The sequence below is a fragment of the Lupinus angustifolius genome, chromosome LG15, assembly GCF_001865875.1.
Source record: "Lupinus angustifolius cultivar Tanjil chromosome LG15, LupAngTanjil_v1.0, whole genome shotgun sequence".
In the NCBI taxonomy this organism is placed as follows: domain Eukaryota; kingdom Viridiplantae; phylum Streptophyta; class Magnoliopsida; order Fabales; family Fabaceae; genus Lupinus; species Lupinus angustifolius.
Genome location: NC_032023.1, coordinates 6,254,682 through 6,326,770, shown reverse-complemented (window position 1 = coordinate 6,326,770; position 72,089 = coordinate 6,254,682). Strand labels below are relative to the sequence as shown.

Here is a 72,089-nt window from a genome sequence, read left to right as displayed (position 1 = left end):
TTGTAGAAAGGACTGGAGAGAAAAATATAATGAGCATAAATCCATAAACCTTAGAGTTAAGCTCACCAAGTAGAGCAAATACATTATGAGGGGAAACCCTAACTCATAACATAATAAGGTGAAAGGGGAAACCCTAACTCAATACAAGCTAAATGAGTGAACTCACTTTCAATTCATGTAATTAAAAAAGACAAATATTTATAAGCAAAACTCACTTTCATTTCGGTGTTGAATGATGAAATTTCGATGTTGAATGAGTGAAATTTTGGCGTTGAATGAGTGAACGAGTTTCGAATTCGGTGTTGAATGATTTCGAAGTTGAACAAGAGAACGATTTTAATGTTGAATGATTTTTGTGTTGAATGCTTTTCGTGTTGAATGGGCGAATGATTTTCGTGTTGAATGAGTGAATGATTTTCGTTTTGAATGAGTAAATGATTTCAAGGTTGATTTTCGGTGTTGAATTGATTTTGAGGTTGATTTTGAGTGTAAATGAGTTTCACTGCTGAGTAAATGAGTTTTAGGATGAATAAAAGTTTCAAGTTTTGTAGGGTCTGATCGTACTTGGGATGATGAACATTAAGCCTTCAACAACCTTATTAAAGTGTGCAATTTAAAAGATATATAATCAACAGCGTAACCTACAACAAGCATTGTTGAAGATATCTCATTCAAATATAATAAAGATAAAATGTAAGTATTTCACAATGTTGATTCAAAAGGGCGCTATAGCATATATCAAATCAACATCGCTTGATGTAGGGCAATGTAAAAGTTCTTCATTCAAATGATGACAATTAATTAATTGTGTTTTCAATAACATTCAAATAATGACAGTTAATTAAATATATAAAACAATTAAATAAATGTGTTTTTAATGACATTCAAATAATCACATTCGTATAATTAAATTTGTATAAAAAAAATTTAATAATTGTGTTTTTAATGACCTTCAAATAATATAAAACATACAATAATGTAATAAATTAATAATAAAGGAAATAATGACAATTAATTAAAATATAATTGTGTTATGAGTGTATGTACTTAATTGTTTAGAATCATTACACATCAACAACGCCTGTTTGTAGACGTATTGTTGAATTGATGAAAAGAATTTGACACAAAGTATTCAATAGCACATATTTAAATATGTGCACGGTAGAAGATATACAATTCAATAGTGCTTATTTAAATGTGTCTTGTTAAAGATATCCCAAACAAATAATGTCAATTAATTATATATATATATATAGAACGATTAATTAATTGTGTTTTTAATAAAATTCAAATAATGACATTTTCAAAATGACAATTAATTAAAATAACTAAAATTAATTATAATAATAAAATAAATGAAATAATTCGAAATATACAATCTAAGAATTAATTATAAAGCATGGTTGTGATGTATTATATGTGCTTTATATTGAATAGTAACTGAACATTACATTGTACTGTTGATTACATACACCAAAATACATTACATTGAATATTGAATATTACATACACTATATTCCCTAAGCTACAATCTATAGATGTGCTACAATCTATACTTGTGATACAATCTATACATTGAATTCCCTAAACTACTCTTTAACAATAAGTATATAATCTGACCAATTTTCCCTAATCTGGATAGATGAATCTCCATCAAACTTAACTGAAGTTGGCTAGTGCTGAATGATCTCCTTCATGAATTTCAGCATATAATTGCCACAATCTTTCTCGTTGGTTTGGCAGGGGGTCTACAATTAAAATCAAGTAAACATATATAAGTATAACCTTAATTGAAATATGATATACTACACATATATAATTGTTTGAGATGATTTGTGTCAATATATTTATATGAGTTCACTTGACGTTGTTTGATGTATATCTAGAACGAACTTGAGCTTTGTAAATTTGCATCTCCTAAACAATAGAAAAATCTACTTAATTATTAAACAACTAGGAAAGTGAAAGTGTACCTAAAATTATAAAGTTTAAATGAGTGGTTCACTTACCTAGTAAAAGTTTCCTTCATAGCAGGGTACATGTTCAAATCGCCATGTTTCAATGAGTCAAGATAGTATATTTGTTCTTCGATTTGATTAATAACAATCAAAAGCCAATACTGCCTAACAAAAGATACGCATACGGATAGGAAATATTAAACACAAACGTACTAAAGACAAACATACAAAAGACAATTAAAAATGTTCATCCAGTATTAAAAGGTGCAAGAAATAAACCTACAGCTTATATATCTGCAACATGTTGTGTCTGCTCCCTGGTCTTCATTTTGTTATTGCTACTCTTTACCAAAGTGGTAACATGTGGGGATAAGAACATCATCTTCTTTTTATCTTTCAAAATGAAATTATCGTACGAGTACCTAATATATAAGACAAATGTTAGTTAATTGTATCACCAATGATTAAATGCAGAAGCGAGAAGTTAATAAAACATAATTTACTCGATATATATAAATACAACGGTTACACCTATCCAGTCGTGTTGATATACATCATTCACTTCATTAATGCTAATGAATTCTTGGGCATCATACCCGAAAACTTCATTGAGAAATGATATCATCATTATAACACATTCTTCCAACTTTTGTACATGCTTAAATAGTTGAGTACAAAAGTTGATCTTTTTGGAGCTCGCATTCCCCGAAGATGACTTAGTAGACTTTGGCAGTTTAGTTTTTTGTTTGCTAACCTTAGACTTGACCACCTTGACCATTTTCGGTAGATGTTGTACTATGGGAGGGGATGTAATTGAGCCATCTAACTCCTTTTCAGTGGGTCTGGAGTGTACATTTTCCAGAAATATTCAATACAAAACATATCAATTATAGATCAAAATATATATAATATGAATGAGCATATAAGGTGAAAATCATACCTTAACTGTGTGAAGAAGATCTTTGCTCCTAACCTTGGCACGATTTTGATGAAGGCACCAACATCACCAAAAAGAAGAAAAGGAAGAATACTTATGAAGACAAAGCTTCAAGACAACTTAGTCTACGTCTAAATAGGTATTTCTATCCTATACTCTCGAATATACAATAGTAGTAATGCTCAAACCATTTTATTAAGAAAATTGAAACATTCAAGTATAAACAAAACAATTTTAAAAAATAGTGTGTAACAGGTTACTGTATTTAAGTAACAGGATATATAAGTGAGAAAACTAATTACCCAACAAAAACTATACAGGGTAATCGATTATTCAAATGTTGTAATCAATTACTCTAATTAAATTTTAATTGCCCAGTTAGACAGCATGTTTGAGTAATCGATTTCTCAAGGTTGTAATCGATTAGTGAGAGTTGTTACACCAGTTTTCAGATTTCAAAATGAATGGTTTTCATCCCAAACGAAATGGTTTCATTCCAATCAATTCCTACCCTTTCAAATAGGTGTTATGGCTGGTTGGAAAGCCTATTTAAAGACATTGAAACTCAGAATCAAACATATAACTCTTACACAAACTTTCAAACGTAATTCTGAAAATTCTTTGAAATATTTTCTGCACATTTTGCAACTTATTCTTAAACTTTCAAAGTGAATTTTCTGAGTTGCTTGAAGTAAGTTTTACAAACATATAAGAGCATTATTACTTAGTATACAAAGAGTTACCGGATTGCAAGTGATATTACATTCAATACTTGTAAAGGCAATGTTGCCATTGTTGTAAATTCTTCATTGACATTTCAGAAATCTTTCTTTCAAAAGGGTGTGATAAAAAAAGCGGTAGAGTCACTTGAAAATGTGTTTTTCAAGACTGACATAAGTATTAGTGAGTGTGTAAGGTACATAGAGGTCTCGGGTTGTAATTACAACTCATAATATTTAGTGAAGAAATCTCTTGTGCTGCAAGAGTACTAGACGTAGCCTCCTTCGGTGGACAAGAAAGTGAACCAGTATAAAATCTTGGTTTTCTCTCTTCTCCTTTATCTCTAGATTTTTTATTTGGTAATTTTCTGCGTAATTTCTCCGCTGCATTTAACTCTTGATTTTGCAGAAAAAGTGGTCATAATTTTAAGTCAACTAACTCACCCCCCCCCCTCTTAGTTGCAATTTTAGTCTTACAAGCAGGAACTACACGTACAAGGTCTATTGGCCAAAAAACATAAGTGCCTATAGTCCCTCCCATTGTCAAGATATCCTCGTCGAAAGGAATTGGCAGCAATGCATCATCATCAATAGCAACATCAATCGAGACCTTCACATGATTGGGTTGGATAAGTGCATTATACAGCATAACATCTGTTGAGTTGCGTACTTTACCGACGCCCGCTACTCGCTTAGATGAGATATCCACGTACAATTTACAAGTATTGATACCCTATATGTTATTTAAAACATATAATTAGTTTACGACTGATAAGTTCCAAAAATACCTAATTTTCATACACTTTTCGTGGCACTTATCCTATGTAATTCATGCAAAACCAACTTAATTCAACACTTTTTAGATAAATTCTCATAGTTTGCTTGTATATTTTGTCCACCTCTTTTCCAAATCTTTGTGTGAAGTTTTTTAGGAAAAATCAAATAGAAGAAAAAATCAGAAATATAGTCAAGCAAGGAGGTGTTCATATAAGCCACTTTTGATGCACACATGGAAAGCTAAGTGCTTGGCCAAAAGCATGGACCTAAAACATGAAGCATCTCACTAAACAGCCTAGCATGGACAAACAGGACCGCCCAGTTGGCCTGGCACCAACTTGACTCTGTCAAACACAAGCTTGATGCGGTTAGATTCCAGCCTTGCACAAGCCAACCTGTTGAAGCAGGCAGCTCAGCGTGCACCTGGACAGCCCAGCTCTGAACCACACACCTGGCTAGAACATGACAAGATGCTCTAGCAGGCAGCTGAGCGGTGCCACCCAAGCATCCAAGTGGGCTGGACCCAGCAAGTGGTCAACTTGACTTGGCCACCAAGCAACGATGGCATCATGCATGATCTCACTTGACAAGGCCTCTTAGCACTTTTCAGAATAGCCCATAATAGCCTGGTCAAGTAGCTCACAAGTAGCTTTGGTGACTCAACAGCAAGCACCTGACTAAGTTGCTTGGCTAAGGACCAAACCCATGCTGAAGGGTTTGGTGCGCCTGATAGTGACCTGGTTGCCTATAAATAGAGGCCCTCTTCCAGCATTCAAAATACACTTTAATTCTTCAATTCTTCTCTAAAAAACACTTCTCTCTAGGATTCTTGTATTTTGGGGCCACAGTTCCAAGCTAGTTCTTTGGTAAATTTTGTAATTTTCTCTTAGAATTCAAGAGGATAAAGGTTGACAAATGTGATGCCAAGTTAATTTTGTATTCTCATTTGGATACAAAAACATCTCATCCTTGGATAGATGACTAATGCTCCTACACATTGATTTGGATTATGGTGTAATGTTATTTCTTTTCTTCATTTGTAACATCTTTTGATTTCAATATATGATCAAGTTATTACTTTTGGTTAATTTTGATTCTTTAAGAAGTTCTTAATGCGGTTTTAGCTTGATCACCTAAAACTTGATTTAAAGATCCAAAATGCTTATTCTTAAGGTATTGACAAGTGAACTAAAAAATATAACTTACACCTTAGCTCACTTGCCATATCAAAGCATATATTTTAAGCAAATTATGTTCAAGGCTAAATAAAGTTAATGGAGCCTGAAGTATGGTGTGACTCACATGAATCTTCTCATCACAATTGTAGTAGAGGCCTTGAGCACGTGCCTCTGGCATTTGTGCAATAGTAAGATGGAGGACATGGTTGATGTTTGGGAGAGGTTGGTTGTTTGGCCATGGAAATTGTGGAGAGTTTAGAGTCACATATTTTAGTTTCGACTAGTTTGGCTAGCCCTAATGCCGCAACAATATGGTGAGGCCATAATATAGTCAGCTCCCTTCGAATCTCGGGGATTAAACCTGATATGAAGCAGTTAAGCACTGTCTCTAGAGATAAACCCAAATGTGTTTGCATATTTTCTCAAATTGTTGTTGATAATCAGCAACGGTACAAGTTTGGTGGAGTTTAAATAACTCGGCCTAATGATTTTCATAAGTGGAAGGCCCAAAATGGATTTCTAGGGATCTTATGAAAATCTCACAATTTATGATGCTTGCATTACATGAGGCCCACTTAACCCAGCTAAGGGCTTCACCCTTCATGTAAAAAGATATAATGTGTAGTTATTGTTCAGGTGGAACTTAATATAATTAGAAAAGTTATTTTGCTTGGAATAACCAATCTAATGGCTCAAAAGCATCAAATAGGATTAATTGTAATTTTGGTGGTCTTGTTTGTTGAGGGTTAGCTATGGGTGATGGAAAAGTAGGACGTAAGTGTTGAAGATGGTGTGTAAAGAAGGGGGGTATGACGGTATTGGCATAGGGGGGTACTGTGGAAGAAAGGTTGGGGTAATGTGTGTTAGGGATGGGGTTTGTGGCTGTGTAGTGGGTGCTGACACGTTAGGGAAAGGTTGAGGGTGGGTGATGTGTGAGGAAGAATCCATGGCTGGTGGATCTAGGGGTAGTGAGGGTAAAATAGTCATACCTGCTAATTTTTGTGTAATGGAACGTAAAGCATTAGAAATGGCTTCATGTCTTATATTTTGTTGCTCCTTATTTTCTTGCAATTTTTCTGCAAAAATTTGCATGAGAGATTCATTCATCTCTTTTTTGGAATTCTTAGGAGTCATTGTTCAAGAAATGAAAGCACCAAGGATAGATTTTAATTCTATTTGCAGAACAGTAAAGTAAGAAATTAAAAAAAATTTACTGAATACTTCATTCATTCCTCTTCATTTCTCAAACTTAAGATTAAATACTAAAATAAGAGTTTAGGGTTTCTTAATATGGGCTCACACAGGAAGACCCATTTCATTTAGAATATTTAAAAACATAATACTTATTTCTCCTCATAGTCTGAAAACCATTTAGGTTTGTGTTTCATCCTAATGGGTCTGTTGGGCTAGTCTTCTTCATTATCAGCAAGTGTGTTACATCCTGCTTCACACCCTGCCAATAAAACTGAGAAGAAACTCTAGCCATTGTCCTTGCTATTCCCGCATGTCCACCGATTGGGGATGTATGGAATTCATGTAGGATTTGCTGAATAAGGAAATGTTTGGGAGGAATAACCAAACTCTTCTTCCAGTACAACAATTGGTCATGCATAGTATAAAGTAGATGAGGGGAATGTCATTGAGCACATGAGGCAAGTATATGGGACAACTTGTGATCAGTAGAAACAGCTTGACAAATTTGAGGAATAATTCCCCACTACGGTTCTGAAACAGCCATAAAGAAAGATCTTGATAAGGCATTGGCGGCAACATTATCACAACCCGGCTAATATTCGATGGTAAAATCATACCCAAGGAATTTAGGAAGCCACTTTTGTTGCTCTAGAGTTTTTATGGCTTGATCAGTAAGGTTGCGCAAACTCTTGTGGTCAGTCTTGATAATGAATTTATGTCCCAACAGGTAATGACGAAATTTAGCAATTGCTTCTGTAATGGCATAGAATTCTCGCACGTAAGCATATTGTTTCTGCATTCTAAGAGACAATTTCTTTGAGAAAAAAGCATTTGGATGATGGTCTTTACTCAGAATAGCACCAATACCAGTGCCAGAGGCGTCAATTTCCAAGGTGAATTTTTTTGTGAAGTTTGGAAGTGCCAAATCCGGTGCCTCTGTAATTGCCTCCTTTAGTTGCTGAAAGGCTGCAGTAGTTGTGGAATTCTAATGAAAGTTATCCTTCTTCAACAGATTCGTTAATGGGGATGCGATGGTTGTGTACCCTTTAATAAATCGGCGATAGTAACCCGTGAGGCCGAGAAAACCGTGAAGTTGTTTAAGGGACTTTGTTATTTGCCCATCCAACGCATCTTGTATCTTATGTGGATCCATGGCCACTCCATTACCTGATACAGTATGACCCAAATAGTCTATCTTCTCTAGCCCAAATTGGCATTTAGAGAACTTGGCGAACAATTGTTGTTGCTGGAGTATGTGCAGAACATTTTCTAAGTCTTCCAAGTGGGCAGGCCATGAAGGATTATACACTAGTATGTCGTCAAAAAAAACCAACACTGACTTTCGAAGTAACCCCTGAAAAACTGAGTTCATCAAACTTTAAAAGGTGGCGGGAGCTTTGGTGAGACCGAATGGCATGACCAACCATTCATAATGACCTTAGTGAGTCTGAAACGTTATTTTATATCTGTCTTCCGGAGAAACCCATATTTGATGGTATCCCGAACGAAGGTCTAGCTTAGAGAAATACGTGGCGCCAAATAATTCATCAAGTAGTTCATCCAATGTTGGAATTGGAAAAGTGTCCTTAATGGTGATGGTGTTTAATGCTCTATAATCAATGCAGAAATGCCATGTCACATCCTTCTTTTTGACTAACAGAACGGGTGAAGAGAATGGGCTCGTGCTTGGGGTGATGATCCCTTCTTGTAACATTTCCTCCACCATATTCTCGATTTGTGCTTTCTGGCTATGAGGGTATCGATAAGGATGAACCTTAACCGGTTTGCTACCCGGAATTAAGGGAATAGCATGATTATGGGATCTTTCTAGAGGTAACCCAATTGGTTTGTCAAAGACCTGTCTATAAGAGGACAGCAACAAGGACAATTCTAGGGGAGTGTCACCAAGTAAGTCAAGCTTGTGGTCTTGAGGCACGTCCTATGGCAGAAATTGGACAGCATAAAATTCTTCTATTGTGGTGGAACTGAGCTTGACTGGGAAATAGTGATTTTACACCCTGCAATTTAATAAATTCCCCATCCAAATAGAATCTCAATTTTAGTGCACTATAATCCGAAACATGGGGAGCCAAATTAGTCAGCCAAGCAGTCCCTAAAACAACATCTGCTCCTGAAACCGGAAGCAAATAAACTGGTAATCGGATAGTATGGCCTTGTATTGAGACTCTGACCTCGTTGACCAACCCTTCCACCATTAAAGAATTGCCATTGTCCACCATTACCTGAAAGCTAGGAGTGGGCTCAATCGGTAATTTGAAGTAGTGAGCTAAGCGGGGTTGTAAGAAATTGTCTGAACTCCCACTATCAAGCAAATTTTGAACCGTGACACCATTAAGAGAGCCTTGGAATCGCATCGTACCTACTCCAGGAGACCCATTGAGTGCATTGAAGGATATATGATGTCCAGGGTGCAAGTGGTCTGCTGATGCTAAAATGGGGTCAGGTGGATTTGTGTCTAACATTGGGTCTTCCAGCTCTTTTACTTGGAGAAATAAATATTGTTTGTTTGGGAAACGATGAGTAGGGGGAAATTTTCATCACAAGTGTAACAAAGGCCCTTGTCGCGTCTTAATTGCATTTCAGCGGGGGATATTTTTTTGATATTAGAGGGTTTGAATGGTTAGTTAAAGGGTTTGTGGGAAGGTGTGGGTAGGATGGCAGGAAGTAAGGTGGTTTTCTGGTTTGTGTTTGGGAAAGTGTTTGGGTGATGTGGTCTAGAATAGTATGTGGGAGAATATGGATTGGTGGGGCTGGTATATTTTTCTTTATACAGTTTAGCAAGTGCCACTGCTTTAAGCAAGGAATGAGGATCTTGAGCAATTACATCATGCCGTATATCTTGTTTTAACCCACTGATGAAGCAATCAAGTAGAGCATCCATCGAAATCCATGAAACTATGTTAGACAAGGCAGTAAATTCCAGATAATATGCATTAATTGATCCCCCTTGGGACAACTTAAAAATGTTGAGTGTGGACAATCAAAGGGAGAGGGACCAAATTCTAGCTCCAATGCTCTAGTAAAAGCATCCCATGAGTGAAAGCGATTATGCTTACTCATCATTTGGAACCAAGGAACCACTTCCTTGTCCAAATGGACCGAAGCAACAGTTAAACGTTATGGATCCGTAGTAGAGTAATATTCAAAAAATTGTTCAGCCTTGAAGATCCACTGTAGCACATTAGAACCATCAAAACGTGGAAAATCCAATTTGATGTTTCTTACCTGAAATGGTTGTGAGTTCCCTGTTGTCGAGCTTGAGTTCTAGCCAACCATGGATGAAGTTGCCAGAGTTGTTTCGATCTGCGTAAAACGGTTAGTGTAATCATGATCTCGTCTTTCCATGAGCTCCAAGATCTTCTTGACGTTAGAGTCCAGTTCTTTCATGAGAGTATTCTCAGCCATGGTGGACAAAGAAAGCACCAATTGTAAGGGAATTCACAGAGTAAGAAATGGAAATGCACAAGATAAAGAGGAATGTAGCATGTACTGTGTATTATTTATAATTTGGGTTTCCATACGTCATTTTCCTTCTCTTTGTCCCCTTATATCATGACCTTATTTCCCACATGTAATCGTTGAATGCCTTGCTGGTGGTCTTCTTTCTCTCACTTCTGTGACTCAGCTTGATTTCCTCCCCACCGTACACGTGTCCCATTTGTGTAACGGTCTTACCATGCATTTTATTTGCCACCTTTTATCATTCATAACATACTGCAACCCACTTCTACTTCTATCACATTAGTGCTCATGACCACCATCTTTCGCTATGGTCCTGTTAGGACTTAAGCACATGAGGAGAGCTCAACTCAAAAGTCTAATATCCATACTGGCTTTCACTGTATCGGCACTGACCCGGTGGTAGCTCTTTCTCTTTTGGCAGCTTCACTCACCTATTAGTATTCGGTAATGTACCTTAATCCAGCCTATAGATAGCCCTTTCCGTGAAACAACTCTCAATGAAAGCACCAATTTTTAAGACTTAAGCACATGATGAAAACTCAATCCAAAAGACTAGTCTTGTAGGTGGGAGAGTCTCATAGCTTAAGTATCATATTGAGTTTGCTATTCTACTCAATGTGGGATTCCTAACAGGTCCATTGCCAAGCCACCCTCAACCATAGCAAAAAAGGGAGGGATAAGTGAGATAAATTAGAGAGATGAACAAAGAATGTATTAAAAGTGTAGGCTCTAGTTGTTCAAATACTCTCATTATCCCAAAACGTTGGTCAAAAAATGTAAAGAAAATTGTCTCAAATTAGTATCACAATAATGAATGATATATTTGAAAATTGGTACTATGGCCTTGAGATGTCACACATAAAATATTGATTTGCTTTCGGGTTTAGTTGATGCTAATTCTTCTGTTTTATTGATCAAGAAGTTTTTCATTGACACCCCTTGGGTTAGAATATCAAGTTTCAATTAGATCACATATGTCAACATTTTGAGTGTGAAGAAAAGCTATCATCATTCTCTTCCAATAACCACAATCAGAACCATCAAATTATGTGGTCTGATTATTGTTTGTCCTTCAGCTTAAATAGTATGAAAATTATACTTTTCTCTATATGTGTTAGATGCTCAACCTAAAGCGTGTGAGCTTTGGTACCAATTAGAGTTGGCACAAACAAACACAAGAAGAGAATTAAATTGTGTTTGTCAAGTTTTTATTAAATAATATTATTGTTAGAAAACTTTTCACAAGTAATTATATGATGAGTGCACAAATTAACTAATTTCATAAGAATAAAATACAACACGTTCAAATCCCCACATTTAGTATAAATGAAAGCATTAAAGAGGAAAAAATATAGAAAATAATACAAGTATTTTATCACGGTTCACTTTCAATAGCTACATCTAGTTCTTTCTCACATAAAGGTTTTCCATTATTTCTCAAAATCGTACAAGAATTTAACACCTCTGCATGCAAATATTCTTTTTATGCCAAACATTTCAAGGCTCTAAACAATCAAGTATTCTTTCGCTTACCAAATTTTTCGAGACTCTAAACAATCAATTATTATTTCACTTACCTAGCCTCTCAAGGCTCTAAACTTGTTCAAATATTCTTTCACTGTCATGCCTCTTCAGGATCTAAACTATTGATTAAAGATGATCTCGATGATATTTTATAACTCACTCGATGATGATATGAAGAAAAAATCATATTAAGCCTCTTCATGCTCTAAAATTTACTAAGAAAATATCATAAGATTTACAAAGTAAACTCTCAATATTTTCTCTTAGATTGCCTTTATGCAACATACTTAAAATTTGACTCAATACAATCAGAATTTCTTTACAGGAATAATTCTTTCGATTTCAATCTCTTGTGTTATTATTGTGTTCATGTCTCTTTTTTCATGTATACTCTTATAAGGCTCTCTTCCTTTATAGATAAACTTCAAGGATAATCTATTAGTCTTAATTGAGTATATGTTTAGATTTAACACCCAATACACTCGGTTCCGTTGAGTCTTGATACCAAGAAGAATTTAATAGTAGAATTTGTTGTTTCTTGAACCATGTTTGATTGCACAATAAATATTTTGGGTCCTTTCTATTCGAAGTCTTCTTCTTGTTGTATATAGGTATTTCTCTTTGATCATAACTTCACACCTTAATTACTTCATGTGTCGTTTCGATCTATTTCTAGTTATTCTATAGTATTTGCGGATTCATCTTCATTGTGTGTAAGGAAATTAGAGAACAAAACATTTGTATTTATGAGAATACTATGTTTCTCAGTGTTATAAAACTCGGATTGGATCGATCGATCTGACCAATTCAACTGTGAACCAAGTATATAATTGGTACAAGCCTCTCATCTAACCAGTTTCGTATAAAAATGGATTGACTCGATTCAACTCGGATGGTCAGACTGGTTACATCGAGTCAATCAATTTTTTTTTTAAAAAAACAATCAAAACGATGTCATTTTTAGATTAAAAAAATCAAATATTTTTAAACCATCTATAGTTATGTTTGTCATTTGTTAATGTATATAGAAAAACTTTTATTGTTTAATTAAATTCTAAACTTGTTGTTCATTTTTTGCAATTAGTACATGACACATATGTTGTTTCACCATGTTTCCAACTTATTTATCACATTTCATATTAGTACTCTTTATTAGTTATTTAATTAGGTATGATAATCTTTTTAGATTTGGAGCATAAAGTTATAAAATAATGTTAACTAATATTATGATTTTTTAGAATTTTTAATGCAAACCGAGTCAATTAGTCCAACCGTTGATCCACTAGTTCAACCAGTGACTCATAAGTCATTGATTGGTCAAAGTAATAACACAGATGTTTCTCTTCCCAATAAATGAACATTTAATATTTGAAACATTAATCATTCACTTTAAATGCATGTAAAAATTATTTGAATTAAGTTGAAATGATTTTATGAGTAAAGATGTGTATTCTTGATTGAAAACTAAGGCAGTTAATATCATTAGAGGATATAGTCATTGGACACAATTATCATTTGAACATACTTTGTATTAATAACACGTGATTTAAGATAAACCCACATGTCACTCCATGCAATCTTATTGGACGCAATAGTTCGTTAGACGAACTTAGTTATTGAACATGTTTCCATAACATTCAAAAATGATTTTTCTAATAGTGTTGGACACGATTGAAAAACTTTCCTTATATAATTCCTCTCATATATAAACAGCTTAAGCACAGATAAATACTAACACATTTTGCATCAAATTTTTAATTATTTGTTTTCCATCAAAACATCAGCAATAAACAAGAGATTTTTAATAAGTTAGTTGGAGGAAAAAATATTTCACTTGAAAAATAAAGCCATTATGGTTCCAAAAGTTTACCAATTTTCATGTTGACAAAAATCAAATTAAATTTGATTGACAAAGTCATAGAGATACATATTGGAAAATAAAGGCAACAAAACTACTCAAGCAGAAACAAGACAACAACAATAACAGTTAATCAATTAACTGATTAGAAACTCAAGTGAAGCATTGACTGAACAATTCTTGTAATTGACATTTAATTTACACATTTAAACATGTTAAAATTGTTTTACAACATGTGTTTATTAATTTGTTAGGGAGTTAGTTAGGTTAGTTGCATTGTTTGCTTTACAAAACATTGTATATAAACAACACTCTCTTGTATCATTTCAAAAATCAATCAAAAATATGTATTTTATACACTCTTCTATTTTCTATTAAAATTGCAATATGGTATCAGAGCCTTCATATTGAAAAGGCTTTGGTCATCACTGCACATTTTCTACTAATTATTATCTTTCTTCCAAGAATCAACAGAGAATTCATTAGAAGAAGATCAAGAATTGGTGAAACAACAATAAGTGTAAGCTCTGCAGCAAACAACTATGATGAGAGGAGAAGAAAGAATAAACCAATCCACATTTTGATATTTGATTATATGAAAAGATGTCACCGAAGCAGCAATGAAAAGCAGATATAGCGAAGATACAAAAGCTGGTAGAAGACAAAACCTTCAGTCTCAAGAACAAGAACAAAAGCACTAATGTTCAAAAGTATGTTCAGAATCTCAAACAACCCATTCCGGGGCCTGATGCTGCAAAAATCGCTGCTAAGAAAAAGAAGGAAAAGGAGCCATTTAGATTTTGTCTATTGTTTCTCACAGGTTTGGTCATTGTAGATAGCAAATTGGTGATGTTCTTTTCAGATTCAATTTCCTTAAACGTCACAAGATTTTCTCTCCAACTTGGTGCATGATTGAAGGCTCTTCCAGCAAAGGTGGCATGTTATAAAACCCATTGCCCATGTTTAAAAAAACTTTCCCTCTTAACTACGCGTAGAAGCAACATATTAAGAGTTGAGACAGCTGGAAAATTATGGAGTGCAACAAAGATGAAGCTGTTAGGGCCAAAGAAATAGCAAAGAGGAAATTTGCTGAAAGAGTATACTAATGCGAAAATGTTTGTTGTCAAGGCTCTGAATTTGTATCCTGCACTGGAGGGTGTTTCCCAATTTTTGACAACTCTTGATGTTTATATAGCTGCTAATAAAAAGGAGGAGGAAGAGAAAGCCAAGGAAAAGGAGCTAAATGATTTGTTCAAAATCGCTAATAGTCAGCCTAAAGTCTCAGTTGGTGTTGATCCCAAATCTATAGTATATGATTTTTTCAAAGTGAAACAGTATATTTCAAATCTATAGTATTAGTGTCATGCAAGATTATAACCATGCTTTAAAGATTGTTATAACTTGTTTTCATGGCCTTGTTTGTAAAGGGATAATTAAAGATGTTGTCAAGAAAATGTATGAAATTCACGTCAATAAATCGAATACTATGATCAGGAGCAACTAGGAAGCTTCAACAATGTAAAACCACGAAAAACATGAGAATGGTCAAGATTTCTAACCAGGAAAATAATCAAGTGATTGAGAATCCAATTACATTAGGATCGAGATTTTGATCTATCACATTGTTATGATATCAAATCAAATTATCAAGTTAAAGTCATTAACATTTACTTTTCGCATGAGAGGAGCTATTGGAAAATAAAGTCAACAAAGCTACCTTGGAAAGCAAGTAGAAACAAGACAGCAGTAATAACAGTTAATCGATTAACTGGTTAGAAAATCAAGTGAAGCATTGGCGGCTGAACAATTCTTGTAATTGACATGTTTTACACATTTGAACATGTTGAAATTGTTTTACAACATCTGTTTATTAGTTTGTTAGAGAGTTGGTTATGTTAGTTGCATTGCTTGCTTTATAAGGCATTGTATATAAACAACAATCTCTTGTATCATTTCAAAAAATCAATCGAAAATATATGTTTTATACACTCTTCTATTTTCCAGTTAAAATCGCAATATTATAACATAATACTAAGCAATAAGATAGTTTTTTTTCAAAATTTAAGTAGCACAACTTATCAAATTTATATATATATATTACTCACGTGAGAATAATGCGCTATTGTGAGAAATGAGAACATTTAATATATATCATTGGATCTTGATTGAATGGTTAAGATTAAAAGATACATGCACATGATTATCATGTGATCAATAAATAACTTTTAATCATAATCATCCATGATTAGTTATAAGGCCCAAATTTATTGTTCTCATAATTTTTATATTATATGAATGTAGTCATGGAATAGCTCCATATATATATATATAAATAAGCAAAACTTATTAAATTTCAGTTGTTATTAAATTGCAAATGTTTGTTAGATAAAGACCATTATCATATTAAACATGGATTTCATGTTGTCATAGCAAATTCGTACAAGACAATATTTCAGATATCATGTAAGACAATCACGTACAATAATTATTTGTCATATAAAAAAATATGCATCATATAAAATACTTATATAAATAACTCATATTCTTTTAAAGGGTGAATACCATTATTATTATTAGCTAAGAGAAATATAGACAAAGGTGCTAACCTAATGGAAAAAAAGAGAAAAAAAATGAATTAAAATTAAAGTGTGGAGGGTTTGAATTTGATGGGTTCTAATTTTGGAGTATTGCCATCATTCGATCAAAGTTATCCCGACCAATTATCCAATATATTCCTTCAAGTTGTTAGAAATTGGGGGTTTTGGTTTCTCTTCAGAATCTTGCATTTTCCCTTTATAGTGCTAATAGCTTGAGAACTCTAAGGTTGGTCTCTTTATGTGTTATAGCTAAAGCTAAGGGCTGATGAGAATATTGCTTAGGAGTTGATTCTACCCCTTCCTCAGTAATTTGACATTCAAGTTGAAAAATTTCATTCTTAATAAAAACACATATGGATAATAATGAAAATCGAACCTGTGGGTATCCACTCAAACTCAACCTGAATTTAATGGAGAAACTCTGATGTGATTAAGTTCAGGTTTTACTCGGATTTAATTTTTGGGTTTGGATTTGGTAGAGCAAAGACCCAACCCCGAACTTACCTTGAAGTAATATGATTCAATCTAAAATTGAAAGTTCTATCATGTCGCCATTTTTTTTAATTTCTAATTTACATACTATTGACTTTTCAAACATAAAAAAAATGAAATAATACAAGAGAAAATAGAAATGCTAGAGAAAAATGAAACAAAAATGATATCATATTTTCCTTAATACATTTATTATTTTCGAGTTTTTTTCGGATTCGGGTTACCCGAAATCCGACAGACACGGAGATGATATCTTTATTATCAACATCGTTGAGTTCGAGTTTTAAATTTTGGATTTGGGTATATATAAACCCGACCTGATCCATCTCATTGTCATTCCTAAAAACATATGCTTTTAGATCTTGGAGCATGCATATATGATTTTGAAGGTTTTGGATTATTGTCATCATTCGATAAAATTAATCCTTGGCCATCTATCCAATATATTCCTTCAAGTCACGAGGAATTGTGGGCTTTGGTTTATCTTCATAATCTGGCATTTCCCCTTTCCCTTTATCTCTGCTCATAGCTTGAGAACTATGATGTGGTCGATTTTTTGGTATCAAGAGTATCTTCTTATATTTTGGTAAGGAATTTGTTAGATGCCTCTCATTACTATGCCTTAAAAGAATTTTATGACAATTTTATGGCTCTCTTTAAGAGCATTTTATGTCACTTTTATGGCTTTGTTTCCAAGCATCCAATGCTTGGAATCCAAGATACCAAGACTTTGCTTGCCTATAAAAGGACACATATAGAGAGCTTCAAAATCATCTTCACAACACACAACATCTCTTTCATTTACACATATATTGTGAGTGCATTCTTGGTGAGAATTCTTGTTCCATTTGAGAGAGTATTTGTGAGAAAAATATTGTCATTTGTCCTCATCATTATAAGAGGATTTCTTGTACTCTTCTTTTTTACATAGTGGAATTTTGCTCTTGATCGCCCGTGGTTTTTTTCCTCTCACACTGAGGGGTTTTTCCACGTTAAATCTTGTGTGTTATTTTCTTTATCCTTTACTTGCTTCTCTTTTGTTCTCAATTGATTCAATCCTGTGCTTCCGCATTGTGCTCTAACCTTAACAAGTGGAATCAGAGCTCTTACTAAATTGAGAATTTCAAAATGTCTGCAAAATTTGACATTGAGAAGTTTGATGGCAAAATTAGCTTTTCTATTTGGCGAGTCCAAATGAGGGCCGTTCTTATCCAGAGCGGATTAAAGAAAGCTTTAGATGGGAAGTCAAAGAAACCAGTTTCCATGACCGATGATCAATGGGACGAGTTGGATGAAAAGGCGCTTTCAACAATTCAACTTTGTTTGTCGAAGGAGGTTCTTCGTGAGGTTGCCAATGAAGAAACCGCTGCGGCTTTGTGGCTGAAGTTAGAAACTTTATACATGACCAAGAGCCTCGCAAACAAGCTTCGTCTCAAAGAACGGTTATACACCATTCGTATGGTTGAAGGTACTCCTATTCAAACTCATCTTGATGAGTTTAATTCTATTATTATGGATATGCAAAATATTGATATTAATATTGAAGATGAAGACAAAGCTGTTTTGTTGGTTGTCTCTTTACCTTCTACCTATAAGCACTTCAAAGAAATCATGTTGTATGGAAATAATGATACCTTATCCTTTGAAGATGTTAAATCTAATTTATTGTCCAAAGAAAAATTTGATCTTGAAGTTAATTCTGTGGACAAGGGTGAGGGCTTAAGTGTTCGAGGTAGAACTCAAGAAAAAGGGAGTACCAATTATAAAAAGTTCAGATCCAAATCCAGAGGTCGCAAATCCAACAAAACTTGTCGCTATTGCAAGAAACCGGGGCATGACATTCCTGATTGTTTTATCTTAAAGAAAAAACAAGAAAAACAAGATAAGGGAAAATTTCAACAATCCTCTGAAGCTGCTAATATTGAAGCCAATTCTGACGGTGATATTCTTTTATCTGTTGTCTCTTATAATAATAGGAGTAAAACAGAATGGATTCTTGATTCTGGATGTACTTTTCATATGTGTCCTTATAAGGACTTATTCACCACTTTTGAACATGTTGACAGTGGTGTTGTTTTGATGGGCAATGATACCCAATGCAAAGTTGCAGGAATAGGTACTATTCAGATCAAGGCTCATGACGGTGTTGTCAGAACCTTGGCTAATGTCCGCTATATTCCAGATTTGAAGCGGAACTTAATTTCTCTTGGCACCCTAGAGTCTCTCGGGTGTAGGTATTCAGCTGAAGGTGGAGTTCTAAAGGTATTGAAAGGTGCTATGGTATTATTGAAAGCTAACCGGATTGGTAGTTTATATGTCTTGCAAGGTTCTGTTGTGACAGGTTCAACAGCTGTATCTTCTTCAATGCATGATAATGACATTACCAAATTATGGCACATGCGCCTGGGCCATATGAGTGAAAAAGGTATGCACCTTCTAAGCAAACAAGGTCATCTTGGTAAACATGGCATTGGTAAATTGGATTTTTGTAAACATTGTGTTTTTGGGAAACAGAAAAAGGTTAGTTTCTCCACTGCAACTCACCGTACCAAAGGTATTCTTGATTATATTCATTCTGACCTTTGGGGGCCTTCTAAATTTCCTTCTCATGGAGGATGTCGCTATATGATGACCATCATTGATGATTTTTCTCGCAAAGTTTGGGTTTATTTTCTGCAGCATAAAAATGAGACTTTCTCCACTTTCAAGAAGTGGAAAACTCTTGTTGAAACCCAGACAGGGAAGAAAGTGAAGAAGCTTAGAACAGACAATGGATTAGAGTTCTGCAATGGTGATTTTAATGAGTTCTGCACAAAAAATGGTATTGCTAGACACAAAACTATTCCAAGAAATCCTCAACAAAATGGTGTTGCAGAACGGATGAACAGGACTCTACTTGAGAGAGTTCGTTGTATGCTCTCAAATGCTGGGTTATGGCATCGGCGTGAATTTTGGGCTGAAGCAGCATCTACTGCTTGTTACCTGGTTAATCGTTCTCCACATTCAGCACTTGATTTCAAAATCCCAGAAGAAATTTGGTCAGGTAATCCTGTTGATTATTCTAACTTAAGAATCTTTGGATGTCCTGCTTATGCACATGTTAATGATGGTAAATTAGCTCCAAGAGCTGTTGAGTGCATATTTCTTGGTTATGCATCTGAGTCTAAAGGATATCGCTTATGGTATTCTGATGCAAAGTCACGGAAATTAATTCTTAGCAGAGATGTGACTTTTAATGAGGATGCATTTTTATCTTCTGGAAAACAATCTATTGTGTCTTCTTCTACTAGTACAGGTAATCTACAGGGTACTAGCGAGAAGGTGGAGTTGATAGTGAAACCTACAGTTCCTAATGTTGATGTTCCATCTTCCTCTACAAATCAATCTAGCATTGATGATCATTATGTTGATTGTGATGACAGTACAACTTCTCCTATTCATCAGCAAGAAGATGATTATTGTATTGCTCGAGACAGAACCAGAAGACTAATTAAAAGGCCAGCTAGATACACTGATGGTGATAATTTAATTGCTTATGCATTGTCAGTTGCACAAGAGGTAAATGATGATGTTGAACCTGCCAGCTATACAGAAGCTGTTTCTTGTGTTGATTCGTCACAGTGGCTAGTGGCTATGAATGAAGAGATTGAAAGTCTTCATAAGAATGGTACTTGGGCTTTGACAGAGCTTCCCGAAGGCAAACGACCATTACGATGTAAATGGATCTATAAGAAGAAAGACGGTATTCCCGGGGTTGAAGATCCAAGATGCAAAGCACGACTAGTTGTTAAAGGTTTTAATCAAAAGGAAGGTATTGACTTTAATGAGATATTCTCACCTGTTGTTCGTCATACTTCTATACGTGTTTTGCTTGCTTTTGTTGCTTTATTTGATTTGGAGTTGGAGCAACTTGATGTAAAGACAGCTTTTCTACATGGAGAGCTGGAAGAAGAAATTTACATGGAACAACCTGAAGGATTTATTGTTCCTGATAAGGAGCATCTTGTCTGTCGATTGAAGAAATCATTATATGGCCTTAAGCAAGCTCCCAGACAATGGTACATGAGGTTTGATTCTTTTATGATTGGGCAAGGTTATTGCAGGAGTCAATTTGATGACTGTATTTATTTCCAGAAATTTCCAAATGAATCATTCATATACTTGTTACTGTATGTTGATGATATGCTAATTGCTTCACGTGACAAGTCTTTGATCCGGAAATTGAAAATTCAACTCAATAATGAGTTTGAGATGAAAGAATTAGGTGCAGCCAAGAAAATTCTTGGTATGGAGATTCACAGGGATCGTCAAGCTGGTAAATTGTTTTTATCCCAAGAGAAATATATTGAAAGAGTGCTTGAAAGGTTTAATATGAATAATTGTAAACCTGTTTCTACTCCACTTGCTGCACATTTCAAGTTATCTTTAGATCTTTGCCCACATACAGAGGAAGAGATGGAGCGTATGTCACATATTCCTTATGCTAGTGCAGTTGGTAGTCTTATGTATGCTATGGTGTGCACTAGACCTGATTTAGCATATGCTGTTAGCATGGTAAGTCGATATATGCATAATCCTGGAAAGGATCATTGGAGTGCTGTAAAATGGATTTTTCGGTATCTAAAAGGTACTTCTGGTATTGGCTTGGTATTTGACAGAAACAAGGCTACAACTGATGACGTTGTAGGTTATGTTGATTCGGATTATGGTGGTGATATTGACAGAAGGAGGTCTCTTTCTGGTTACATCTTTACTCTCTGTAATAGTGCTATTAGCTGGAAAGCTACTCTTCAGTCCATTGCTGCATTGTCTACGACTGAAGCAGAATATATTTCAGCAACGGAGGGTGTGAAGGAGGCTATTTGGCTCCGAGGTTTGGTAAATGAACTTGGTCTAATACAGGGTGTTCTTACAGTGTTTTGTGATAGTCAAAGTGCTATTCATTTGACCAGGAATAATCGTTATCATGACAAGACCAAACACATTGATATAAAACGTCACTTTATCCGAGATATTGTTGCTATTGGTGAAATTATGGTGGAAAAGATTCACACATCAGAGAATCCAGCAGATATACTTACCAAGCCACTTCCGAATACCAAGTTCCAACTTTGCTTGGACTTGGTTGGTCTCTACAGCACTTGAGTGCCCTTCGGGGCATTATTTGGCGATGAGCAACTTATCAAATTCGAGCCAAGGTGGAGATTGTAATTAATTGGGTTTGTGGATGTTCTTCGCAACAAGTGTCGCTCACATGAATCGAACTTTTAACCTTTTGGTCATCCTAAGATATAGTGAGATCCTACACTACTAAATAAATGTCTCGTTGGTTAATCTCGTGGATTGATTACAACTAAAGGTAATAATTTATGAGAATCTTACTTTGGAACAGATCTACTCACTTGTTTGGATATTTGACCGTCAACTTGAAATCTTTCATTCCCAGCAAAAACTCAGACTTTTGGATGCAAGGGCATACATATCTGATTGCCAGTAGATAGGTGCATATGTTTTATAGCCTTCTAAAGTTAAAGGAAATTTTGATGATATTCATTCCACTCATCCGTTTTATTAATACCATGACATTTTTTCTTACATTTTGAATGAATTCTCACAATTCTTCGTTTTTTCCTTTATTGTAATATCAATAAAATTTATTGCATTGGTTTGCATTTTGAAAAATATCACGTTTTCTAATAATCACCATTTTTAACGTCACTTATCATGTGTATTTTTTCTAATTGGTTTCTTTACTTTTATATGTATCTACTATCTATATATGACATATGTTATTCTTTTGGTAAATTGATATTACTTCTATCACTTCTTTCTTTTACCCATGTTGTCCTATTGTTTGGTTCATTTCAATTTTTGCTTTTCCCACTTTTCTCTTTTTCCACTTTTCTCTTATAACTCATTATTCTATTATTAAATATGATCTTTTTTTTTGATACAATTGCAAGAAGGAAAAACAAAACAAAAGATTACAATCTTATGTAACAATGACCCAACTGATCATTAGCAAGAAGAGGTGATATGTTGTCTGGTAGAAGATCCCAAACTCTCCATCTAATATCTTCATGAGCTCTAAGTTTGGTCAGGAAATCTGTTGGGTAGTTAGTCTCACGAACTGAGTGTTCAAAACAAATATTCCAGTCTCTACTCAAAAGGTCATTTATTGATGCTGCTATAGTGACATTAGTATGGAAATGAGGAATATCATTTGTAACTAGAGAAATTGCTTGAAGAGAGTCTGAATGACAAATAACGTTTCGAAAACCTTTGTTCCAAACATGATCAAGGCCATGGAAAATAGCTTTAAGCTCCCATACATATTTGTAGAGATACCAACAAAACCTGAGAATCCAGTGATCCAGTTGCCCTTATCACAACGAATGAGACCCCCAAAGCCAGTTCTACCGGGATTTCCCAAGCTACTACCATCTATGTTAAGTTTAACTTGCCCAGTTGGAGGGGGACCAAGTAACATATTTTGGAACCCTTGCCGAATCGTTAAGAATGAAGATCATTCTTGTGATATCAAATATCAAAATAGTTGTATATTTGATAAGAATTTTTTTATCTATTTCTCTTATTTTATTTTAATATTTTTATGTTATCACATAGTATATTTTCATATTGTGACACATATAATTACACATTAATTATCGCACAACTATATAATTTCATAATTTTCCTAATGAATTAAAAACATTTAGTGCATGTAAGATAATTAAAAAATATTATTCTTTTAATTTGAAATCATATTTCCTCTCCTAATGAGTTGTAAGCTATACAATAATAGTTATCAAATTCAAATAGGAGTAAATAAGAATAGTAGCATATTCTTGTACTATTATCATTCTAATCATTCAAATTGAATGACTTATTTCTAACTGATTTATTGCAACTATTACACCCTTGATATTTGAATCAAAAAATAACTAATTAGAAGAGGAAATATGATTTCAAACTAGAAGAATAATATTCTTAATTCTCTTAAATGCACTATCTTTTTTAATTCATTAGAAAAGTTATGAAATTATATATTTGTGTAATAATTAGTAAGGAAGACAAAAATACCCGCTCCGTGGGTACCCACTAAAATATACGCAACGGATACTCCTAAAAATAGCTTATACGTGAGAGCGGATATCATGATATCCGCCCTGCAGGTACCCACATATTTATAAATTTATTATGTATTTAAATAATTTATATAAATTACATTTTTATTATTATTTTATATTATATATTATCTATTTTTGTATTATGTTATAATGAGTTTTAGTGATTAAAGTATATGGTAAATTTAACATGTATATAAATGTATTATTTATGTAACAATTATTTTATATGTATTAATTATTATAAAATATATAAATATATATTTAAACTTAAAAACATGTGGGGTACCCGCAAATAGTCATCCCTTTAATTACCTTATAATTAGAGGCATCACAATATGAAGATATTTATTTTAGTACCATGTGATGACAACCTATGAAGCACAGATACTGATGCGTGTGTCGAGTACGATACGTATCTAATACGTCGATACACATTTTTTCCAAAATACAGGATACGATACGTTCAGGGATACGCGTATAAAATAATAAAAACACAAAATATGATAAAATTATAAGTGTAAAATCAAAATATCCAAAGTAAAAAATATAATGGAAATTTAAAATCATTTCCCTCCATAACAAATCTATCTTATCCTATTTTAATGAAAACGAATATATCCTAAAATCATTGTTCTCCATAAAAAATATATCTTATCCTATTTTAATGAATATGAATCTATCTTATCCTATTTTATTAGAAACGAATCTATTTTATCATGTTTTATTGGAAACGAATCTATATATCCTATATTTTACTGAAAACGAATCCATATATCCTATATTTTTTTTGAAAACGAATCGGATACGTGTCTTAATATTTATTTATTTTATTTTATTTTTTTAATTTTTGGATACTCTATGGATACGTATCCTTCGTGAATCTAAGCGTATCCGTGTCGGATACGTGTCGGACACCGACACGTGAGGGTGTTTGACGAATCTGTACTTCATAGATGACAGCAATAGCATTGTTTGGTTTATCGGATTAATATACATTATTTGGATGAACATATAATTTAAAAGTGTCAATTTTTGTAATTTAATTCATTCAAGATCAATTTCAAAAAACATGTTAGTTTTTTTATTTGATTCTAAGATAACTCCTTACGGAAATTCACACAATTAATACACATTAATTCACACAATTTTAATAAGAAAATGTGAGCTCCTATTTTGAATACAAATCTTAGCAATTAATCATAGATATTAGCTTCAATCCCAATAAGGCATTCAAAACATTAATTTTCCACCAACCGAATTCTTTTTTGAGATAAAATAAAAATATTAAAATAAAATAATAAAAATGATAAAAATAAGATAAAATATAATAGACATAGCTTGCAAATGTACAAATATTTTGACAATAACAATGATTCATAGAGTTCAAGTTTATTCATATATTTTTTTTTGAGTGTTTGATACATGTGATTAGAAAGAGAATAAACAAAAACATAAAAATGGAAGAAGTGGTTGGGGCCACACAAAACACGAACTACAACAAAAAACCCTATGTGTGTAAGGGTGGAAACAGGTGAGACCGTCTATCATGAGCATATTATATGACTTATAATAGGCTAGACCAAACCAAACTTTTTTGTGTACAGGTCAGACTCAGACTTTTTAAAAAGTCTATTTACTTTAACAAGTTAGACTTTTAGGTCATCCAAAAGACATATTACACCTAACAGACCGACCTATTTAGCTATTTTATCTAATATGTTCATATGCAATTTTACTATAAGTAATATTATTATTATGTACATGTGTAATTTTAATATAAAATGTATACAAGAATATAATTTAATTGTTAGGGTTAGAAGAGTATAATCAAAAGTAGAAATTCGACCATATTTAAATGTAGATATGATGACCTATTTTAAGATTATAAAATATAACATGCCTTTAAAAAGGCTAATAGGTCGTGTCAATCTTTTAAACAGGTCGGACCTAGGTTTTAAATTTTTTTAAGAGTAAATTACACTACACCCCTTGAGTTTTAGTGAAATCACACAAACCACCTCTCACTTTTCTACACCTACACAAACCTCCCATAGTTTTTATACTTTTATTACACTGACCACCCTGCATAAGAAATAAGTGTAATCTTTTAAACAAAAAATGTGATAATTGTAATTAAGTTAAACAAAACATGATATATTGTGTAGACAAGTCTAAATAATATACAAATTAATGTATCTTTATTATTTTTGGTTACAATGGTTACAAAATGCATCAGCAATTCTAAAGAAATATTGTTTAAATCGCTCTTATAGTGTAACGAACCAAAAATAATAAAGAAATATTGACTCATATATTATTTGGACTTGTCTCCACAATATATCATATTTTGTTTAACTTAATTGCGTTTATCACATTTTTTGTTTAAAATATTACACTTATTTCTTATGCAGGGGTGATTAGTGTAATGAAAGTATAAAAATTAGGGGAGGTTTGTGTAGGTGTAAAAAAGTGAGGGGTAGTTTGTATAATTTTACTAAAACTTATGGGGTGTCAGTGTAATTTACTCTTTTTTTAAACATGCTAACATGTGAGATCTAGGCTCCTAATACTATATAGACTTGATCTATTTAAGACAAAGTCTAAACTAACTTGTTTTGACCCTTATGTTTGTGTAAAAAAGAGTAATTTCTAAATTAATAATGGTTAAAAGAAAAAAGTCAAAAACATTGAACACAAAAGTGTAAAACAACTAATAGTAGCTAAATTAAGAAATGAGAACTAAAAAAAGAAACTTTATAATTGAAGAGGTTCGAGGAAGTTGTCATGTTCTGCTCCGGTCTAAAAAATATGACAAAGGCAGTGGGAATAAATGCATAGTGGTTGAGACAAAAAGGTTATTTCTGAAATATACCATCTTTATAAGAGAAACACCTCATAATCATTGGAGAAAACCAAATCAAAAGAAAATTTGGGGTATCTAAATATTAGAAAATGGGGAAAGCATAAAAACAAAAATTGAGACATGAAACAATAGAAAGTGTAATTTGAAAGAGAAAAGTCGGAATGATAATGAGATAAGAGCATAAAAAACAAAAAACCAAATACATATGAAATGATTCTCTAAATATTAGAACTAGAATTCTCTAAATATTAGAAAAGGAGAAAAAACAAAAAATGAAAAAAATAAATTGAATGAAAAAATAGAAAGTGCAGTTGAAAGGGAAAAGTGAGAATGAGAATGAAATGATCTAAATATTAGAAAATGAGAAATAAGAAAAAACAAAAATTAAAATGATTAAAACAATAGAACTGCAATTAAAGGAGAAAATGAGAATGAGAGATAAGTATCACAATGATCTATAGAGTATTAAAATTATCTAAATATTAGAAAAATGAGAAAAGTAGAAAAAACAAAAAAATTGAAATGAGTGAAACAATTTACTTTATAATGCGAAATGTCTTTGAAAGAACTTTTTATAATATCCAGTGTGTTACTGAATTATATTTAGCAATGATTAGTTTTAATTTGTCTATATCTCATACTCTCAAACTATGAAGTACGGATTCATCAAACACCCCCACGTGTCGGTGTCCGACACGTATCCGACACGGATATACTCAGATTCGCGAAGGATACGTATCCATAGAGTATCCAAAAATTAAAAAAATAAAATAAAATATAGGATATATAGATTCGTTTTCAGTAAAATATAGGATATATAGATTCGTTTTCAATAGAACAAGATAAGATATAGATTTATTTCTAATAAAACAAGATAAAATAGATTCGTTTATAATAAAACAGGATAAGATAGATTCGTTTTCATTAAAATATGATAAAATATATTTGTTATGGATGACAATAATTTTAGGATAGATTCGTTTTCATTAAAATAGGATAAGATAGATTTGTTATGGAGGGCATGATTTTAAATTTCCATTATATTTTTTACTTTGAATATTTTGATTTACACTTATAATTTTATCATATTTTATGTGTTTTTATTATTTTATATGTGTATCCCTAAACGTATCGTATCCTATATTTTGGAAGTGTATTTTGGAAAAAATGCGTATTGACATATCGGATACGTATTGTACCCAACACACGTATCAATATCCGTGCTTCATGGCTCTCTAATATATCTCACACTCTCTAATAGAAGATACTGTGTTTTGTTCGATAATATTAGTATTTTATTGATCTTTATTCAATTGCATTTTGTTTTCCTTAGCCTATTTCAATGTAAGTCTACTCACTAGTTTATCATATTTTTTTATGTACTGAAAATCTAAAGATTGATATACATTAAGTATATTATCTTTTAATTTTTTATTTAAATTTAAAAGTTAATCATAATTATATATGAATGACAATGATTAGGTAACAATAATTATATATGAATGGTGATAATGAAGTAACAATACAAAAAAAATATATAATATCTATATATTGTGAGTATAATGATTTATACTCAATCAATATATTATTTATCATTCATTTATATTGTTGATTAAAAATGAATGGTAACTAATAAATCGGTAGCGTATAAAAATTCTTACACTGTTAGTGCATATATTTTTTCTCATACAAAAACTCTTGTCCCATTGATGTATATATATTTTTCTCATTTTTATATGGGTTTCAAACAGAGAGATTAAAGATTGGCCTGTAAAATAATAAGAGGCCGAGGCCTTCCATGTGAAAAACAAGTCAGGCTCGTGTAAAGCAAGGCCCATCACTTTCTCTACTTAGAATAACAAGTTTCTAAACCCTTGTTCTCTTTTTTGTTGTTAATCTCCCTCGTCCTCCCAATTCCACAGCATCTCAAATTATCTGATCCATCCAAGATTAATGGCAAACTACGACCTAACCACGCGGATCGCGCCAAATCTAGACAGGCACCTGGTTTTCCCTCTGCTGGAATTCTTGCAGGATCGTCAGATGTATGATGATGACCACATACTGAAGGCCAAGATTGAGCTCTTAAACAAGACCAATATGGTTGATTATGCTATGGACATTCACAAGAGTCTCTACCATACTGAAGAGGTTCCTCAAGGTTAAAACTTTTACACTCTTGTCTTTTGCACATTTTTATTTCCATTTTTTAAACTTTTTTTGGGGCATCAGACATGGTGGAAAGGAGGGTGGAAGTGGTTGCCAGGCTCAAGTCACTAGAGGAGGCTGCTGCACCGCTTGTTTCATTCCTGCAAAACGCTGCTGCTGTCCAGGAGCTGAGGGCTGACAAACAGTATAATCTTCAGATGCTCAATGAAAAATATCAGGTTTAACAAATTTCCCTTTGTACATATATTGTAGTTATCGGGTCGAAGAGTGAAGAGCTACCATGAGACACCAACCAGAACCTTAAGGCAATGGTTCCTTGGTGTTTTCACCTATAAATTCTCCCTTATCCGGTATGCAATGTGGCACTCCACACTTGAGTATACCCACCCCAGTGATTTAGGTTTTCTTCGCTCTAGGCACCATCATATATGTTGATTTTGATGTAATTCACTTTTAAGTTACAGTATCATAGTAACATCTTCATCTTCTACACTTCAATTGTTTAAGTTAGTTTTTTTCTCTAGAATTTGAAATTTGTATGCCTTTGTCATTTTTTCATTATTCCTTTTTCTTGTTTTGCTGCAAGTTTGAATGTTGAAGGAATTGAATCTGAATTCTAAATCCTTGAGTGTTGCTTCTTCTGTAACAGATTGGTTCTGTCCAAATAGAGGCGTTATATCAATATGCCAAGTTTCAATTTGAGTGTGGTAACTACTCTGGTGCTGCCGATTATCTTTATCAGTACAGGGCTTTGTGCACAAATAGTGAAAGGAGTCTAAGCGCATTGTGGGGAAAGCTGGCGGCTGAAATATTGATGCAAAACTGGGACATTGCTCTTGAAGAGTTGAATCGTCTAAAGGAAATCATTGACTCAAAGGTTGTTTGCCAGTTCTTTTGATTTGCAGCACAACTATTTCGCAATTCTTCTATTGATATCGACTTAATCTTTTAGTAAACTTTGCTGCAGAATTTTGCATCACCTTTGAACCAGGTGCAAAGCCGGATATGGTTGATGCATTGGAGTCTATTCATCTTTTTCAACCATGATAATGGGAGAACGCTGATAATCGATCTGTTTAATCAGGACAAGTATGTCGTGTTGACTTACTACCCTCTTTAGCTTGGATGACTTCATATGTTTGTAGGATATTTCTGATAAGAACTGCAAATTAATATAGAAAAAGGGAGACCGTGCTCCTTCTAAGCAGAGGTACCCGAATGTTTAGACTACAATACAAATGAAAATAACTGGAAAATTACAGTGAAGATTATGCAGAAAACTGAATACTCCAGTCCACCCAACTGTTTCCTCCTTACTCGACTTTTGTCTGCCTTCTCCCTTGATTTTTGCTCCTCAGTTTCGTATAGTACCAGAATTCCCTTCTCTACAAAAATTCAAAATGTGACAGCTGTCAATGTCATCACACCCCTCTACCCCTCTCTTCCAAAAAAATTATCCCATGGCATGTTCTCTGCAGTCGCCGTTTTCCCATTTTTGCAACGTCCAATTAGCTCACTCCTCAATCTCTTCTTCTTCCAAAACATGTGCTACAAGTCTATCAATGTCTCATTATAATTTTATTAATTGTCATCTAACTGGTCAGTTGCTTTCTTTTTACAGTACTTGTAATGTTGCTTTATCTAAGATGTCACGTCATTTGCAGGTATCTAAACGTAATCCAAACAAGTGCTCCACACCTTTTAAGATACTTGGCCACAGCATTTGTTGTCAACAAGCGCCGGAGGCCTCAATTCAAAGATTTTATTAAAGTTCTTCAACAAGAGCAGCATTCATATAAGGACCCAATAACTGAGTTTTTGGCATGTGTTTACGTCAACTATGACTTTGATGGGGCGCAAAAGAAGATGAGAGAGTGTGAAGAAGTAAGTGCAATTTCATTTGGTAGCTAATATTGCCCTTTACAAACTCTATATACTAAATTTAATCGGGATGTGTTCTATTGAATAATATTTTGTTAAAAGGAATCGGGGTGTGGATCATGCATTACTTAGTCTTTGATATTTACATCATTGGATGAGAATGTTGGGCTCTGCATAAGCATGGTAAAGGTCATTTGGTTATGAAAGGGAGGATAGAATATCAAGAATGATATTGGTAAATGTTAGGATTGCTATGTAACTTCTATAACTTATCCAAAATATTGGGTCAAGGGGGTGGCTCATTGGTGGCTTGTCAAGGGAGAGGAGTAACAGAAAAAGGGAATGGGAAAATGAAGCACACTCATTAACATTCACAGTTTATAGCGTATTCAGTTTTCCTTTTCGTAAAATGTTTTTTTTTTTACTTGTGATGTGAATAGCTAGACATTAATATGTACACCAGAATATGCTTATCATTTGTAAAAATATGCAGGTAATTCTCAATGACCCATTCCTCTGTAAGCGAGTTGAAGATAGCAACTTTTCTACTGTACCACTAAGGGATGAGTTCCTTGAAAATGCTAGGCTATTTATCTTTGAGACATACTGCAGAATACACCAACGCATCGACATGAGGTATGCGTCTGGTTTCTGATATCTGATACAGATCTCAGATTTTTTTTCAATGGACTTGATTATGTCTAGTGTCACAACTTTACACCAGAGTAAAACACAATTCAAATTCTGTGCCACTGAACTGAGGCAGCCTGCATACAATAAGTTGCCTTTATTAGGACTGGAGTTTTGGCACTATCTCCTCTTCATATCTCATTTTTTGAATGGAGAGTTAGTGTATAATAAGTTTTATCTATGTATTTGCTTTTGTTGATGATTTACTTTGGTCCTCTTTTCGAGAAACACAAGTAAATAGCGCTTCAAGGATAAATAAGGTACTAACTTGAGTTTCTAAGAGTAGGAGGCCCTAATTATTGGTGATTTTTTACAGAGTTCTTTCTGAGAAGTTAAATTTGAATTATGAGGAGGCTGAGAGGTGGATTGTGAATCTCATCCGTGGCTCAAAGCTTGATGCAAAAATTGACTCTCAAACCGGAACGGTTACCATGGAACCCAATCATCCTAATGTGTAAGTTATAACATTGACTGCTAAGTTGTTAGACAAGGGCTTATTTACTTCCTGTTGTATTTTGCCATCCCTTTTTTAAGACCTCTGATCTTTAACGTTCTAATTCTCCAGGTATGAGCAGCTGATTGACCATACCAAGGCTCTTAATGGGCGTACTTACAAGTTAGTCAGCCAACTTCTGGAGCATGCTCAAGCCCAGGCAGCTCGATAAATGGCTTGTAGACTGACCGGAAATTGTCAGATATCTGGAATTAGTTTCTGATTTAGAATTACATTTGAATTTATGGTCTGTGATCTTTCTAGGAAATGATTTTCTGATAGCTCATGATTTGCTTAAATTGTTTGCTACATAAACTTTTACATATTGCAGGAGTGTTTCAGTTGTAGGAATTATATTTTTTTGGAATGCCCTCTAATCTTTAATCCCTTGTCTTATTTATTTTATCTTTCTAGTGTTTATCTCAATTTTTACCCTCTCATTTTGCCTTTTTCTTTCTAATGTTATAGTATGGTATACGATGTTGCATAAGCTAGAAGGGGAATCTGAAGCTAATAAGGGGTGTTATCAAATCTAGTTTTCCACGTGTGGATTTGGATGATGCAAATGGGGGTATACTGCGTGATTTGTCAATAAAATAGTTATTTTGGTAGCTTCATTTTTGGTACAGGGTCTTTGCATATCTATCCTTCATATTTTGTTTGTATTGATTCTTTAAAAAAGTAATCCGATGGTAGATAATATAGTAATTGTGCATGAATATTTATATTGAGAATGCATAATATTACACATGGTATTGTCTACCTTTGATGCCGGTGCATCTTTGTAGCAGGATGATCATGAGGTGACGTTAAAAGTAATATGTAAAATAAGAGTACTAATATATTATGTTATAAAATAACTTATAAATTATTACACACCATAAGAAAGTGAGTGTTGTTTATTTTAAGTATGTATGTGATTATCTTAAGTATGTATGTTGATCTTAAAGGTTGAATCTTGGCATTGGAGATGTAGTGAGAAAGTGAGTGTTGTTTATTTTAAGTATGTAATCTTGGTATTGGAGATGTAGTGAGAAAGTGAGTGTTGTTTATTTTAAGTATGTAATCTTGGTATTGGAGATGTAGTGAGAAAGTGAGTGTTGTTTATTTTAAGTATGTATATGATTATCTTTCATCATAATTATTGATTTTAAAGTTTGAATCTTGGTATTGGAGATGTAGATTCAGCTGCTTTTTATTTTTGTTGACCAACTTCCTCTTAATAATACAATTTTATCTTTAAATCAAAATATAAAAAAGAAAAGGATATTATTAAATCAATCTGTTGTGACCAATAAGACGTCACTTTAATATTTTATACATATGAAAAATTAAAAATATATAAGAAATAAATTAATTATTTTAACAAAATTGTAATTTAATTTACACTTCATATGGTTTTAGAGGAAAAAATGAGTGAAATGAAAAGTGAAGAAAAGAAAGATAATAAAAAGAGTTTAAAATCTGTGCAACATTAATGTAAAGTTTTTTATATTGTGAGTACATCATCCACTATTGATTTGTATTATTTTTATTTGAGAGTCAATAATATTTAACATATGAATAATGCATAATTTGATAACACTATAAATACACATGCACTGTCAGTGTATATATATTAATTCCTAATAAAAAAGAGTAATTTTTAATTGTATGACATGAAAAAAAAATATGTATTTGTGAATTAACAAAAAAAAAAAGCCTTACTAATAATAAGTTTAGAGTAAATATGACTTTTTCATCTATTTTTTCTAAGAAGAAAAAGTTTTTTGTAAGTTTCATTGTCCTTTTTTCTTTCATTCATTTGATTTCTTTCCAAACAAATGATGAAAAAACTTTTCTTCTACTTTTCTCTCCCATTTTCATTACAATCAAACAAAGATTAAATCATCAATTCATATGAACAAATTCATCAAATTAAATAATTTAGTGTAGTTTGCAAGTAGCTAACTTTCTTAGTATTTGGTTATTCATACAAAAAAAACATGTGACTAATAATTTACTTTATAATCCTAAATATTTTTGAAATAATCTTTTATAATATCTAGTGTGACATCCAATTATTTTAGCAATTGTTCTCTATTTTGATTCTATAATAGAAGGCACTTTATATTTTATCCTCATTATTAATATTTTATTAATTTTTATGTATTTGTTTCTCCTATTTAAACTTCCCATTAACTTATTTAAATGTGAGGCTATTAACTTATTTAAAGACATTAGTTTTTAAATAAGATTTTCTAACCAACAAAACATTGATCTACTATTTATTTGTATTACTTATATTTAAATATCAACAATATTTATATAAGAATGATGAATAATATAATAACAGTGTAAAAAGTTCTTATATTATAGATCCATAAATATTTTTTTTTTCCAATTTTAAATAGGTTAAAACTTGAGAGAGATTAAAGATTGGCCTGTAAAATAATAAGAGGCTGAGGCCTTGCATGTGAGAAACAAGTCAGGCTCGTGTAAAGCAAGGCCCATCCCTTGTCTAGTTACAATAACAAGTTTCTTAACCCTTGTTCTCTATTTTGTTGTTTATCTCCCTCGTTCTCCCAATTTCACAGCATCTCAAATTATCTGATCCAGGACTAATGGCAAACTACGACCTAACCACGCGGATTGCACCAAATCTAGATAGGCATCTTGTTTTCCCTCTTTTAGAATTCTTGCAGGACCGTCAGATGTATGATGATGACCACATACTGAAGGCCAAGATTGAGCTCTTAAACAAGACCAATATGGTTGATTATGCTATGGACATTCACAAGAGTCTCTACCATACTGAAGAGGTTCCTCAAGGTTAAAACTTTTACACTCTTGTCTTTTGCACATTTTTATTTCCATTTTTTAAAACATTTTTGGGGTCATCAGACATGGTGGAAAGGAGAGTGGAAGTGGTTGCCAGGCTCAAGTCCCAAGAGGAGGCCGCTGCACCACTCGTGGCTTTCCTGCAAAACGCTGCTGCTGTCCAGGAGCTTAGGGCTGACAAGCAGTATAATCTTCAGATGCTCAATGAAAAATATCAGGTTTAACAAATTTCCTTTTGTACATATATTGTAGTTATGGGGTCGAAGAGTGAAGAGCTACTGTTAGACACCAAATATTGAACCAAAACTAAGACGATGGCTCCCTGGTGCTTTCACCTATAAAATTTTCCACTCATCCCTGTATGCAATGTGGGATATAGACTTGAATATACTCAACCCAGTGATTTAGGTTTTCTTCACTCTAGGCACCATCATATATGTTGATTTTGATGTAATTCACTTTTAAGTCACTGTATCATAGTAATATCATCGTCTTGTACACTTCAATTGTTTAAGTTTCTTTTTTCTAGAATTTCAAATTTGTATGATTTTGTCGTTTTTCATTATTACTTTTTCTTGTTTTGCTGTAAGTTTGAATTTTGAAGTAATTGAATCTGAATTCTAAATCTTTGAGTGGCACTTCTTCTGTATCAGATTGGTTCTGTCCAAATAGAGGCGTTATATCAATATGCCAAGTTCCAATTTGAGTGTGGTAACTACTCTGGTGCTGCCGATTATCTTTATCAGTACAGGGCTTTGTGCACAAATAGTGAAAGGAGTTTAAGTGCATTATGGGGAAAGCTGGCGGCTGAAATATTGATGCAAAACTGGGACATTGCTCTTGAAGAGTTGAATCATCTGAAGGAAATCATTGACTCAAAGGTTGTTTGCCAATTTATCTTTTGATTTGCTGTACAACTATTTGGTGTTTGTTGTATTGATATCAACTTAACCTTTTAGTAAACTTTGCTGCAGAATTTTGCATCGCCTTTGAATCAGGTGCAGAGCCGAATATGGTTGATGCATTGGAGTCTATTCATCTTTTTCAACCATGATAATGGAAGAACACTGATAATTGATCTGTTTAATCAGGACAAGTATGTTGTGTTGACTTCTACCTCTTTTTCTTGGATGCCTTTATATGTTTGTAGGATATGTTTTATAGCAACTGTAAATTAAGATAGAAAACAGGGAGACCGTTCTCCTTCTAAGCAGAGGTACCCCAATGTTTAGAATACAATACATAAGAAAATAACTGGAAAATAACAATGGAGATTATGCAGAAAACCGAATACTCCAGTCCACCCAGCAGAGGTACCTCCTTGATTTTTGCTCACTTTTGTGTAATACCAGAATTCCCTTCTATACTCAAAATGTAACAGCTGTCGATGTCATCACACCTCTCCACCACTCTCTTCCCACAAACTTATCCGTTGGCATGTTCTCTGCAGTGGTCATTTTCCATTTTCATCATGTCTAATTAGCCCACTTGTCAACCCTTTTTCCTTCATAAACTTGTGCTGCAACCTGCAAGTCTATCAATTTCCTATATTATAATTCTATTAGTTGTATCTACCTGGTGGGTTACTTTCTTTTTACAGTATTTGTAATGTTGCTTTATCTAAGATGTGATGTCGTTTCCAGGTATCTAAACGTAATCCAAACAAGTGCTCCACACCTTTTACGATACTTGGCCACAGCATTTGTAGTCAACAAGCGCCGTAGGCCTCAATTCAAAGATTTTATTAAAGTTATTCAACAAGAGCAGCATTCATACAAGGACCCCATTACTGAGTTTTTGGCATGTGTTTACGTCAACTATGACTTTGATGGGGCACAAAAGAAGATGAGAGAGTGTGAAGAAGTAAGTGCAATTTCTGTTGGCTAGTTAATATTATCCTTTGCAAACACCTTGTATTAAATTTACTTGCTTGTGTAATATTTTGTTAAAAGCTTTAGAAGTATATGGATTTCATATAAGTCAAAATAAAATGATATATATGGAGTGTAAATTTAGCAAGATGTGGAGAGACCCTACTAGAGGTAAATATTAAGCTTCATATCATCATACCATAAATCACTAGATTTAGGTATCTGGGTCAATTGTAAAAGACGATGGGGAAATTGATAGAGATATAAAGTTTAAGATTCAAGCGGGTTGAATGAAATGGAGTGCTTTGGGTGTCGTATGTGATAAAAATGTACCACTCAAGCTTAAGGGGAAGTTTTACCGCACGACTATAAGATTTGCAGTTTTATACTGGACAGACTCTTAACCAATAAAATGTCAAAAAAGAATAAAATCTATGTATTAGAGATGAGAATATTGCATTGGATGAGTGAACACACTAGACAAGATATGTTTTTACCAAATTAAAAAATATTAATTATGCCACTGAAGATATTACTGAGTTGAGTTGCTGATTAGGCTGCTCTCTTTAAGGCGTTTCATAGTACTGTAAAAAATTGTGCAAGCCGACTGTCAAGCACGATGTCCTCAAGAAAAAACAACTCAAATCACTGTATCAGATAACCATTGCACTATGAAAACCGTTCTAACAATACACCCAAAATATGGATTTCATCACTGAATAATATGGCTAATGTCAAACCCACATATAACTATTACTATGGTTAGTATCACAAAACAATATGGCTACTGCCCCTCCTGAATAATATGGCTATTGCCACTCAACTATAAGGTGGATATTGCCACTCAACTATATGGTGGCTATTGCCACTCAACTATATGGTGGCTATTGCCACTCAACTATGTGGTGGCTATTGCCACTCAACTATATGGTGGCTATTGCCACTCAACTGTATGACTAATGTCACTAAACGAAAAGGCCGTTCCCGCCAAAAGAAAAGGTTGTTGCAGCTAAAAGAAAATGTTGCTGCCCTCAAGGATAAGGATGCTGCCCCTCAAGGATAAGGATGTTGCGCCTGAAGGATAAGGATGTTGCACCTGAAGGATAAGGATGTTGCGCCTGAAGGATAAGGCTGATGCTGCTAAAAAAATAGGGCTGATGCCACTAAAAAATAAGGCAACTACCACTAAAAGGTAGGGCCGTTGCCACTACAAGATAGGGCTACTGTCACTCAAAGGTCCTAATAACCAAAAGAAAAGAAAGAGGAAGAGAAAGTTGAGAAATGTCAATAAGGAGGGCTCTATTTATGGAGTTGGGAACTTTTCAAGTGTATAAGCTACTCAATGTGGGATTTCCTTACCTTCCAACTCACTCAAAATAGAATCTAGCCAATGTGGGACTTCCTTATTTTCAATTCACTCCAAAGTATAATATACCCAGTGTAGGACTTCCTATTTTTTATTTTCACTCCATGCTCCAATAAGATAGGATTTGAAATGAATGTATCCGAGAGAAAACTAGAGTAGCTCCTATTATTGTAAACATAGTAGAATCATGCCTTAGGTGATATAGACATGTGTGGAAGAGATCGGAAGAAGTCCCGATAAGGAAAGTAGATCAAATGGAGGTTAGTGTAATTTTTAGACGAAGGGGGAGTCAAGATAAACCATAGGCAGAACGATTAGGAAAGATTTAGAGATCGATATTTTGTCAATAAACTTGATTTATGATAGAGTATTATGGCGTCGTTCGATCAGTGTAACATACCCCACTAATTGAGATTAAGACTGTTGTTGAATGGGCGGGGTGAATCATGCTTTAGTTAGTCTTTGTTATTTACAACGTTGGTAAAGGTCAGTTGGTTATCAAAGGGACGATCCGGTATCAAGAATGAGATTGGTAAATGTTAGGATCGTGATGTAACTTCTATAGCTTATCTAAAAAATCGGGGTCAAGGGGGGGCAATGATGCATTTCAAGAGGGATGCGTAACAGAAAAAGGGGATGGGAAAAGGATGAAGCACACTCATTAATATTCACAGTTTATAGCATATTCAATTTTCCTTTTCCTATAATAATCTTTTTTAATTGTAATGTGAGACTAGCTAGACATTAATATGTACCCCATTATATACTTATCGTTTGTAAAAAAATGCAGGTAATTCTCAATGACCCATTTCTTTGTAAGCGAGTTGAAGAAAGCAACTTTTCTACTGTACCACTAAGGGATGAGTTCCTTGAAAATGCTAGGCTATTTATCTTTGAGACATACTGCAGAATACACCAACGCATTGACATGAGGTATGCATCTGGTTTCTGATATCTGATATAGTTCTCAGATTTATATTTTTTTTCAATGGACTTGATTATGTTCTAAGTAATTCTAGTGCCACAACTTTACACCAGAATATAACTCAACTCAAATTCCGGGCCACTGATCTGATGCAGCCTGCATAATATAAGTTGTTTTTATTAGGACCAAAATTTTGGCACTATCTCCTGTTTATCTCATTTTTGTTGTTGATGGTTTCCTTTGTCTTCCTTTTGAGAAACAGCTAAATAGTGTTCTAGGGATAAACAAGGTACTAACAGAATTTCTAATAGGAGGCTTCCTTAATTATTGTTGATTGTTACAGAGTTCTTGCTGAGAAGTTAAATTTGAATTATGAGGAGGCTGAAAGGTGGATTGTGAATCTCATCCGTGGCTCAAAGCTCGATGCAAAAATTGACTCTCAAACAGGAACAGTTACCATGGAACCTAATCATCCTAACGTGTAAGTTATAATATTGACTGCTAAGTTGTTATACAAGGGTTTCTTTACTTCCTGTTCTATTCTGCAATCCTTTTTAAGACCTTTGATCTTTAAAGTTCTATTTTTCCAGGTATGAGCAGCTGATTGATCATACCAAGGCCCTTAATGGGCGAACTTACAAGTTAGTCAGCCAACTTCTGGAGCATGCTCAAGCCCAGGCCGCCCGATAAATGGCTCGTAAACTGACCAGAAATGATTTGCTTTATTTCCAGATATCTGGAAGTAGTTTCTGATTTAGCATTACATTTGAATTGATGGGCTGTAAACCCTTTAGAAGTTGATTTCCTGATATCTGGATTTTCTTAAAATGTTTGCTGCATAAACTTTTACATATTGCAGTGATGTTTGTCTGTTTTAGGATCAAGTTTCGTTGTTGGTATTTTGTAAGTACTTTTCTAAGCACTTAGTCTTGAAGTCTGCCTTGATCCCGTTGAACCATTGTGATTCATTTTACCTAAACTTTATTTTTACCAGCATCACAAGCACTAGCTTCTAGTTTAGCACAAAGTTATGCATGAACAATATGATGCCTTAATCAAATTAGTCATTTGGTCTCTTGGTCCATGATAGGTACCAGTGATATTGAAAAAAGAAATGGAATGAACACGCAACAAAAGCACCAAAACAATATATTAATTCAACAATCAGAGTTGCAAGATTGCAATGTACATGGAAATTCTTATTATGGAAAAGTGCAGAAAAAGAAATAGCCAAAGTAAGGAAAGTTCCCTTGATTCCCTAGTGACAAAGGTCACTCCTTCTACCCAATGATTGCTTGCCTTTTCCTTCTATTCTAGTACCTCATATCCACCTCCTATGATTTTCGGATCTGCTCCACCAGTCCTTGCCTGCCACGTGTCTTGTTTGTTAGCAACATATGCAACAAATTCTTTCTTCTTTGTTCCAATTTTACCTTGACCATCCTTTCTTTTTCTCTGGTACACCTTTGTAATAATAGGCCCATCAATACCCTTCCCAATGAGTAACACCTTGTCTTAAAGGTGGAAATCTGGAAAAGTCGCTCGGAACAAATCAAAATCCTCGTAAGTGTTGTCATGGGTAGGAAGATTAGCCCATTTGATTAACACTTCAGTTTTGCCATTCAACAATTTGCGACTTGCCAATACTTGTTTCGGGACCACAAATAGTTCCCAATCTTCAATCCTGTTGGTAATTGTTGACAAGGAATACTAGCAAGAGGGGCTGTTTTGAGTTGACAAACATGGAAAACTGGATGTATTTGCGAATAATCCGGTAGCTGCAATTTATAGGCCACAGTCCCAATCTTTTCCAAAACCGCAAAAGGACCATAAAAACGAGGACTTAACTTCTCATTGACCTCTTGAGTAAGTGAACGCATCTTGTAAGGTTGAGCTTTTAAAAACATGAAATCCCCTACCTCAAATTCAACTTTTCTCCTCTTTTTGTCGACCTGGACATGCATTCGGTGTTGAGCCTTAGCCAAACTGGCCTTGAGCTCGTCCATAATGCTATCTCTCTCGGAGCAAACTGTCCACTGCAGCTACCGAAGTACTCTCACTTTGGAAAGGAATAATCGAAGGTGGATCCCATCCATACAAGACTTTAAAGGGACACAATGAGTAGAGACATTATAGGAACAATTAAACCACAATTTAGCCCAAACCAACCATTTCACCCACTGTTTAGGGTGCTCACCCACAAAACAGTGCAAGTATGTCTCTAGCGTTCTATTGATAACTTCCATCTGACCATCCATTTGTGAGTGATATGCAGAGCTAAATCGCAGTTTCGTACCAGCTAAGCGAAATAGTTCCTTCCAAAATAGACTCATAAAAACCCGATCACGATCTGATACAATCGAAATGGGGAAACCATGCAACCGAATAATCTCATTCACAAAGACATGAACCACATCCTTAGAAGTATAAGGGTGATGTAAAGGAATAAAGTGCGCATACTTACTAAGGTGATCAACGACCACAAAAATTGTGTCAGCACCACTGGACTTTGGTAACCCACCAATAAAATCCATCGAAACGTCCTCCCAAACATGGTTAGGGATTAGAAGAGGTTGGAGGAGCCCTGCTGGCCGCAAGGCTTGATATTTATTATGTTGGCAGTTGATGCACTCAGCCACAAATTTCTTTATATCCCGACGCATGCTAGCCCAATGAAAGACCATGACAATTCGCTTATATGTCCTGGTTACTCCGGAATGACCACCCCACGGAGAAGCATGAAATTCAGCAAGTAGGAGAGGAGTGGGAGGTGACTTGTTGGGCAACACCAACCTCCCCTTATACCATAAACAACCTTTTGCAATGGAGTACACTTGGTGATATTTGGGATTTTTAACCAATTCTTGCATAATTTGCTGCATCCGTGGGTCTTGTAAAATATCCTCTGCCAACTTCATCAAATCCATGTTAGTAACCATTGAGACCGATTTGTATTCCATCACTCGGGATAATGCATCAACCACCCATTTTTCCGATCCGAGTTTGTATTGAATTTCAAAATTGAAGCCCAATAACTTGGTTACCCATTTCAATTGATCACCCCTAACACCCTTTGATCGAGTAAGAATTTCAAACTCTTCTGATCGGTACGAATAATGAAGTGGTGCCCCAATAAATATTGTCGCCACTTTTGAACTGGGAAAACTGTCGCCATTAATTCTCGTTCATAAACCGATTTTAACTTTGCTCTTTCCGACAATGCTTGACTAACAAAAGCAAGAGGTCGTCCCTGCTGCATAAGCATTGCTTCAATGCCAAAACTAGATGCATCTGATTCAATCATAAAAGGCACATTGAAATCTGGTAAGGCTAGAGTGGGTAATTTTTCCATAGTAGCCTTCAACAACTCAAAGGCTTCTTGAGCATCTTGTGACCACTGAAACTTGTTTTTCTTCAGAAGTTGTGTAAGCAGCTTAGCAATCACCCCATAATTTCTTACAAACCATTATTAGTACCCGACGAGTCCCAAAAATCCCTTCAACCCGTGAATGTCTTTAGGAGAGGGCCATTTTGTCATTGTGGAAATCTTGTCCGGATTAGCTTGGATCCCTTGTCCCGAGATGAGATGCCCCAAATACTCTAATTGTTCTACCCCAAAATAACACTTCTTATAATTGACCCATAACACATGATCTCTGAGTGTTTAAAAAACCAACCCTAAATGAACCGAATGTGATCCCCTGTTACAACTATACACAAGGATATCGTCAAAAAACACTAACACAAACTTCCGCAAATACGGCTTGAAAACATCATTCATTAATGCTTGGAAAGTTGAGGGAGCATTAGTAATCCTAAACGACATTACTACATACTCATAATGTCCTTCATGAGTGCGAAAAACAGTCTTAGGAATGTCTTCCTCCTTCATTCGAATATGATAATACCTAGATTTCAAATCCAACTTAGAAAAACATGTAGCTTCACCCAACTCGTCCATAAGTTCCTCAATTATAGGAATTGGAAACTTATTAGGCACCATAACTTTGTTGAGAGCCCTATAGTCGACACAGAATCTCCATTCGCCATCTTTCTTCCGCACTAAAATCAAAGGACTCGAAAAGGGGCTAACATTGGGTCTAATCATCCCTGCCGCCAAAATTTCCTTTAAAAATTTCTCAATTTCTTCCTTGTGGCTATGTGGGTGCCTGTAAGGACGAATATGTGGGATCTCTGTTCCTTCTCTTAAAACAATAGCATGGTCACAATGTCTGGTCGGTGGCAGCTCGATGTGTTCTTGAAAAATGTCCCCAAATTCTTATATGAGTGGCTAGATGTCACTAGGGAGATTCACTGCCGGAGAACACATCACACTCATCATCCCAAACTCAACATAATACGCTTCCGCTTCATTATGCATTTCCTTCATCACGACCTTCACTGATGCCACGGTTCTGGAAAGAGCAGGGTCCCCACGAACTTCAGTAATCTTCCCATTTTCCTAGATCTCCAACAAGTGTCGCCCCAAATTGGCGCTGAATTTACCCAAACTCTTCAACCATTCGAACTCCAGAATGACGTCCACTCCTACCAACTCGAATAAATAAAAATCTTGAACAACCTTCAAAGTAGGAAGTTGTAATTCGATTCTCCTGCAAACTCCTTGGCTTCCCAGTCGTTGACTATTACCCACCTCCACAAAATAACCTTGTGTATTCTCGATAGGTATATGCAACTCCTCTACTATTCCTAGAGCCAACAAATTGTGGGAGGCTCCAGAGTCCACCATTACTATAACTTTTCGGCCCTTCAATGTTCCCCAAAGCTTGAGAGAGTTCTTCGATGTCATTCCGACAATGCTACTAACATTTAGTTGCAAATTAATTCCTTATTGTGCTTGTTCACCCGAATTCTCCTCCCTCTCATCCTCTTCTTCTTCTTGACCCAACATAATAACATGAATCTGTGTGTTGCGGCACACATGACCTAGAAAATATATTTCATCACACCTGAAATAGAGATTCCGCCTCCTCTTCTCGTTTTCTTCTTCTTTTGTTAGCTTTTTGAGCCCTGTTCCATGTCTACTCACAGATGAGTTTTCCCCTTCCTTGAAACCCATTTCTCCTCTTTGCATCATGTTTTTAGATCTGCCAATTTGGGCTGGAATGCTCTCTTTTGGCCCAACAGAGTGATTATTTTCTAGAATAGTGTGAGTTTTCTTGGCCCCTGCCCCATCGCCCAGTTAAAGCGGTGTGGGTCGGCCCAACTCCACTTCCCCGGGTCCAATATCTAGCTGACCGACCCAATATTCTATTTCTCTCTTCCACCTTTTGTGGCATTTCCATCAGTTCATGAAGGTCTCCAGAACTCATCATTCTATCTTACGCCTTAATCTCCTCCTTCAACCCATTCATAAATACTCCCTTCATAAATTCTTCATCAGCAAAACGCAGCGGAGGTGAACGAAGCTCAAACTGCTCCCAATATTTCATGACGGTTCCCTTTTGTCTCAACCCCATCAAGGTCTCATAAGGATTGTCCGATGCCGCAGTTTGAAAGCGACTCATTAGAGCTTGCCAGAACATTGGCCACCGCACCGCCACTACCACTCGTGATTCCCACCATTGGTACAAATTCAACGCCTTCCCTTCCAAACAGACCGCTACCGTGTCAACCTTCTCTCCCTTCAGAATTTGGTTAACTTCAAAATATAGCTCTACCCTATACACCCATCCATGAGGGTCGTCGCCGGTAAAGTAAGGTACCTCCACCCTTTTTACTCTTTCATCTCTTCTCATCTCATCATCTCCTCGTGACCCCTCCCTACGACCCTTGTCTTCCCTATTGCTGTTTTCTCATACTTCTTCTCTTCCCATCCCTCTGATCTCACCTATTGCCTCTTCTAGACGATCAGTGACCGTCTTCAGCAAAGTCTCTGTTTGTAACGGAGAGCTTCTTGTAGTGATGACTACATTCCCTCTAATCGTCTTTCCATATTATCGAACCTGTTATTCATCCTTGTTGATACCATCCAGATGCTCCCAGAACTGGGAGCTCTGATACCAATTTGATAGGTTCCAATGATATTGATAAAAGAAATGGAATGAACACACAACAAAAGCACTAAAACAATATATTAATTCAACAATCAGAGTTGCAAGATTGCAATGTATATGGAAATTCTTATTTTGGAAAAGTGCAGAAAAAGAAATAGCAAAAGTAAGGAAAGTTCCATTGATTCCCTAGTGACAGAGGTCACTCCTTCCACCCAATGATTGCTTGCGTTTTCCTTCTATTCTAGTACCTCATATTCACCTCATGTGATTTCCGGATCTGGCCCACCAGTCCTTTCCTACCACATGTCTTGTTTGTTAGCAGCATGTGCAACAAACTCTTTCTTCTTTGTTCCAATTTTACCCTGACCATCCTTTCTTTTTCTCTGGTACACCTACCTATTAAATACACATTTGGTTGAAAATGCCTTTTTAGAGCGACATAGAATGCATATGGTGTTGTCAAATGTTAATAGGTATAATGTGAAAGTGCAAAGTATCAAGAATAACACTAGCATGTCTTTGCCTGTGTTTTGATGAAGACAATGTTTTAACAAAGCTTGAAGATGGCTCAACAATCAATAGGCCTTATGCTCAATTGGTCATGTCTAGACTATGATATAAATTGAGTCTATAATCTAAGTAGTCTGGAATGTGTGTCGTAGTAAGTGAGTATAGGTTAGGTAAACCTAGATGCTAGTCTCTTAAGCCATCTTAATTGACATATCATATTCATGAGATACATCATCTAGTTAATTGTATGTTCATACATCTATCATACATGTTATATGTGCATATTAGACATGATATAATTGGTAAAGCATGTATATATATTGTGCATAACATATGAGAAGTTTACCATTTGAAAAATATGCATAAATGTTCAAGTTAATCGATTAACGTGGTAACTTAATCGATTATCTCAACTGCTTTTCTTTTAAATATGTGTTTTCTATTTTAACTGAATTATGTGTCATTCTGTTGCCCCGTTAATCGATTAAATGGAAGCCTTAATCGATTAACTAGTCTGTTATGTGTTATAACTGAAATCTGTTTTAACTGTTTAACTGTTTTTGCAACGAATGTAACCACTTATTCTCCATGCTATAAATACAAGGCATCACTCAGAAACCCATAGCATTGCATTCTATTGCATAGGGCTTTTTAGAGAGCATTTTGCATACGTGTTTTACTGTGTTTTTTGCAAGAGAGTTGCATGTGTGAGAAGAGAGATTATGCTGTTTTAATTGATGTCATATGCTCACTGTTTTTGCATAATTTCGTATCCATTCTTATATTGCTCACATGATCGCGCATTAGATTTTGATAGAGAGAAATCATTTGTATACTGATATTGATTAACTCATTTGAATATTGATGGCTTAAGTGGTTAGTAAAATGGTTAATCTTTGAGTCTTTATCTTCTAATATTTTAAGCATTATTGTGCTTAGTATACCTTACTGTTTAACATGTTTTTTGTGTAGTCTGGATTTGTCTCTTGGTGTGAGATCACCACAGAGATTGAAGTTTTTCACAAAGGCTAGGAGGTCTTGATTTGAGGATAAGAATCTTGGCTGTGGCTAGTTCGCGAGAAAGGTTTTCTCAAGAGGCGAAGGGTAGAATCAAACCAAGGATTTAGAGATCCTAGATTTCAAGAAGGGAGCGTCCTATGTGCTTGTAATTGAATTGGTATTTGTATCCATTTTTTCAATATTGTGAAGAAAGAAAATCTCCCTGATCCAGAAGGGGAGGCCTGGATGTAGTTTGCAGTGGACCGCAAACGAACCAGGATAAAAATCCTTTTTGCACTATTCTTTCTCTCTTTATCTGCTTTATGTTTCTTGCCATTATAAATTGAATCTGTAATTGAAAAGTTAGATATTTGTTTACTTCCATATACTTAATAATTGTGCATAAAAATATCTGAATTATATGTGTTTAATTTTGTTTTAATTACTGTGCAATTTGCCTGTGTCTGATCATTTTGTTCTGTGCAATAGTTAATCGATTAAACCCTGCTGTTAATCGATTAACTGAACTATTTTCCATCAGTTGGGTTTTGATTTAAGAAACGGTGATTACTAACCACTACACCTACTCAACCCCTTCTAGGTGTTCCTAGACCACTGATACCTAACATAATGCAAAATTAGTTGCTAAAAAGTTTCATTAGAAACAGTATGGAGTACAATGAGATTTTTCTCCACCGGTCAAGCGTACCATCAAGATATTGCTTACCCATGCTGTCACTTATGGTTAGCCTCTTGAGCAACTTGACATCAGCCATGTCTTGACCTGATTGCACATGATTCTAACGAACACGAAAACTTAAGGAAGGTGGTACGAAGGAGGGAGGTAATACTGCGGTAATTGTGGGATGGCTATTTTCTAGTAGAGTGAAATCTTTCTTTCTCTATTGTGCATTTGTTTTCTCTGCCCGTCCTTATTATTTTCTTAAGATACCTATAATATTATAATTAATCAAAACAGAGCGACAATTGCATGGAGGATCCATAACTTTGAGTTTTTTGTTGCTACGAACCCCATTAACTATACATTCATTTTCTCCCTTTCTAACTAACTGAACCTCCAATAATCAATCTAAGTGTTTGTGAATGATACTTGCGTAGTTTCTTTGCAACGACATGTATCTATAAGAAGAAATAGTGCATTAGTCAATAAGGAGAACCAAATAATAAAACTACAATCAAAGCAACATAAAAGAATGCGTGGAAACTTGAAGTAACCATTTTGCGAAATTTAGAAAAACCATTTTCTTTGTCATTGGTAACAATTTTTGTAACCATGTTAGTATGAGACATTGCCTTTTGTTTAGGCCACAATTTTTGGCTTTCAATAAAAGTTTATTAAAATCGTTGTCTAATAAATAAAATAAGAAACCATTTTCCAACATCGTTACACTAACAATTTAATACCGTTGCCAATATGAACAGTTAAAAACTGCTGCTTTGGTCATTTTGTACAACTTTGTACCTGTTGCCTTTGGTTGTTTTGTAAGACTTTATAATTGTTGCCTTTGGTTATATACTATGACTTTATAACCATGACCATTGTCTATGGTCTTAATATACAATAACAAAAAATCGTTGTATTACAATACATTTTTATATCACCAAAAAGACAATATTTATTTAAGAATAATTTTGCCATTATATTATACAAAATTCTTTTATCATACATTTTTTATGTCAATCATTACATTCAATATATAGAGAATGTAATAAAAGTGCTTATCATATATAAAAATTAAAGAGTCATACAATTATGTATATATTTATCAAAAGATACTACAAAAGACATAAAGTTTTGCATCTATCATTGTTTAATAAAAATATAATTATAATATATAATAGGAAATCTTGATACATGCCAATCGTCAAGACCAATATGTATTCTTCCTCATATTCCATATACAATAAGTTGTCTCCAAATTTATTTTGCTACACAAATACAATCTAACTATCCAATACTCCTATGAAGGAGTAAGTTTAGGAATATTAACAACAAATATTCCTAGGATGTGATCCTAAGAATATTTTTTAAGTTGTACTAATTTTCATATAAGATAGTATTTGATATTCTTTATTAAATATTTTAAATAATTAAGAAAAAACAATTGGCAAAGCACAAAGAAAAATGAAGACGTGGTATAATAAAGTACATGGATCTACTGTAGTTTTAATTCTTGATAAATGCTAAATGCCATTGGAAATTCTTACAACAGATGGTATCCATGAAGAATGGATAACAAAAGGAATTGAGAAAACACCCAATCTTGCTTTAACCGAAACAATAAAGGGATGAACAAGAAAAAGGAGAAATTATTGAATAATACCTCTATTGCATTTCTTATTGAATGAGAAGAAGAAATTAGTCAATTACAAAAGAAGAATAAGAATGCTTATATAAGAACTAATGAAAACTATCAAATCAGAAACTTTCCTAATGAGGAAAAGAAGGAAAATAGAAAAACTGTTTTAACAAAAACAATTTTTCTATATTAGGAAAAGTGAGAAATCAAGTTACTTCTTCTTCTTTCAAGACTTCACAAGGCTATTTTAACACCCCCGCAAGCTGGAATATGGATATTTTTCATTCCTAGCTTGGAAACCAATGAATTAAAGGAACATTTGTTGAGAACCTTAGTAAGATAGTTTGCTAGTCGATGAACATATGAAATAGGAAGAATATGAACCACTCCTTCTTGGACCCTTTCTCTAATGGAATGACAATAAACCTCTATGTTTTTGGTTCTCTCATGAAACATATGATTGATAGCAATGTAGAGAGCTGATTGATTGTCATAATAAATCAATATTGGAGTGACATTTTGGATTTGTAAATCAGGAAGAAGAAAGCTTAACAATATGGCATCACAACCAGCTAGAGCCAATGCTCTATATTCAACCTCTACAGAAGATCTAAACACAATTTTCTGCCTTTTGCTTTTCCAAGAAACCAATGACTTTCCAATGAAGAAACAAAACCCAATAATAGACCTCCTAATGTCAATCCAAGATCCCAAATATGAGTCAATAAATCCCTTGATTTTGGCATCATTATGTGATGGGAAGAACGATACCTTTCATGGTTCATTTATGAGATATCTAACTACTCTTAAGGCTGCTTGATAGTGCACATTGGGAGCAGCAAGGAAGTGACTATGATGCCCAACTGAATATGTTATGTTAGGTTTGGTGTGGGTTAGATAAATCAATCTCCCCATCAATCTTCTGTACTTCGATGGATCATTGAGTTGATCACGACAATTGCCACACAATTTGATTGAAGGATCCATATGAGTAGAGCAGGACGTAGCACCAAGAAGGCCTATGTCGTGTAGAAGATCCATGACATATTTTATTTGACAAATGTTGACGCCATGTTTTCCTTTTGCTATTTCCATTCCAAGAAAGTATTTGATTTTCCCTAGGTCCTTGATGCTGAATTCCTATTGATAAAGCACTTTAAATGAGTAATCTCTTTCATATCATTTCATACTACAAGCAAATCATCAACATAAACAAGAACTGTAGTATAACTGTTAATGACAAATTTAATGAATAAATAATAGACAACTTTGAGTTGAGTATACCCATTTTGGATTAGAACTAATGTGAGCTTGGCATTCCATTGTTTGCTTTCTTGTTTCAATCCACAGAGAGATTTTTGTAGCTTACAAACTAGAGATTGATTTTGGAATGCTAGGCTATGGGGAAGTTTCATGTAAACTTCTTCTAATAAATCTCCATGCAAAAATGTAGTGTTGACATCCATCTGATGGATGTGCCACTAGTTGATAGATGCAAGGGCCAACAAAACTCTAATTGTGGTCATCTTGATGACAGAACTGAAAGTCTCAAAGTAATCTAGACTCACTGTTTGATTGCATCCCTTAGAAATAATCCTGACATTGTACATATCTATAGTGCCATATGCTTAATGCTCTAGCTTTAAGATCCATTTGCAGCTAATGGCCCTCTTGTGACTAGGTAATTTAGTTAGAATCCAAGTGTTGTTATCAATTAAAGCCTGTAACGCATTGTCTATGTCCACCCTCCAGCAATCATGTTGCATTGCATCTGCATAATTTGAGGGTTCTATGTGAGAATTGAGGTTGAGTATGAAGTGTTTGTGCTTATATGAGAGTCTGTCATAAGACATATAATTGGATAGAGGGTATTTGGCTTTATTAGTCTTTGAAGGATTCAAGTTTTGGGATAGTAGGTGTTGGGTACCAACAGGTCAGAACACACCTAGAAGGGGGGTTGAATAGGTGTAACAGATCACTTACTCCGCTTTTTCGATATATTGCACAGATCTGAAAAACTGATGCACTTACTCGATTAAGCTTGGTTTTAATTGATTAACTAGTGCTGGGATTTAATCGATTGTGCTTGTATATAATCAATTATCCTAAATCTTGCACTTATTGATTTTTTTGTTTCTTGCATAACAAGTTACTAATTACGAATCTTTACATACTTAATGGATTACAGGAGTTACAGAATGATAACAATACAAATTATAATAGGTAACTCAGAATTAATCAATTAACAACAAAGTAAAGAACAAAAGTAAAGGAGATAAGGGATAGAAAATTGTGCACAAAGAATTTTTATCCTGGTTCATTTGCGGTCCATTGTAAACTACATTCAGGTCTCCCCTTATGATCTCGAGAGATTTTTCTTCACTATTGAAATTGTGTTTGTTTACATGCACACTTCCAATTACAATAAAAACTAAGCCGCTTCTTTCTTGGCACCTATGAGCTTAACAACCTTGGTTTGAACTATATAACTCGCTTACTTGGATCTCCTCTCCTTTCATGATTCGGCCTCAGCCTAGATATCACTCGAACCAAGACCTCCTAGTCTTTGTGAAGATTATCAAGATCTCTCTTGAGGTGAAACTACTCACCAAGAGATCAACTTCCTTGTTCGTCACTATTTTTGATGAGTTGTCTTGAATACTTAATACTCAGATTCAACAATTAAACTCAGTCTAAACTCTAAGCAGAAAAAACCGTAAGAACATAATCTAAATGAGATTTAATGCATAGGGTTTTCGTAAAAATGATTTGCACTGTTTTCAGAAAAAGATTTTCCCCACTTCACTCTTTAAGAAATCAAGAAAACTATGCAAGAATGCGTGAAACCTAGAGATAAATGCAATGATTTGAAAATCTAAGCCCTATTCAAAATAATCTCACTCTCTAAGCTCTCTTAATTCACTTTCTCACTCTAATGCAATGTATGAAAATGTATGTTCGAACTTATTTTCTAGTTATGCAAGTTATGCCACATTGGCTAGAATTACAGCTTTTATAGAAACCACACTGATGCTGTCATTATTCGATTATACCGTGTCTTAATTGATTAACAAGCTGTTAAAAACTGATTTTATGTTAAGTCTTAATCTATTAACCAATGAGTTAATCGATTAAGGCACCATAGGTTTCAGATTGGTTTGCTACTGTAATTCTGATAATCGATTAACATTATACATAATCGATTATGCTGTATGAACATTAGTTTCTTGATGAATGGTAAACTACCTATATGACATGTGATCATGCAATACATGTTTTTCAAATATGTTATATTTTTAATGCACAAAACCATGTATATAGATGCATGAGCTTACCTATCATATAATTTCTAGATATTATGCCGCAATTTTAGTCTTGTTCATTTTAAGTTATTGTGAGACTCCCATCTAGGTTTACCTAACCTAGACTCGATTTAAGGCAATCATCTTAAGACTTCTAGTAAGGTAAAATTACAAAGCCCTAAGCCTTATAGATATCACCATTGAGTCTTAGACTTGTTGTTTGTCACAAGATCTTCAAGCTTTCTTGTATGTCCATCGTCTTCATCAAAACCAGGGTCAAATTCAAATATGCAAGTCTTGAATCTTTGCACTTTCAGCAGGCAATGATAATCTTGAAAATGTACAGGTGGTCCTTTAATCCTTGTTGATCTTCTAAGGCTTGGTACATCATTCATAGTGGCAAATGTTGATCAATCTGAGTGGACTGACTTTGATCAATACTTTGTGTGTGATTGTTTTCCAACTGTACCAATGGTGAAGTGTGATCTAGAAAATCATCAAAAGAGGTGAAAGGAGAGGTAGGTAGGGGCATATCTTGTTGCTTTATGTCAATGCAAGGGTCAATATAAAAAAGAAAAAGATTGCTCATGGAAAATCACATTTCTGGACATAAAAGTTTCTCTTGTTTTCAAGTCATAAAACATATAACCTTTAATTCCATTTTTAAATCATAGGAACACACATCTTCTAGACATTGGGTCTAGTTTCTTTTTATAGTTAACAAGAGTATATGCAAAACATAAGCAACCAAAAACTTTTAGAATCATCAAGTTAGGATCTTGTTTAAACAAGATTTGATAGGGGATTTATTATGCAGATAAGGGCTTGGTTGTCTATTGATCAAGTGGACAACATGACCAACACCATAATTCCAAAAACATATGGGAAGATGAGGTTGAAAAAGCAAAGATATTTCCACACCTAATATGTGTTGATGTTTCCACTCAACTACACGATTTTGTTGAGGTGTTTCAACACAAATGGTTTGATGTAAGATCCCCTTTGAAGCATAGAAATCTATGCGTTTAAAATTAGGCCCATTATCTGATCTTATGCACTTAGTCTTAATGTCAAATTGTGATTCAACAAAATTGATAAATCTTTTTAGTAAAATAGAACATCCAAACATTAGTCTCATTAAGTATATCTAAGTATGCCTAGATCTATCATCATCAATGGTTAAAAAATATCTTTGACATGATATAGATGGAACAACCAAGGGTCCCAAAATGTCAACATGGATGAAATCAAAATAATTTAAAGATTCAGATGTACTTAGCTGAAAAGGCAATCTCATATGTTTAGAAAAATAGCAAACCTCAAAAGCATCATTATTAGATTTAGATTGAATGAAAGGAAATTGTTTATTCATAACCGTCAGTTTGGTATCAGATAAGTGTCCTAATCTCTTATGCAATACATCATCATTACAATTATCAAGATGGTTTATACAAGAAGGTGTATCAATACCTAACCAGTTGTTATTAAGAGCATACAATCCATTCCTAATTTCAGTTGCACCAATCAATTAAGTATTTCAATAATCAATTATTCAAAGTTCTAGTAGCTAAATATTTTGATCTCTTGGCATCAATGATTGATTACCAAAGTAATAGTCGATTATGTCCATCATATATCTTGTTTTTAGCTAGTTGATATTCGATTATCAGTTTAGATAATCGATTAGATTTAACAAAACTGTTTTGTATAAAAACTATTTTTCTTCTCATTGGTTCAAAATCTTAATTTTCAAAATTTTATATTTTCTTAAAATCTCTGAGCGAAATCTTCTGTTGATCAGAGTTAGTGTTTCTTTGAATTTCAAGAGAGAAAAGAGATTGAGTTTGCATATTCTTTTCATTAGAGTGCATATTCACAAAACCTTGCATTAATCTTCATTAGAATATAGGGTTATTGTTTGATTTCTATTTTTAGGTTTATTTTTTAGTTTAGTATTGTATTAGCATATTCAAGTGCAAATTACTTGGATTTTTTTTTATCCAAGTGAATTGATATTCTCAAGGTTGTTGAGAATTAGAGTTAGAATCTAGTTATGGTTAGTTTGTGTATCTTCACACTTTACAAAGTTCTTGGTTGGGAGTGATTAGCGGCTGGGGTATACCGTGAGTAGTTGTTGAGTATCCGAAAGAGATGGGTTAGAGGTCAAACCAACGTGAGAGACTCTAGGGCCAAGAATAGAGCATTTGTATAGTTATTGGAAGTGTGTTTGTAAAATAAATTTGGTTCCATAGTGAAGAAAATCTCCCGAGATCAGAAGGGGATGTCTGAATGTAGTTTGTAAGTGGACCCACAAACGAGCCAATATAAAATTCTTTGGCACACTCTTCTATCCCTTTATCTCTTTATAATTTAGTTTTACATATTTCGTTATTGATTATTTTTGTTGATTAATTGACTCTTGATCTATACATTGATGATTTATCATTTGATATACTGTAATTAAGTAATTTGAATTTGTAAAGATTGTTTTTGGTAAAACTTGTTTTTCAAGAAACCGTATCATTCAAGATTTCACGATTCATAATAATGGATTATTGTTTGTTAATAATCGATTGTTGTGTAAATAATTGATTTTTTGTGTGATAATTGTTTATCCTGGACTGTGTTTGTAATATTCACGATTAACCAGAAAAGCATCTTTAGTGAACCGTTACACCTATTCACCCCCTCTAGGTGTGTTTTACTCTGTGTTTACCTAACAATGGATTGCAACATATTTGATTGGTCAAATGAGGGGATTGATTGTCATTTTGTTTCAGCATGTTCATGATGGCTTGTTGCTGCTCCAAAGTGAAAGGCATAAGAGTCATGTTACCTTCTTCCTTTTAACCCTTATCATGGATACTTTGATCATATCCTTTATCTTCTTCATAGCTTGTTATGTTGTTCACATTGCTGTTGAATTTGTAGCTTGGTGGAACCCATGTTTTCGATAGCAAACCTCTATTGTTTGACCAGTCTTGTTGCAGTATGTATAGAACCTGTTATTAGCTCCTATTTCGGATCCTCTTCCCTTTCCTAGAAGATTTGAATTGAAGCCTCTTGATCCTATTCCTCTTATCCTACCTCTACCTTTATAGGTTTCTTCAGTGTTATTGGAAAGAATTCTTGATCCTTCATATGGTGTATTCATCTGTCTTTCCTGTTAAGTTAGGAGAGAACATGCCTTGTTTATGGTTGGCTAGGGTTCCACGAGCATGATCTGGGATCTTACTCCAGAATATTGCTCATTGAGCCCTTTTAAGAAGCTTATAACATAGTCATTATCTCTATAAGATTTTATATCAGGGACAAGGTGACATATGCATTTAACCTCACATAGACAAGAGGGTATAAGCCTAAAGTTATCAAGTTCTTCACATAAACTTTTTAATTGAGTATAGTAAGAACTAATGGAAAAATTACATTGTTTCATGCTACAAAGTTCATCTTGCAATGCACAAATCCTAAGAATGTCTCCTTGATAAAATATTTCTTTGAGATCAATCCATACCTCATGCAGTTTCAAGCCAAAGAACAGATTGCAGAATAGATGGATCAAGGGTTGGATGGATTCGAGAGAGCACAAGAGTGTTGCACTTGTCCCATTAATAGGGAAAATTGTAAGTGTATGATTATGTCGTCAATTAATAAAATATTGATCCCAAGAGGACTGAAAATACCTCTAATTATAACAATTAATTTATACTTAACTCAAATAAGGGATTAAATTGAATTATAACAATTGAATAATTGACAAGAATAATTATGAAAATATTAAAAAAGTATAAAATCTAACATAGTCAATTGAACAGTGAATTATTATTTGATATGTGTCATCCTTTCTCGAGCTCCGACACGTGTACTCAATTGAGGTCGCACCTACTCTCGTGTACTCAATTAAGGTCGCACATACTCTCGTGGTACAATTATTAATCGAATCCTTTGCTTGAATCTTTCTATCCAATCGCTTCGTAGCAACCCAAGGTGAACTCCATAAACCCCCGAGAATCCTAATACTACTCTCGTTAATTAGGATTCTAGTTTGAATAACTGAATGGTCAGATAGTTGGGTTCACCTCTCGGTTCTTCCTCAATGTATCTAAGAGGTGTAATTTTTTGGCCAAACAACTCACACGAATAAAACTCACTTTAATGATTCAAATCACATCACTCAATGAAATAGAAGTAAGAACACATGCTTATTGATTGTAAAAGGGCATAGCCCCAATCCTAGAAACAAAGGGAATTACTCACTCATGATGGAGAAGGGAATACCAAATTCTAAATTCGCGAATTGTAATGTAATAATGTGTTCAATCCTTGAGGGAGCACCCTCATTTATCCTAATAAGAAAATATTGAGCTGAGCCCAACAAAACAAATCTAAAAAATAGGAATAGAATATAACATCCATGACCGTGGGTGTATGTGGCGCCTTTACTTCAAGTTGCTTCTCTTCGATCTAGGCTCCAAGGCGACTTCTTTTGACCAATTAATTGGTCTTCGCATAACCTCAACACCGAATTTCATTTTCTTGCATTCAATCTTTACTCATTTTGGCTTCAATCCATCCAAACCGCACAACATAGCCAAAAACACCCACTCAACCCGAACAAAGATAAATAAAAGCGTCCTAATTATGTCCTAAAATGCAAGTTAAATGCAATGCAAATGTAGCATAATTTTACACTCATCAAATCCCCTCAAGCATATCTCTTGCATGTCATCAAGCAAGTATTATGTCTAACTTATACAATCATGAATGAATGACGATATAGAAACCTTGACCCAAAATAACTATTAACTAGCAATCTCATGATAGTTTTGAAACCATCCAGACATTAAGACAAGACAATCATAAACAAATTCATAGTGTTTTGCTCAAAATTTTTCTTGAAAGTAAATTACCATAGGCTTGATTATATACCAAATCACAACTGACTGTATTTGAATGCATGCAAAAATAAAGAGATCTTTAAATGGTGTTAATGGGGCCAAGGTGAATGACTTAAGTTGGGATAAATAATGAAAGGGTAATTCAATAGGCTTACAATTGTTTCCCAAAATACTTAAACTTTTTAAACATTCGACTGAAACATTGAGATTCTCTTAATAGGCCTTACTTTATCATATGATCCTTTTTCGATCAACCCTTCTCTTTATAACATAATTTTTCAATCCTTTCTCTTTTAGTATACTTTGTATTATTATTATTATTATATTTTTTTTCATTTTTTTCCGATTCATTCTTATGATTTTCTAAAAGAGAAAGGATGAATTGTTTTTCTTCTTTTTCACCTTTTTATGAATTCTTTCACTACACATGGCCTTTTTACCTTTTCTATTACTTCAAACAAATATCACAAATTACCCTAAACCCTCATTTTAGTAGCTATGAAAAATCAGTAAAGTTCAGACTCAAAATTGGGCAACTAATGAGTTTTAATGTTTATAGCAAGCGATTGAAGGTCAAAAGAAAAAATCTTAATTGCCTATATCATTTTAATGCATACAAACATACTTCAATATTGAAACGGTCATAAATCAAGTTCTAGAATGTAAAATCATAGAAAATTATGCACTCATGAAAGAAAAAAAAGGTTTTTATGTAATTGCCAATTTAAATCAGAACCCTTATTGTGTTTGGCCCATGTTTATCATATTTGGTACATTCAACAATAGTTATGAAACAAAGACTTTTATCAAACCAAATTTAGTTCACAATTGCCAAACCTAATATCTTTCATGTTATTATTCTATCAAAAGTTTTTTTCTTAAATAGGGTCATAGACCAACAATCATCATTCATGCATACTTTTTCATTTAAAGTAGATAGACAACACATAGAATAAAGCAAATGATATATAAGATATGAAACATATGCTAATGCATGATAATATGAATATTCAAACTAAAAAAATTTAAAATCTATATGGTATGCATTAGTTTGGAGCTCATGTAGGGTCAAAGAGAGCTATGTTTGTTCGTTTCTTCAGTCACTCATCTGCTAGACAATGCTTCAAACACTGACCATTCACCTTGAAGTTTCTTCATTCCTCATTCCATATCTCAACTATTCCATAAGGGTAACCTTGGCGACTCTAAACGAACCTGACCATCTAGACTTTAGCTTCCTTATAAAGAGTCTCAATCTAGAGTTGAATATGAGAACTAGTTCCCTTACTTGGAATTCTCTGTGGAGTATGTGTTTGTCATGCCATCTTTTTGTTCTTTCTTTGTAAGTGCGAGCATTCTCATAAGCATCCAACTATAGTTCTTCCAACTCTTGTAGTTGAAATTTACTCTTTTCTCCAACAACTTTTAGATCAAAGTTTAGGAATTTGACTGCCCAATACGCCTTATGCTCTAGTTCCGCTGGAAGCTGGTAGGGCTTACCATAAATCAACACGAATGGTGACATACTAATAGGTGTTTTATATGCAGTACGATAAGCCCATAAAGCATCATCAAGCTTTAAGGACCAATTTTTCCTCCTCCTAGACATTGTTTTCTCCAATATGCTCTTAATCTCACGATTTGATACTTCCACTTGACCACTTGTTTGACGGTGGTAAGGGGTACCAATCCGATAAGAAACACCATACTTTTTCAACAAGTTTTCAAAATGTATTTCAATAAAGTGTGAGTCTCCATCACTAATAACTAGCCTTTGGACCCCAAACCTTGGAAATATGATATTGGTAAACAGTTTATGACCGTTTTAGCATCATTTTGTGGAGATGAAATTGTCTCCGCCCACTTAGAAACATAATCGACTTCCACCAATATATATTTGCAGTTGTTTGAAGTAGGAAAAGGTCCCATATAGTTGACTCCCCATACATCAAATACCGCCACCTCAAGGATGTGGTTCATTGACATTTCATGCCTTTTTATATGTTCCCCACCCTTGGCAATAATCACATATGAGAATAAAACTCTTTGCATCTTTGAATATGTGTGTCCAAAAGAAGCCACATTGGAATACCTTTACTATTGTTTTTGAAGTACTGGCATGGCTGCCATAAGAGGCAGAATGGCAACAACTCGGGATCTTTGACATATTTTCTCCTAGAACACATATTCTATAAATACCATCAGCACAGAGTCGGTAGAGGTAAGGATCACCCCAGATATACTTCTTCAGATAGGAGAAGAATTTCTTTTTCTATTTCGGTGTCATTTCAGGTGGAAGAATATTGCTGACCAAATAGTTGACAAAGTCAGAATACCAAGGTGCCTCTACAATGGCGAGGAGGAGGAGTTTTTCATCAGGAAATGAATCATCAATAGGTATATCCTCACCCCCTCCACTTGGATGTTGAAGCCGAGATAAGTGATCTGCAACTGGATTATCTGTCCCCTTTCTGTCAACAATCTCCAGATCAAATTCTTGTAGAAGGAGAATCCACCAGATGAACCATGGCTTGGGTTCTTTCTTACTAATCAAGTATCTTAAGGTCGAGTGATTAGCATGGATTGTAACTTTAGAACCTACTAGATAGGACCTAAACTATTCGAAGGCGAACGCAATGGCTAGTAGCTCTTTCTTTGGCCCACCACTGCTCCTACAACATAGTCACTAGCATCACACATCAGTTCAAAGGGAAGATTCCAGTCTGGTGATTGCAATATTGGTGTAGTGATCAATGCCTCATTCAACATGCAAAACGTTTCTAGACAAGTAGCACTAAAATCAAATGCAATATCTTTCATCAAAAGGTTAGAAATGGGTTTCACAATTTTAGAAAAATCTTTTATGAATCTGTGGTAAAATCCCGCATGACCTAAGAAACTCCTAACACCTTTTATGTTAATTAGTGGTGGGATATTTCCATTACTACAATTTTTGCCCTGTTCACCTCTATCCCTTTTCCTGAAATTAAATACGCCAAAACAATACCCTCTCGCACCATGAAGTGACATTTTCCCCAATTTAATACAAGATTCACTTCCTCACATCTCTGCAATATTTTTGTCAAATTTGTCAAACAATCATCAAATGAAAGTCCATAAACCGGAAAATCAACCATAAAAACTTCCATTATGTTTTCTATAAAATCAGAAAATATTGTAGTCATGAATCTTTGGAAAGTGGCTGGGGCATTACATAGCCCAAAAGGCATTCTCCTATAGGCAAAGGTGTCATAAGGACACGTGAAATTAGTTTTCTATTGTTCTTCAGGGTGAATGAGGTTTTGATGGAATCTCGAGTACCCATCGAAATTAGCAGAAATATTCACATGTAGCAAGCCTTTCAAGCATTTGATCAATGAATTGGAGATGAAAGTGATCTTTCCTAGTGGTTGTGTTTCACTTTCTATAATTGTTTAAAGAGTTTTTCTGTCGAGGGACAAAACATATTTCCGATCAATTTATTTAGTTACTGGTTTATTTTTTGCTCACCATCTCGACTTTGTTGGAAAGAATATCCAACGCCGGTATAATGGTTTCAAGAATATTCCATTTGATCATAAACTTGACTTTATTGAATTATTAAGAACTTCATACCATCTCGGTTTTGTGGAATAAATTCCAACAGCAATTTATTGGTATGAATTTAGCAAATTAACACAAGTGATAATGAGTGATATTTATTAATTTAGTGACTTTATTTATTTACTACCTTTCCAGGTTCCTTTTAACCATACCATAAAGGTCGGTCTCATTTTATTAAGTTAACCATTCCATTTCTTACGAAAGGTTGGGAACAAAGAATAATAAAATGAACAAAAGAATAAAGTTAGAAGTTAATCGTACCACTTCTTTAGAAGGGTTGGTCTAAAGTATAAAGAATAAAGCAATAAATAAATGTTAGGTGCAGAAAAGTAAATGACAGAAAGTAAATTTTAGTTGCGAACAATAAATGACAGAAAGTAAAAGTTAGTAGTTAGATCACTCATTATGACTGTGTACTTTTCCTTTTTACAATGATACAATTTATGAATTAAATTTCACTTTGATTCAATGTTTCTTTCTTTGTCAACAAATAAAATTTATTTGATAAGACTTTACTATTTTACATTTGTATCTCTGTCAAGATTCAATTGGTGTATAAGGTTATGTCGAACCACAAGGAATTGCCTAATAGAACATTATTATAAACATGTTATATCACTAATAGAGTTTGAACATATTTTTTGGTTTGATTTTGTTTATTCCTAATTTTTACTAAGGTGTATTCCTAATTTTTACTTCATTTGTCAAGACTTTAAAAAGAAGCATTTTGGATCTTAAAATCAAGTTTTAGGTGATCAAGCTAAAACCACAATAAGCACTTTTTAAGGAATTGAAATTTCCAAAGTAATAGCTTAAACATGATTCAACATAATGAAACAAGAAATTACAAGAAATATTAGTGAGCCAAAATTCAACTAAAATTTAGGAGCATTAGCCATCTTAATCCAAGGATTTAAGACACTTTACCATGCATAAATGAGATTGCAAAATGAATTTATACATCTCATTTGATTACTCTTTCTCCTCTTGAATTAAGGAGAAACTACAAAATAAACTTACTTAAACTACTTTGGAGTAGAAATTCTCCAAGAAATTACAAAGAAGAAAGTGTAGAAGAAGAGAGAATTTCGGATGTGAGAATGTATGTGTGAATGGAATGCTTTGAATGCCTTGAAGTGCCTTCTATTTATAGGAGTTTTCTGCCACCGCCAAGCTGCTCAATTCCACTGCCAAGCTGCTGACCAAACCCTTCAGCATGGGTTTGGTCACTTGACTAAGCAGCTTAGTCACCTGTTTGGGGCTGAGTCACCCAAGCTATTGTGAGATACTTGCCCAACTATTGTGAGCTACCTCTAAAAACCCTATGGAGGCTACTTGAGGTGAGGTCATGCATGATATCATGGTTGCTTGGTGGCTAAGTGAACTTGACCAACTTGTTGAGTGCACACCGCCAAGCTCCTATGTGGCACCGCTAAGCTGCCTATTTGAGTAGCTTTGGCCGTGCTTATGATGTGGCTTGGTGCTTGATGACCTAACCATGTTTGTGGTTCCAAGCTGGGCGGTCAAGGTGCTCCGCTAAGCTGCCTGCTTGAGCAGGTTGGCTTGTGCCAGGCTTGTGTTCTGACCGTGCCAGGTTGAGTCTGACCGTGCCAGGTTGGTGTCCAAGTTAGCTAGGCGTGGGTTTGGTCCAAGCTAAGCTTCTTAGTGAGCAACTTCATGTTGACTCCGTGCTTTCCACATAGGCCAAATTTTGTGGAGTCATGCTTAAGGCTAAGCACATAGCTTGCCACGTCCAGCTTAAGCATGTCATGTATGGATCATTTTGGCCCATTTTAGCATTTTGCTTGCACTTAATTATTTATTCTCTTTTCCACCTAAATTCTACAAAATAAAAAAAAAAAGAAATACACAAAGCATATATATAAGATTGTTATATTTTATCCAAAAAGTGTTGAATTAAGTTGGTTTTCTCAATTTTGCCAAGGATAAGTGCCATAAAAAGTGTATGAATTTTAGGCATTTTTGGCACTTATCAACAATCAATGCACATTCTCCAACCTGTGACTGTTCTAGTTGGTATTAATTCATTTTTATCATTTTTCACAAAAGTCATCCCACCCTTTTTAGGAACCACAGGAACTGGGCTCACCCATTCACTATTAAATATAGGGTATATTACCCCAACATCTAAAAGTTTTAGCACCTCTTTCCCAACTACTTCTTTCATATTAGGATTTAGTCTCCTCTGGTTTTCAATTGAAGTTTTATTGTTAGGTTCCATGAAAATTCTATGCATGCAAAAAGAAGGATTTATACCCTTAATATCATCCAATGTATATCCTATTACCTTGCTATGCATTCTCAAGACCCTTAGCGATTATTCACTTTCCAATTTATTTAATTTGGATTTAACAACAACTGGATAATTGTATCCAAGAAATTCATACCCGAGGTTGGAGGAGAGTGTTTTTAATTCAATATTAGATGCTTTCCCCTCCTCCCAATCCTCAGATTTGGGCATTACCTTCAAGTTCTCATCTTGCGGGTTGTGAGGATGTGTTGGGCTTGCATTCAGAAATTCAATAACCTCAACCAATTCCTCATCAACATCCGAAGTGTCACCATCTACCATGCATCTCTCCAAAGGATCGTTAGATTGCACTCTAGCTGCTTCCTATTTCACAACTTGGTTCAACATATCAACCCTACAACATGAATCCCCTAGAGAAGGTTGTTAAATAAATTTAGAAATATCAAATTCAACTATTTCATCCCCTATGCTTAGGGAAAGTTTTCCATTCTTTACACCAATTATAGCACCATCAGTAGCCAAAAAGGATCTACCAAGTATGATTGGGATTTGTGAATCCTCTTCCATCTCTAGTATTACAAAATCAGTTGGAATAAAAAATTTCTCAACTTTGATAGGAACATCATCCAAGATGCCTGTATGGAATTTAATTGACCTATCTGCTAATTGAAGTGATATAGTAATGGGTTTTAGTTCACCCACTTCTAACGTTTTGCACGCAAATAAGGGTATGAGACTCACACATGACCCTAAGTCACATAAGCCATGATCAAAACTAGTGTTTCCTATTAAACATGGGATAGGAAAACTACTAGGCCCTTTAAATTAGGAGGTAATTTATTTTGAATTCAAGAATTGCACTCCTCAGCTAAAGCAATTGTTTCATAGTCCTCTAGTCTTCTTATTTTAGATAAAATATCCTTAAGAAATTTTGTGTATGCAGGCTTCTAATGCAGTGCCTAAGTGAAGGGCAAGATGATGTATAATTTATTAAGAATATCCAAAAAACTTACCAAATTTCTTTTATAAATTTTGCCTGTGCTAATCTCCAAGGAAAAGGAACTGATGGTACATACGGTGGCAGAGCAACATACTTAGACACTTTTTCAAATTTTTGTCCCCCTTCAGGGAGTTGTGTCTTAGTATGTTCCTCTTCCACTTGTGCATCTTTCCTAATTTGAGGAATATCACTTAGTTCCTTTCCACTCCTTAATTTTACAGCTTTACAATGTTCATTACTTGGACTTTTTTCTAGCTGTCCTGGAAACGTCTGTGTTTTCCTATTAGGATTACTAGCTTGTTGGGCATTTTGTTTTTCCAGCATTTTACCATGGATGGTCAGGTTCTCTATTTTAGAATCCAAGTCATTGAGTATGTTTGAAAAACTTTTATTAATCATGACTTGATCTTCATGAAATTTATTTTGGTTAGCAAGCAATTTTTCCTGACCATCCATTAATATTTTAAGAGTAAGATCAATAGGAGAATATTGTACCTGTGGAACCCTTGTTGGAGGTTTCCTGTTACATGGTCCATCCTAGTGTTGATGATTCAGATTTTTGTTGCTCCTCCAAGAAAGGTTGGGATAGTTTTACCTGTATGGAGGGTTGAATTGTTGTCCACTTCTCTCCTTGTAGTCATAGTATTTGCACGATTCAGGTTGATCATTGACCAATGTTCCTTGTTCAAGTTCCGTGAAGTGTTTGCATTCAGACCACTCATGACCTTTTTCTCTATACCCCTCACATGTTGTAGTAGACCCAATAGCATTAGTATGGTACTTGTCCAGCTTTCCAAACCTTTGAGAAAGGTTCTCCAGCATGGAAATTACCTTTTCCATTTGATTTCCTGAATATTGTGCACTAGAGTCTCTCCTTGGATGATGTTTCCTCTCATTTGCCCATTAGTGACGATTGGAAACCACATTCTCTATGACCTTTGAAGCAACATCAATTCCTTTGTACATGAAGGCACCACCTACTGAAGAGTCCACCAATTGTTGTGATGGAAAGTCTAGCTCACTATAGAAAATATGAACCAACGTCCAAGGTGGAATACCATGATGAGGGCGAACTTCAGTTAGCTCATTTAATCTTTCCCATGCCTTAGAAATTGACTCCCCATCCTTTTGACTGAAATATTGGATGAGCTGCCTATAGTGCACAGTTTTGGAAAGAGGAATGTATTTGTTGAGAAAAGCCTCCTCCAAAGTTCGTCATGTTGCTTGAATTTCAACATTTTGATTCCTTAGCCACATCTTAGCTTTGTCTCTAAGGGAATACGGAAACACGCGGAGACGAATGACATCTTTAGAAGCCCATGGATCCTTACAGTCTAACAGAATTCCAAGAACTTATCAATATGAGCATTCAGATCTTCATAAGCTCCTTCTCCAAATTGGTTTTGCAATACCATTTGGATCAGAGTAGATGGAAAAGAAACGTTTTCTACCTTAATAGCTGGGCAAATATTTCCACGATGTGAATGTTGAAAGGATGATTTATGTATTCGGGTTCCCCCCTTAATAAATTATCCCCAGCAACGACACCAATTTGTCGAAAGGAGATTTATTGTTTGCAAGTTATTATTGATTTGAATGATGAATATTTTAGTTAGTGATGACGCTATTTATTTACTCCCTTTTGGGTTTCAGTTAACCGTACCATAAAGGTTGGTCTCTTTTTATTAAGTTAACCATACCATTTCTTATGAAATGTTGGTATCAAAGAATAAAACAATAAATAATTTGTTAGATGCGGAAAAGTAAATGACATAAAGTAAATGTTAGTAGCGGAAAATAAATGACAGAAAGTAAATGTTAGTGGTTAGATTTATTAATTTATCATTATTTTATTGTCAAGTAACAATCCATTGATTGAATTGCACTTTTTGTATGTTGCTTTTATTCACAAAGTTACAAACCATGAATTGATTTGCACTTTTGTGAATAGACTATGTTTTCAACAAATAAAACATGACAAGAATAAGTTTAGAATGATGAAATAATTTCTTAAACAATATCAACATGAGAATTTATGCAAGATATGTGTTATACCTTGGTTATTTCCATACATCATGTGTCTTGGATTGATTTCTTAAAGGTGAAGTAAGCTTTCTTTCTTCAAGTCAAAGCAATCTTTTTTATTACAAGCTAAGCACCTAGCATGTCCTGCTTAGCTTGTTTGTTTTGAGCAATTCTTTTTGTGCTTTTGGCTTGTATTCTTAGCTATCTTTGAATTAATTATTTCTGAATCATTTTTCTTCAAAATTGAAAGAAAACTTGGACAAGAGGTGATCAAAAATTATTTTACTCAAACATACAAAAATTTATCAAAAAAGTGTTGAGTTAAGTGGGTTTTCACATTTTTGTATAATATAAGTGCCGTAAAATGTATATGAAAATTAGGTATTTTTGGCACTTATCAACTCCCCCCAATTTAAGACTTTGTTTGTCCCTAAGAAAAGGTAAAATAATAACTAACTTGGCTTTAGAAAAAATCAGCTTGGACAAGATCAACACTATGCATGATTCTTTTAAAGTTCCATGAGCACATCTTTTCTAAAATTCATTAACCACTTAATATATAAAAATGTTATCAATCAAAGAGATGCATTTTCACACACGATTCGAGAATGGAATCAAATGGGTAAGTGTTTCACTAAACAATAACTTAATTGGTTGCAAGAATTTAATTTTTTTTCCCATCTCAACACTTACTTTAGTTGCACAATTTCTCAAGGATCACTAAGGTCTTCCTTAGGTTGTAATGAGGCTTGCTATCAAAGCAAATTGGTTTTTCAAGATATTCAAAGATACTTTCCAAGTTAAAAGAGAGAAAAAATTGATTTTTCCTTTAAATTCATGTATGTTTTAACTTTTTCACCTTTCTTCTTTTCTTCCTTTCCTCATTCTTTTTCTTGAAATTTTTGTGCAACTTTCTTGATTTTTCTCAATCTCTTTTTACTCTTGAGTTTTTCTTTACTTTTCTTTTTAAATTGTAAAGAGATTGATTTTTTTTTTCTTATGAACTTTTTGTTACACAACCAACCACTCCCCCATCTTAATTTTTCCCAACAACATTCCTTTTGAAAAATGCTCTCCTTTTACATAATAAAAATATAGGAGATTTCATTTTTGTTTTTCCACATTAGGCTCAGGGGTTGTGTTTGAAAAAATAATGTTTTTGTTTAAGGCTTAAAGGGGTTAACAAATGATGTTCCTATTTTTGGTTGATTATTTTTGGTCAAATTGAAAGAACTTGCCTTGATAATTTCCTATTAATATTGACCAATGAAGTAAAGAAACATTCAAGCAAACTCAATTGTGCAAAACCAACAAGTTTCTCACAATAAACTCACATAATTTATGTGTTTGGCTTACACTCCCTCACATGAATGGTTGATGTACAACTCTTTGATTTTTAAACAAATTCACAAGTTCATGATAAATTATTTTCGAAAAAGTTTGAATTTTATCAAAGTTATAACATTATTAATTGTTCACCAAAAAATTTCAGATTTTCATCTTATGTTGCTCATCAAAGCTTGTTAATTTACCAAGTCATTGATATTGCTAAAAAAGTGTGTTATTTACTAAGTTTAGTTTAAAAAAATTCACTTTATAAATAAAAAGAAACTAAGTAAACAATTAAAGTAATAAGCAAGTAAAACACAACTAAAAATGTAAACACATACTAAAATAAAATTTAAGCAAGTAAACACAATAAAAAGCAAACAAACACACACTAAAAATTTAAAAAACACACCAAAATACATTTCTTTGAAAATTTTATACACACTCCCCCAAACTTAAGTGCTTTACTTGTCCTCAACTCATTTTGAAAATATTTTAAGGAAGTTTGCATAACATTTTGAAAGAAAGAAAAATAAAATTTAAAACTAACCAAAATTTTAGGAGAACATATAATTTTATTCTCCTTGATTTTACTATCCTCTCCAAGATAGTGGTGCCTTTAGAGCCAACTCCTCATTTTTGTCTGGTTGTTTTATGACCTGATTTCCTGTACATCATTAGAACTTGCAATTTCTTTGTCCTTTGAGTTAGTCTAAAAATTTACATGCGTTTCTCAATGACAAACACGTTATATTCATGAATAAAATTTGATTGAAAAAAATTCCAATCAAACAACATGCTTTTTCATGAAAATGATGTTTAGAAAGTTTCTTTTAAGTGTTTTTCAAGTCCAATTGATAAATGGAAATCCAAACATAATTTTATGGAATTCCAACAACAAGATATCAATCCAAACATCCCCATATAAAGTCATTCATAATTTCATGAATTTATTTTGTTAAATGCTAAACCAAACAACAATTAGTAAACCAAATAATACACATTTAGGCATTCTCAAGTTTGGAAAAATTAATTTTTGGCACAAATTTAACATGCATCCTCTTAGTTTTAAAACTTTATTTCAGAACTTTTAAATCATCAACTAAAGTATGTTTATGGATATTTTGGTTAAAGTATCACAAAATAAAATATGATCAGCAAAAAGTGCATGATGAATACTTAACCTTTAAGGATTAAAGTAGCTTCCCGATTTGGTTTTTTTTGAAGATTCGGTTTATTCTTTTCTTTTGGAAGTCCAGTCACTAATCCTTGCTCATTCAAATCCCCTTTATGTTGTTATTTTGAAAAAGTTGATGAGGGTTACCTCCACATCACCTAAAAAATTTATAACAACAATAAATATTTCTTAACTAGCGGGTTTTCACTCCACTAGTCCTAACTTCTCTTTCTTTTTGTTTTTTTTTTTCATTTTTAAATTTACAAAACAAAAAATATAATATAATAAACATGTACAAAACATCAAATTAAATTTATACAAAAGTGAAAGAAATTTGTATTTACAATTCCTAATGATAAAAGTATGAATTTCTATTATCTAGCAATTCCCTGACAACGACGCCATTTTGTTGAAAGGATGATTTATGTATTCAGGTTCCCCCCCTCAAAAAATTGTCCCGAGAAACGACAAAAATTTGTTGAAAGGAGATTTATTGTTTGCAAGTTATTATTGATTTGAGTGATGAATATTTTATTTAGTGATGACTTTATTTATTTACTTTCTTTCGAGTTCCAGTTAACCAACAGGATTTGTAAAAGTATGATGCATGAGTTATAATGATGTATGATTTGAAACTCTTTTTAAATGCATCCAAAATCATATGATCATGTATGTATGCATGTGCATGTAAATCATGTATGTATACATGTAAGTCTCATTTTAGTTATGATTGATTTTAGCTTGTGAGACTTCTACTAGGATTCATCCTAGCCCAGACTCTTTCTAAGCAAACATCTTAAGACCTAATAAAGATATAAAACACCTAGCCTCTAGATCTTCTTGAATGCTTTTTTCTTGTATGAACTTGAGTCTTGACTTTGTTTCTTGTTGATTTGTTCATCCCTTCAAGCTTGTCCTTGATATACAACCCTCATTGTCGATCTTTGTCTTTATCAAACTCTGTATTTCATCAACTTTTGTCTTCATCAAAATCTATGTGATACATGCTTGCATACACAATCTTCTCATTCATGCATGCTTGCATTTTCAATTTTTACTCCATTTGAGTTTTTCTTTACTTTTATGACTTGTGAAGAGATTGATAATTTTTTTCTTTTGAACTTTTTGTTACACAACTAACCACTCCCCTCAACTTAATTTTTCCCATCAACCTTCCTTTTGAAAAATGCTCTTTTTTTACTTAAGAAAAGTATAGGAGATTTCATTTTTTTTCGACATTATGCTGAAGGGCCGTGTTTGAAAAAATAATATTTTTGTTTAAGACTCAAAGGGGTTAACAAAGGATGTTCCTATTTTTGGTCAAGTGGCCCATTCTAATTGAAAGAACTTGCCTTGATCATTTCCTATTAATTTTGTATAATGAAGTAAAGAAAGATTCAAACAAATTCAATTGTGTAAAGCCAACTAGTTTCTCACAATAAGCTCACATAATTTATGTGTTTTGCTTACACTCCCTCACATGGTTTGTTTATGTACAACTCTTTGATTTTCAAACAAATTCACAAGTTCATGATAAATGATTTTCCAAAAAGTTTGCATTTTATCAAAGTTATGACATTATTAATTGTTCACCAATAATTCCAGATTTTCATCTCATGTTGCTCATCAAAGCTTTTTAATTTACAAAGTCATTGATCTTGTTAAAAAAAATATTTAAGCCAAGTTTGTGTTATTTACTAAGTTTAGTTTAAAAAATTTAACTTTTTAAATAAAAAAGAAACTAAGTAAACAATTAAGCTAATAAGCAAGTAAACACACAACTTCAAATGTAAAGACATGCTAAAAAACAATTTAAGCAAGTAAACACATTAAAAAGCAAACAAACAAACACTAAAAATTAAAAAAAAACACCAAAATATATTTCTTTCAAAATGTTATATACACTCTCCCCAACTTAAGTGTTTGACTTATCCTTAAGTCATTTTGAAAATATTTTAAGGAAGTTTCCGTAATATTTTGAAAGAATGAAAAATAAAATTAAAAACTAACCAATTTTTTTAGTAGACCACATAATTTCATTCTCCTTGAGTTTATTATCGTCTCCAAGATAGTGGTGCCTTTAGAGCCAACTCCTCATTTTTGTCTTTTTGTTTTTGGACTTGTTTTTCTATAAATCTTTATAACTTGCAATTTCTTTGTCCTTTGAGTTAGTCTAACAATTTACCTGAGTTTCTCAATGTCTAACACAATATGTTCATGAATAAATTTGATTTACAGAAATTCCAATCAAACAACATGCTTTTTCATGAAATTGATGTTAAGATATTTTCTTTTAATAAATTTTCAAGTCCAGTTGATAAATGGAAATCCAAACATAATTTTATGGAAATCCAACAGCAAGATATCAATCCAAGCAACCCCGTATAAATTCATTCAGAATTTCATGAATTTATTTTGTTAAATGGTAAACCAAATAACAATTAGTAAACCAAATAACACACTTTTAGGCTTTCTCAAGTTTGGAAAAATTAATTTTTGACACAAATTTAACATGCATCCTCTAGTGTTAAAACTTTATTTCACAACTTTAAAATCATGAACTAAAACATGTTTATGGAGATGTTGGTTAAAGTATAAAAAAATAAAATATGATCATCAAAAGGGCATGGTGACTACTTAACCTTTAAGGATTAAAGTAGTTTCCCTTTTTGGATTTTTTGAAGATTCAATGTCTTCTTTTCTTTTGGAAGTCCAACCACTAATCCTTGCTCATTCCAATCCCTTTTATGTTGTTCTTTTGAAAAAGTTGATGAGGGGTATCACAACACCTAAAAAGTTTATAACAACAATAAAGGTCACTCCACTAGTTACAACATTTCTTTCTTTTTGTGTTTTTTATTTTAAATGTACAAAATAGAAATAGAGTAAAATAAACATGTACGAAACATCAAATTAAATTTATACAATAGTGAAAGAAAATTTTATTTACAATCACTAATGATAAAAAATATAAGTATGAATTTCTATTATCTAGCAATTCCCAACTATGACGCCAATTTGTTGAAAAAATGATTTATGTATTTGAGTTCCCTCCTCAAAAAATTGTCACTGAGAATGGCACCAATTTTTTGAAAGGAGATTTATTGTTTGCAAGGTATTCTTGATTTGGGTGATGAATATTTTATTGAGTGATGACTTTATTAAGTTAACCATATCAATTCTTATGAAAGATACTCAAGATTGGTTGTTTACTACCATTTGATTGTTTGTTTAATACCATCTCTTATTAAGTTAACCTGATACGAGTCAAACCCTAAATTTTTATTTACTGCCATTTGATGGGAGCGAATAAACAATATCTACATGACTGATTTGGAAGATGTCACAACTATAGTTTCTAAATGTTTTATTTCAAAAGAGACTGACATTTGGCTTTAGCACAAGCGAGTAGAACATGTTCATTTAAGACATCAAGATAAACTATCATCACATGATTTAATTGTAGGACTACCAAAACTAGATTTCAAGACTAAAGACTCTTGTGACACTTGCAAATAGTGTAAGCAAGTGAAGAACTAATTTTCATCTAAGAATGTGATATCCACAACAGGAACTTTAGAGCTACTCCATATGGACTTGTTTGGACCATCACAAATTATGAGTTTTGGTGGTAGCTACTATGCATTGGTAATTTTTGATGATTTTTCTAGATACATGTGGATGTTGTTTCTCGCTATGAAAAGTGACACT

The 72,089-nt window shown here is 33.8% G+C and overlaps 2 protein-coding genes across 2 annotated transcripts; both read left to right on the top strand.

Annotated features, from left to right (window-relative positions):
* Positions 28,541 to 32,327, top strand: LOC109328299 (eukaryotic translation initiation factor 3 subunit E). The gene is made up of 8 exons (XM_019561703.1): positions 28,541 to 28,871; positions 28,943 to 29,097; positions 29,529 to 29,756; positions 29,847 to 29,968; positions 30,544 to 30,763; positions 31,254 to 31,396; positions 31,767 to 31,904; positions 32,016 to 32,327. The coding sequence occupies exons 1-8, from the start codon at positions 28,664 to 28,666 to the stop codon at positions 32,113 to 32,115; spliced, it is 1,314 nt and encodes a 437-aa protein (XP_019417248.1). The 5' UTR covers positions 28,541 to 28,663; the 3' UTR covers positions 32,116 to 32,327.
* Positions 34,474 to 39,805, top strand: LOC109328298 (eukaryotic translation initiation factor 3 subunit E-like). The gene is made up of 8 exons (XM_019561702.1): positions 34,474 to 34,754; positions 34,827 to 34,981; positions 35,417 to 35,644; positions 35,738 to 35,859; positions 36,407 to 36,626; positions 38,791 to 38,933; positions 39,269 to 39,406; positions 39,516 to 39,805. The coding sequence occupies exons 1-8, from the start codon at positions 34,547 to 34,549 to the stop codon at positions 39,613 to 39,615; spliced, it is 1,314 nt and encodes a 437-aa protein (XP_019417247.1). The 5' UTR covers positions 34,474 to 34,546; the 3' UTR covers positions 39,616 to 39,805.

Excerpts from the sequence above, each read along its gene's own strand:
- LOC109328299 (XM_019561703.1), top strand. The coding sequence starts at position 28,664 with ATGGCAAACTACGACCTAACCACGCGGATCGCGCCAAATCTAGACAGG. Across the intron at positions 31,397-31,766 it reads CACCAACGCATCGACATGAG|AGTTCTTTCTGAGAAGTTAA; the intron begins GTATGCGTCTGG and ends GATTTTTTACAG. Across the intron at positions 31,905-32,015 it reads GAACCCAATCATCCTAATGT|GTATGAGCAGCTGATTGACC; the intron begins GTAAGTTATAAC and ends CTAATTCTCCAG.
- LOC109328298 (XM_019561702.1), top strand. The coding sequence starts at position 34,547 with ATGGCAAACTACGACCTAACCACGCGGATTGCACCAAATCTAGATAGG. Across the intron at positions 34,982-35,416 it reads TGCTCAATGAAAAATATCAG|ATTGGTTCTGTCCAAATAGA; the intron begins GTTTAACAAATT and ends CTTCTGTATCAG. Across the intron at positions 35,860-36,406 it reads GATCTGTTTAATCAGGACAA|GTATCTAAACGTAATCCAAA; the intron begins GTATGTTGTGTT and ends TGTCGTTTCCAG.